General features: G+C 38.3%; 3 protein-coding genes across 5 annotated transcripts in view; 1 reads left to right on the forward strand and 2 right to left on the reverse strand.

Annotated features, from left to right (window-relative positions):
- Nucleotides 1–4,596, reverse strand: part of SERPINB11 (serpin family B member 11) — a 21,425-nt gene extending 16,829 nt beyond the window's left edge. Inside the window, exons 1-2 of one of the 2 annotated variants that reach the window (XM_077974590.1) lie at nt 4,340–4,596; nt 1,699–1,784 (exon numbers count right to left, since the gene is read on the reverse strand). In XM_077974590.1, the coding sequence (XP_077830716.1) occupies nt 1,699–1,701 (3 nt within the window). In that variant the 5' untranslated portion in view covers nt 1,702–1,784; nt 4,340–4,596. 2 annotated transcript variants of the gene reach the window in all.
- A 30,229-nt stretch (nt 4,597–34,825) lies between these two features.
- LOC701315 (serpin B3) lies at nt 34,826–41,256 on the reverse strand. The gene is made up of 8 exons (XM_001091267.5): nt 41,135–41,256; nt 40,336–40,525; nt 40,083–40,139; nt 38,694–38,822; nt 38,110–38,227; nt 36,873–37,015; nt 36,436–36,591; nt 34,826–35,679 (listed from the first exon to the last, which is right to left on the reverse strand). The coding sequence occupies exons 2-8, from the start codon at nt 40,498–40,500 to the stop codon at nt 35,275–35,277; spliced, it is 1,173 nt and encodes a 390-aa protein (XP_001091267.4). The 5' UTR covers nt 40,501–40,525; nt 41,135–41,256; the 3' UTR covers nt 34,826–35,274.
- Nucleotides 41,257–47,276: 6,020 nt separating this feature from the next.
- Nucleotides 47,277–53,657, forward strand: LOC106994543 (serpin B4). Of its 2 annotated transcripts, XM_077974785.1 has the most exons (8): nt 47,277–47,324; nt 47,934–48,123; nt 48,320–48,376; nt 49,649–49,777; nt 50,248–50,365; nt 51,461–51,603; nt 51,948–52,040; nt 52,801–53,657. In XM_077974785.1, exons 2-8 carry the CDS (start codon nt 47,959–47,961, stop codon nt 53,203–53,205), a joined length of 1,110 nt encoding a protein of 369 aa, XP_077830911.1. In that variant the 5' UTR covers nt 47,277–47,324; nt 47,934–47,958; the 3' UTR covers nt 53,206–53,657. The 2 variants fall into 2 exon arrangements, with proteins under 2 accessions (XP_077830911.1, XP_014977638.3); XM_015122152.3 differs by lacking the exon at nt 47,277–47,324 and having other exon boundaries at nt 47,937–48,123; nt 51,885–52,040; nt 52,801–53,272.
- The last annotated feature ends 18,432 nt before the right edge of the window (nt 53,658–72,089 follow it).

The following is a 72,089-nucleotide window of genomic DNA, read 5'->3' on the forward strand; positions in this document are numbered from 1 at the left end:
TAGTCAGAAGTTCATATCATCTTTCTGATCATCAATTTATAAATCTCTCTCCTTCTCTTCTTCTCTCTCCCTGGACAGCATATTAAAAAAAAAAAAACAGGTTGGCTGCCCACCATTCAGCCCTTCCCTTTCACTCCCTTGTTTTGTGCTAAGAGAACTTCCTTTGATGCAGATTTCATGCAGCCATGTGCTTCAGAGGAGGCTTCACCCTTCCTCAGGCCCCAAGAGCAAGCCTGGATTAGTCTAAGCCACTTGAGGGAATTCTAGGTCCCAAGTTTCTAGTGTAGGAGTCAGAAGGTGCCATAATTTGTACAAGAAAGACAGGAGAGGTTGCTGGAGGGCTTCTGGAAAAGGCTTCCAATAAGAAGAGATCCAAAAGAGGAAACCATCCCTCTTCTTCCTCTCACAGTTGGGTTATCTGCATGTGTCTACTACTGCAGCTGCTATTTTGTGACCACAAGGAAGGTAGTTTAAGAGGATAAGCCAGGATTTCAGAGAGGAAGGATGGACAGAACTTGCATTCTCGATGACACACCATTGAGTGAATGGATTACCCAATCCTGGATCTGCCCTAGCTTGAGATTTCTCTTCATGTGAAACAATAATTTTTTCTTATTGTTTAAGCCATTTTAGTTGAGTCTTCTGTTACTTGCAGCTAAATGAATTCTAACTCACTTCAAGGGTTGTTCTATACACCCTAGTTCACTAGGGCCAATTAGCCTACTTACTCCACATTCACCGTTGTGTAGCATAGTTACATTATTCCCTTGTTTAGTCCACCTGGGATACAGAAATATTTGGTTCTTTTACCTTCCATCTTCTAGACTACAGCTTTGCCCTCTTTTAGAATCCAAGTCTAAGCATATATGCTATAGGACACTATGACAAAGGCCAATACATTTCCCGGCCAATACGTATTTATCCCAGTTGCTAATGATACTACACCAAGCCTTGACCACACTTTTCTTTGCTCTTGACAGTTTTTTTAAAATATGACAGAAAGGTTTTACTAATATTATTTTGCTAAAATACAACTATGTACCTCTGGCAGAATGTTTTCCTTCAAGGTGATTTTAATACAGCTCTCTGGATTACATGTGGTCATGACAGTGTCTTTGACAGCCCTTCATTTAGTTACTTTAATAATGAAAGCACTTCCAATCGTGAAGTATATCCAAGTCAATTGCTCTTCACACTATGTTCTGCATTTTAGTGAACTAAGTAAGCTAGTGGAGTTGTATTCTGGAAAGTAATGTAAATGTATTTATCTTAAATTTGTATCATGTTGTTGTTATAAAATCGCCTATTCACATATCATAGCTATTGTAGCCCTGCAGTTACTAGAGCACCTAAGAAAAGAGTTTGGAATATGCTGATAGGCCACTTACTGTGTGGGAGACACTTTTATTAGGCTGTTTATTTGTTTGTTTCTTCTTTTATAACCACAAGTACACAAGGTTGAGGTCATCACATACTCTGGTTCTTGGCAAAAGCCATCACTGGATTACAAGGCCATTCTCTTCTTTACTTATGGCCTTTGACCCAGGTCATTTCCTTTCTTCTCCACCACCACAGACACCACTTATAATCTGTTTAAAGCATATTCTTTTATTTATATGTGTTTCTGTAAAACATTGATTTCCTCATCTTATGCATTTTTAAATTTTCATAAATGAAGTTATGTTAGATAATACTTAACATAAGTTTCGAGAGGCCGAGGCAGGTGGATCCCTTGAGCCCAGGAGTCTGAAGCCAGCCCGGGCAATGTGGCGAAAACTCCGTCTCTACAAAAAATTAAAAAAATAGCCAGTCACGGTGGCACATGCCTGCAGTCCCAGCTACTCAGGAGGCTAAGGTGGGAGGATTGCTTCAGCCCAGGAGGTCAAGGCTGCTATGAGCAGTGATTGCGCCACTGTACTCCAGCCTGGGAGACAGAGTAAGACCCTGTCTCAAACCAAAACAAAGCAAAACAAAAAAATACAAGTTTTCACATACTTTTCACTTAGTACTATATTTTTAAGATTCATCCATGTTATTCTGGGAACATAGTCCGTACCTTCTGACTGCTCCATTCTTTTGCTTCCACCATATTCATTTGCCAACGACAGATACCCAAATGTTTTCCTTCTTCATGCCACCACTAACAGTGCCATGATGAACATCAGCACACCTACTCCCTCACACAGCTGTGTAAGAATTTCTTTGTAAAGGAAATGGCTAACTTACAGGGTTCATGTATGTGCCAGGTACTACATGTGTATTATTCAGAATCTTGAGTCTTTCAGGGTGAGTGATAATGTTCGCCTCACTTCATAGTTAGATCTTACAGCTCTTCAAGCATTGAGCTCATAGTACCAAGAAGGAATACTTCAGGTTCAGGTTTTACTCAAAAATCATTGGCAATACATAATTATAATGAATTCAAATGAACTTTGTATTAATTATAGTTTGAATTAGAATAATTCAAATTCTAATCAATAATATTAAAACTCTGTCTTGCCAATAGACATGCTAAATATCAAACGAACTTTGTTTATTGGCAAGACAGAGTTTTAACTATATTATTAATGTAGTGCCAAAGTGAATGGGCTTTCCTCATTCATTTCCCAAAATTCTACCTTTCTAGCTGTTTGCAGAGATCTTTCACAATGGAATTTCTATGTTAATCATCTATTTAACTGGTTTTATTGACAATTCCCTCTACATCTGGGTGATTGTCTTTGCACCTGCAGAGGTGTATATGGATGGATTGACGGATTTTGGTTCATTTAATATGTTGGTCTTCCTCACTACATTGAATATTCTTTAAGGGCAGAGAAAATTCATCTGTGAAATTGTCAGTGCCTTCCACATTCACCCAGGAATCAATGCTTGTTAGGGAAACCAATATTCTGGATATTTTACAACTTCAAGTCTAATTAATGTTGCCTAGTCCGTTTCAGGGAAGCAGAACTCATGGAAGGCAGAAGTCCTAAGTCTCCCAGAATTTTATCAAAGATCTATATGGACCCCCAGAACAGCCCACTCACATGATAAGGGAAAATTGGCTGTGTCTTGGGAAGAAAAAAATCTTCTTCAAGCAAATGAGGTGTGCCATCTGGAAGTTGTTATGACAGAAATGAAGAAAAGAAGGGTATCTGTCACTATAGCCCTTCAAGGTTGAGAAGAGGGATTTCTAGAAGAGAACTCTATTTGGGATATGTGTGGAAGGGAATACATCTTATCTTATCTGAAGGGATACTAACACTAAAGGACCGCAACAGACAGAGGGTCTGGTTCTGTCCTCTTGGGGGAAATAATCTCCAAGGGTGGTTAAGGCACCAGCATCTTACAATCTGTACCATACCCTAGGTACGTTCTTCCCCTCTCGCAAGACTCTTCTCTCATGACCACTTATCTAGCACCTACCTCTCCTTCCCTAAATCAGAGCTATTCTTTTAGTCTCACTCTCCGCCCTACAACTTTGTGAATTTCACATATGCTCATTCCTAAAAATAGTAGAAATTTCAGAATGTTCACATAAACATAAACCATGATATTTTACCTGCATGTACAGAATACACATATTACTTAGGAGACTAATTTTAAAGCTATAAGAGGAAACTGAGAGGCAGGAAAAGAAAGAAATTGTCTCCAACACATAGTGATTAATAAGGCTAGCATAGTAAGTTAAGATCTTCTGGCCGGGCACGGTGGCTCACGCCTGTAATCCCAGCACTTTAGGAGGCCGAGGCGGGCGGATTAAGAGGTCAGGTGATCGAGACCATCCTGGCTAACACGGTGAAACCCCGTCTCTACTAAAAATACAAAAAAATTAGCCGGGCATGGTGGCGGGCGCCTGTAGTCCCAGCTACTCGGGAGGCTGAGGCAGGAGAATGGTGTGAACCCGGGAGGCAGAGCTTGCAGTGAGCTGAGATCACACCTCTGCACTCCAGCCTGGGGGACAGAGCAAGACTCCATTTCAAAAAAAAAAAAAATCTTGTAAAGAGCTAAGAAGTGTTTCAATACACAAAGGCCACAGCATGCATGACTAGCTTGTGTTTTGAATGAAGATTAGTAAGCAGAAAATATCAACAGAGTTCCATTCTACTAAACAAAGATCTGAAATCAAGTCAGCCTACCTCAAGATTTTTAAATGCACACTATCAATGATATCAAAATATGCTAATGTATTTATCAAGGGATCAGCAAAAGTCATACTCAATTAAATAATAAGTTAGTTGCCCCTTCACTTGGTTCATTATGCAACCTGTCCAAATGCTATGGTTTACTCTTATTTATTGTCCCCTTTGACAACAAGCACAGTTGAGATAATAAAGTACAGAAACATTTCTCTTACCTTTGTTACTTTCCAGTGGTGAAGTTCACAGTGTGGCAAGTTAGACTGGAGCTGCGTCCCTCAAAAGGAAATATAAAGCCTTCATATTTTGCCCCTCCCTTTTCATTTGTGTCCTTAGTGATTCAGCTCTTCACCTGCTGGTTGGAAAGTACAGCCCTGAAAAGGAAGTCCATCAAGAGCTTCTTTAAATCCCCAGAGCCCAGCATGGTGGCTCATTCCTGTAATCCCAGCACTTTGGAAGGCCGAGGTGGGAGGGTTTCTTGAGGCTAGGAGTTTGAGGCCAGCCTGGGCAACATAGTGAGACCCTGATCTCTATTTTAAAAATTAAAAAATAAAAATAAAATTTTTAATGAGATCCCCCAGAGACTCCTAAGATGGCCAGCGCTTTTTAGAGAAGCGCCCAGTTCTTTTTCTATTTATTTATTTAGTTAGTTAGTTAGTTAGTTAGTTATTTTGAGATGGAGTCTCACAGGCTGGAGTGCAGTGGCACCATCTCGGCTCACTGCAACCTCCACCTCCTGAGTAGCTGGGATTATAGGCGAGCACCACCACACCCAGAAATGTTTTATGGTGGAGACAGGGTTTCACCATGTTGGTCAGGCTGGTCTCGAACTCCTGCCCTCGTGATCTGCCTGCCTCAACCTCCTAAAGTGCTGGGATTACAGGCGTGAACCACCATGCCTGACCCTGCACCCAATTCTTAACCTCCTTCTGTTTTACTAAGGGAAAACATTGACAAGCCTGGCCTCTATTCAAGAAGAACAAGCTGTCTGTCAAAGAGATTGCCATCAATCCAACAAGTTGGCAGTGCCATATGCAAAATTCCAGGGATCTCCAGTGTCCGTGCACATGGTGCAAAGCTACTCAATAGGAAAGGTCCCAGCTGTGGCAGACGCTTCCTGGCCTGAGGAAGACTCATCCCAAGATCTTCCGGGCTCTCTTGCATGGAGCATATGTTTTTATGTGGAGCTTCAGCAATCTACTAGCAGGTAAATCCTGTCCCATAAAAAAACACAAGAGTTATTTTGTTAGTAATAACTCAAGCAAGAGTTATTCTGTGGTTTCAGTTTAGAAGCTTGGTGGGAGCAACAAGCCAGCCCTACCCAAAGTGAATGCAGAGGCCGAGTTATGATTCAGGAGTGGGGAAGAAAAATTACAGATTAGCGGTAGGAATGAGAGTTAGAGACAGATCATGTTTGGGGTGTGTAGTAGGCAGAATCAGTATTCTGAGAAAAGCCCAGCTTCCCAAAGACCAGTCTTGACCATGCAATCCACAGCCCAGCCTCCCCAGGTTGATACCCCTGCCAATCAATGATGACAGACTGCACCGCACTTATGATAGAAGAAATTCCTTTATGGCCAGTGATTTTCTCTTCATTTTCAGCGCAGAATATTTCTTCTCTTATTTCAGACTAAACCATTCTACAAGACAAGAGAACCAGAAAACATGGTTCTAAAATTATAGTCCTAATACCCATTTTGCCCACAAGGTTCTCATAAAAACAACAATACACAACCAGTCACACAGAACTAAAAGGGGATCCCAGATCTGTCCAGTCTTCTGCTCAGAGCACATGTTTTCTGACATGAATCAATTCCAGCTGGGGGCTTTCAGGGCTTAAAAACCTCGTATCTACCATTAGGGCTGATCTTCTAACTTTCAACTTTGTTTTCATCTCTCTTTAGATTCTGTAAAAAGGGAGTTGAATTTCTTAGCTTTTTTTTTTTTTTTTTTTCTGTCTAAGCATTGGGGTAATCAAAGAAGGTATTTTTATGCCTTTGATCTAGATTGTAGTCCTGCTATTTTCCCTGTTGGAGAGGAAGTACTTATTTCTGATTTTTCCTTCCAGCTGGAAGGACATCCGTTAGCATAACACTCTTTGCCTCTCTTTACCCTCGAATTTACTCCTGCTCCCCAATGTCTTAGCCTGGATTCCCTGAAAGCAGAGCCCTGGATAAAGGTTCACACGCATGTAGTTTATTCAGGAAGTGGTATCAGGGAAAAAAAGCAGAAGAGACAGAGGGGTGGAACAGAGATGGAAAGAAAGCTAACACGATTCTTACAAAATTGGCCACTGGTACCTGAATCCATGGACTTTTGGAGGAATCTTACCAAATGTGCCTCAGAGCTGTCCACCCAGAGGAAGAAGAGGGGAAGCGTATATCTACAGGCTTGTATCCCCATTGGTCAAGGAAGGTCCCATGGGTGTTAACTCGGATCGCACTTGAGTGTCAAGTATGCACATTCACACCAAAGCATCATCGCAAAGCCCTGGAGCTGGAAGCAAGGTGTGAGAGGAAGTGCTGCCAGAATGCAATGCACCAAGTTATTTAAAGCCTATGCAGAACTGGTGCTGGCCTCAGCAGCAGCTGGATTAAGAGGTAGGGTGGCAGAACATGAAGTGACTAACAAAAGGCATCTAACACATCTAACCTGTGTTGGTGGGTTTGGAGAAGAAATGCCCTCAAGTTTTGTTTTGTTTTGTCTTGTTTTGTCTTGTCTTGTTTTGTTTTGTTTTGTTTTGTTTTTATAGGCAGCCAAACGTCCAAAGGAAGTATGGATTCTCATCTATTCCTTCTGCCCTAAGTTTTCCCAGGGCCAAGCCTGATTTTGAAACTCCAGTAATCCCTGTGACTAGGTTGTACATCAAAGAATTAGAAAACCTATTATTGGCTCATGCCTAATCCCCAGACTCCAATTTATCATTATGTAATATATATTTTTATTCTCTATCTGCCTGATTTATTTGACTTTATCTTCATTTTTTCAGGACTCAGGTGAGGTGAGGGGAGTTATTTATTAGGGACTTCATAACCTAGGACAGTGATCATGGGCTGGAGAGCAGAGGATGGACTAATTACTGCCCCCAGCCACCCACCTTGTCTTGGGTAGGACACTTACATCACCTGTAACTGATGGCCCTTGTCACAAGTTAGAGGAGGAGGAGGATTTCAAGGAAGAACCTGGAGGCAATCTGGGGGAATAAGTAATCTTAGCAGAAGTTGCTTTAGTGGGGTACTGAGGGAAAAATCTAGGCTGCAGTGCATCATAGAACACACTACAGAAGGACACACCCTTTCCCAGAGTTTGTCATAGATGATGTTAGAGGAAGCCAAGTTGAAGAATCCTGTTAAGCATGACTTTACTCTTACAGGGAAAAGCAATGGACAATGTGTATTCACAATGTGACCACTTCCCCTGCCCTCTCAGAGGAAGGAGATGACAGGAGTTGAAGATCCAAGACCACCTCTGTGGTTTCATTAGTGATATTGTTTGGCGCTGTGTCCCCACCCAAATCTCCTCTCAAATTGTAATCCCCATAATCCCCATATGTTGAGGAAGGGACCAGGTGGGAGGTGATTGGATCATGAGGATGGTTTCTCCCGTGCTGTTATCACGATAGTGAGTGAGTTCTCATGAGATCTGATGGTTTTATAAGGGGCTCTTCCTGCTTCACTCTCTCTCTCTTTCTAATCTGCCTCCATGTAAGATGTTCCTGCTTCCCTTTCTGCCATGATTGTGTTTCCTGAGGTCTCCCCAGCCATGTGGATATGTGAGTCAATTAAACTTCTTTCCTTTATAAATTACCAAGTCTCAGGTAGTATTCTTTATGGCAGTGTGAAAATGAACTAATACAATCAGGGGTGATGGGTAAAGGGAAGGTGTGCGTACAAAAGGGAAAAGAAAAAAATTTACTGTAGAATCAAGATATTCTAGCAGATTTTTTAAGAATAGAATTGGACAAAGAGAAATCTGTTTAGACAGCATTAGCTGTTCTTGGGAGCTTGGGGTGGGAGTGGGGATAAAGACGACTCTGGGAGCCTCTGCCCTATGAGTGGGAGATTGAAAAGGGTAGAGAATGATGACTTTCAGGAGTTTTTACTCGCATTATGGATGTCATCCTTCTTTTTAGGATTGCAAAATTTAGCAAATAAAAATACAGGATGACCAGTTAAATTTGAATTTCAGACAAATGATGGATATTTTTATAAATATATCCCAAATATTGTATGAGACAGATTTATACTGTATAAGGGGCATATTTATATGAAGAAAGTATTCATTGTTTATCTGAAATTCAAATTTAACTAGGTGTTCTGTATTTTATCTGACAACCTTACCTCTTTGGCATTTTCTTGACAGATTGTGGTAAATACTTACATTTGCTTACATTTCTTTGATCTCATTGTTCAGCTCCCACTTATAAGTGAAAACATGAGGTTTTTGGTTTTCTGTTCCTGCATTAATTTGCTGAGGATAATGGCTTCCAGCTTCAACCACGTCCCTGAAAAGGAAATGATCTTATTCCTTTTTATGGTTGCATAGTATCCCATGGTGTATATGCACCACATTTTCTTTATCCAGTCTATCACTGATGGGCATTGGGGTTGATTCGAAGTCTTTGCTATTGTGAATAGTGCTGCAGTGAACATACATGTGCATGTATCTTCATAATAGAATGATTTATATTCCTTTGGATATATACCCAATAATGGGATTTCTGGGTCAAATGGTATTTATCATTCTAAAACTTTGAGGAATCACCACCCTGTCTTCCACAATGGTTGAACTAATTTACATTACCACCAACAGTGTAAAAGCGTTCCTATTTCTCCACAACCTTGCCAGCATCTGTTGTTTTCTGACTTTTTAATAATTGCCATTCTGATTGACGTGAAATGGTTTCTAATTGTGATTTTGATTTGCATTTCTCTAATAATCACTGATGTTGAGCTATTTTTGTGTTTGTTGACCGCATGTATGTCTTTTTTTTTTTTTTTTTTTTTTTTTTTTTTGAGAAGTGTCTGTTCATATGTTTTGCTCACTTTTTAATGGGGTTGTTTGTTTATTTCTTGTAAATTTGCTTAAGTTCCTCATAGATTCTGGATATCAGACCTTTGTCAGATGGACAGGTTGCAAAAATCTTCTCCCTACTCGTAGGTTGTCTCTTCACTCTGCTGATAGTTTTGTTCGCTGTGCAGAAGCTCTTTCATTTGATTAGATCCCATTTGTCACGTTTTGCTTTTGTTGCTATTGCTTTTGGTGATTTCATTATAAAGTCTTCACCCATGCCTATGTCCTGAATAGCATTACCTAGATTTTCTTTCAGGGTTTTATAGTTTTGGGTTTTACATTTAAGTCTTTAATCTATCTTGAGTTAATTTTTGTATAAGGTGTAAGAAAGGGATCCAGTTTCAATTTTCTGCATATAGCTAACCAATTCTCCCAGTACCATTTATTAAACAGGGAATCTTTTCTACATTGCTTGTTTTTGTTGGGTTTATTGAAGATCAGATGGTTGCAGATGTGCAGTTTTATTTCTGAGTTCTCTATTTTGTTCCATTGGTCTATGTGTCTGTTTTTGTACCAGTACTATGCTGTTTGGTTACTGTGGCCTTGTAGTGCAGTTTGAAGTCAGGTACCATGAGCTCCAGCTTTGTCGATTTTGCCTAGGATTGTCTTCGCTATGCAAGCTCTTCTTTGGTTTCATATAAACTTTAAAATAGTTTTTTCTAGTACTGTGAAGAATGTCAATGGTAGTCTGATGGGAATAGCATTGAATCTATAAATTGCTTTGGGCAGTATGACAATTTTCACAATATTGATTCTTCCTATCCACGAGTATGGAATGTTTTTAATCTGCTTGTGTCCCTTGCTGATTTCCTTGAGCAATGGTTTATATTTCTTATTAAAGAGGTCCTTCACTTCCCTTGTTATCTGTATTCGTAGGTATTTTATTCTCTTTGTAGCAATTGTGAATGGGAGTTCATTCATGATTTCGGTTTCTGCTTGTCTGTTGTTGGTGTATTGGAATGCTTGTGATTTACGCACAGTGATTTTGAATCCTGAGACTTTGCTGAAGTTGCTTATCCAGCTTAAGAAGCTTTTGGGCTAAGATGATGGGGTGTTCTAGATATAGGATCATGTTATCTGCAAACAAAGACAATTTGACTTCCTCTCTTCCTATTTGAATAACCTTTATTTCTTTCTCTTTCCTGATTGCCTTGGCCAGAACTTCTGACAATAGGTTGAATAAAAGTAGTGAGAGGGCATCCTTGTCTTGTGCCAGTTTTCAAGGAGCATGCCTCCAGCTTTTGCCCATACATTAGCCATGATATTGGCTGTGGGTTTGTCATAAAAGGCTCTTATTATTTTGAGGTATGTTCCTTCAATAGCTAGTTTATTGAGAGTTTTTAACATGAAGGGATGTTGAATTTTATCAAAGGCCTTTTCTGCATCTATTGATAGTCATGTGATTTTTGTCTTTAGGTCTGCTTATGTGATGAATTACATTTGCATATGTTGAACCAGCCTTGCATCCTGGGGATGAAGCAAACTTGATCATGGTGGATAAGCTTTTTGATGTGCTGCTGGATTTGGTTTGCCAGTATTTTATTGAGGATTTTTGCATTGATGTTCATCAGGGATATTGGCCTGAAGTTTTCTTTTTTGTTGTTGTATCACTGCCAGGTTTTAGTATCAGGATTATGCTGGCCTTATAAAATAAGGTAGAGAGGAGTCCCTCCTTTTCAATTGTCTGATATAGTTTCAGAAGAAATGGTACCAGCTCCTCTTTGTACCTCTGGTAGAATGCAGTGATAAATCCATCTGGACCTGAGCTTTTTTTGGTTGATAGGCTTCTTGATTTCTGCCTCAATTTCAGAACTTGTTACTAGTCTATTCAGGGATTCAACCTCTTCCTGGTTCAGTCTTGGGAGAGTGTATTTGTCCAGGAATTTTTCCATTTCTTCTAGATTTTTCAGTTTATTTGCATAGATGTGTTTATAGTATTCTCTGATGGTTTGTATTTCTGTGGGGTTAGTGGTGCTATCCCCCTTATGGTTTCTGACTGTGTTTATTTGAGTCTTCTCTCTTTTCTTCTTTATTAGTCTTGCTAATGGTCTGTCTATTTGATTGATTTTTTCAAAAAACCGGCTCCCAGATTCATTGATTTTTTGAAGGGTTACTCATGTCTCTACCTCCTTCAGTTCCATTCTGGCCTTGGTTATTTCCTGTCTTCTGCTAGCTCTGGGGTTTATTTGCTCTTGGTTCTCTAGTTCTTTTACTTGAGATGTTAAGGTGTCGATTTGAGATCTTTCTAGCTTTTTGATATGGGCATTTAGTGCTATAAATTTCCCTCTTAGCACTGCGTTAGCTGCATCCCAGAGATTCTGATACATTGTCCCTTTGTTTTCATTGGTTTCAAATAACTTATTGATTTCTGCGTTAATTTCACTATTTACCACTATTTACCCCGGAGTCATTCAGGAGCAGCTTGCTCAATTTCCATGTAGTTGTGTGGTTTTGAGTGGACTTTTAAATCTTGAGATCTAATTTGATTGTACTGTGGTCTGAGAGACTGTTAAGATTTCAGTTCTTTTGCATTTGCTGAGGAGTGTTTTACTTCCAATTATGTGATCAATTTTAGAGTAAATGTCATGGGGCACCAAAACAGTGTATATTCTATTGTATTCTATAGATACCTACAGAAGTAGGTATCTATCAGGTCCACTTGGTCTAGAACTAAGTTCAAGTCCTGAATATATTTGCTAACTTTCTCTCTCAATGATTTGTCTAATACTGGCAATGGGATTTTAAGTCTTCAACTATTATTGTGTGGGAGTATAAGTCTCTCTGTAGGTCTGTAAGAACTTGTTTTATGAATCTGGGTGTTCCTGTATTAGGTACATTTATATTAAGGTTAGTTAGCTTTTCTTGTTGAATTGAACCCTTTAACATTATGTAAGGCCCTTCTTTGTCTTTTTTGACCTTTGTTGGTTTAAAGTCTATTTTGTCAGAAACTAGGATTGCAACCCCTGCTTTTTCCTGCTTCCCATTTGCTTGGTAAATTTGCCTCCAACCCTTTATTTGAGTCTATGTGCATCTTTGCACATGAGATGTGTCTCTTGAATACAGCACACCAATGAATGTTGTCTTTGTATCCAGCTTGCCATTCTGTGTCTTTTAATTGGGGCATTTAGCCCATCTACATTTAAAGTTCATATTGTTATGCTTCAATTTGATCCTGTCATCATGATGCTGGCCAGTTAATTTTACAGACTTGTTAATGTAGTTGCTTCATAGTGTCATTGGTCTGTGTACTTCAGTGTGTTTTTGTAGTGGCTGGTAACAGTTTTTCCTATCCATTTCCTTGCATCCAAGGAAGCAAGTTTAGTGCTTCCTTCAGGCGCTCTTGCAAGGCAGGCCTGGTGGTGACAAAAATCCCTCAGCATTTGCTTGTCTGAAAAATAATTTATTTCTCCTTCACTTATGAAGCTCAATTTGGCCAGATATGAAATTCTGGGTTGGAATTTATTTTATTTAAGAATGTTGAACATTAGTCCCCAATCTCTTCTGGCTTGCAGAGTTTCTACTGAGAGGTCCACTGTTAGTCTGATGGGCTTCCCTTTGTGGGTGACCTGGCCTTTCTCTCTTGCTCCCCTTAACATTTTTTCCTTATTTCAACCTCAGAGAATCTGATGATTTTGTGTCTTGGGATAGATCCTTTCATGGAGTATCTTATTGGGGTTCTCTGGATTTTCTAAATTTGAATATTGTCCTGTCTTTCTAGGTTGGGGAAATTCTCCTGGATAATATCCTGAAGTGTGTTTTCCAATTTGGTTCCATTCTCCCCAACTTTCAGGTACTCCAATCAGTCACCAGTTCAGTCTTTCTACATAGTCTCATAATTCTTGGAGATTTTGTTCATTCTTTTTCATTCTTTTTTTCTCTAATCTTGTCTGCCTGCCTTATTTCAGCAAGATAGTCTTCAAGCACTGATATTCTCTCTTCTACTTGATTGATTTGGCTGTTAATACTTCATGTTTGCCTCATGAAGCTCTCATGCTGTGTTTTTCAGTTCCATGAGGTCATTTATGTTCCTCTCTAGACTGGTTATTCTGGTTAACCAGCTCCTGTAGTCTTTTACTATGGTTCTTAGCTTCTTGGCATTGGGTTAGAACATAATCTTTTAGCTCAGTGAAATTCATTATTACCCAATTTCTAAACCTTCCTTCTGTCAGTTCCTCCATCCAGCTTCAGGCCTGTTCTGTATCCCTGCTGGAGATGTGTTGCAATCATTTGGAGGAGGAGAGGCATTCTGGTTTTGGGGATTTTCATCGTTTTTGTGTTGGTTTTTCCTCATCTTCATGGATTTATCTACCTTTGATCTTTGAGGCTGATGGCCTTTGGACAGGGCTTTTGTGGGATCTTTTTTGTTGATATTGTTGTTGTTGCTTTCTGTTTGTTTTTTCTTCTAACAGTCAGGCCCCTCTTCTGCAGCTCTGCTGCAGTTTGCTGGGGGTCCACTCCAGACCCTGTTGGCCTGGGTATCACCAGCAGAGCTTTCAGAATGGCAAAGATTCCTGCCTGCTCCTTCCTCTGCAAGCTTCGTCTCAGAGAGGCACTGACCTGAAGCCAGACAGAGCTATCTTGTATGAGGTGTCTGCCAACCCCTGTTGGGAGGTCTCACCCAGACAGGAGGCATGGGGTCAGGGACCCTCTTGAGGAAGAATTCCATCCCTTAGCAGAGCTGGTGTTCTGTGCTGGAGGAGTGTCCCTCGTCAGATTCAGCCAATCTCTTCAGAGTCAGCAGGCAGGAAAGATTAAGTCTGCTGAACCTGGGACCATGGCCACCCCTCCCCACAGGTGCTCTGTCCCAGGGAGATGAGAGTTCTGTCTGTAAGCTCCTTATTGGAGCTGGTGGACTTCCTGCAGGGAAGCCCTGCCTGGTGAGGAGGGATCTAGAGAAGCAGTCTGGCCACAGCCACTATACTGTGGGAAAGTCCACCAAGTCCAAACCTCCCGGTCTCCTTAGCAATGTCAGGGGAAAACCGCCTACTAAAGCCACAGTAATAGTGGTCACCCCTTTCCCCTCCCCTATCCCCAGGAACTCTATCATCCCAGGCAGATTCCAGACTGCTGTTCTGATCATGGGAATTTCAAGCCAGGGTGCTTAGCTTGCTGGGCTCCATGGGAGTGGGATCCATTGAGCGAGACTGCTTGGCTCCCTGGCTTCAGCCCCCTTTCCATGGGAGTGGACAGTTCTCTTGTCTCACTGAAGTTCTAGGCACCGCTAGAGTATGTAAAAACTCCTGCAGCTCAGTGCCTGCCCAAACAGTCACCCTGTTTTGTGCTCGAAACCCAGGGCCCTAGTGGTGTAGGTTCACAAGGGAATCTCTTGATTCATAGATTGCAAAAATCCATGGGAAAAGCTTCATACTCCTGGTGGGTAGCACAGCCCCTCACCACTTCCCTTGGCTGGGGGAGCGAGGCCCCCAACTTCGTGCACTTCCCAGGTGAAGCGATGCTCCACCCTGCTTGGGCTTGCTCTCAGTGGGTTGCACCCACTGCCTAGCTAGTCCCAGTGAGATGAACTGTACACCTCAGTTGGAAATGCAGAAGTCACCCACATTCTACACTGGTCTCGCTGGGAGCTGAAGGCCAGAGCAGTTTCTATTCAGCCAACTTGGCCCCAGCTTGCCAATCTCTTTAACAAACCCAACCATAGTGTTACTCTGCAATCCAGCAATTGCATTCCTGGGTATTTACCTTACTAGGCTGAAATTCATGTCCACCCAAATAAGTTTAAATTTATGCCACACAAATACCTGCACACAAGTATTTATGGAAGCTTTATTTATTGTCAAAAATTGGAACTAACAATAATGTCCCTTAATAGTTGAACGGGTACACAAACTGTGGTACATCCACACAATGGAGTATTATTTGGCACTACAAAAATGATCCGTCAAGGCATGAAAAGATATGGAGAAACCTTAAACGCATATTGTTAAGTGAAAGAAGCCAACCTATGGCTACGTACTGTGTGATTCAAACTATATAACATTTTGGAAAAAACAAAACTATAGAGAGAGTACAAAGATCAGTAGTTGCCAAGGGTTTAAGGTGTCAACCTAAAAAAGAAACACACACACGATAGAGAAAATTATTCTTTAAATATGTTGGGTTTACTTGGGAAAAGAAATAAAGATTATAGCCTGGAATGCATGGAACGGCAAGCCACCAGTGCCTTCAAAGAGGGAAGGTTAAGGGAAGCTTTTTAGCAAAAAGAGATTTACATAAGCCACTTAGAAATAGGGTTCATTTGTTCCAGAGGTTCAAAGCTGGAGTTGTTGTCAGTTCATTGTTGGAGATGCTGGGAAAGTGTTCCTCTAGGAATATCTTGCCTGAATTAGTGCATCATAAAGAATTTCTAGTGATAAATCTTATCAAAGCAGGAGATGCATGAAGGATGAGAAAGAGTTTTTAGAAAGTCCTTGGAAACAGTTCTTCTCTCAGATGTGTCAGCATCAGTCTCCTCTCTTTTGGGTCTTCCCAGATCTGATTTGTCTGGGTCTGACGAAAGTGATTTCTTTCTGGTATCTGCAACTTTCACAAAGGAACGGAAATGGATTGGGAAGGGATAAACAGGTGGAGCACAGGGAACATTTAGGGCAGTGAAACTTTTCTGTGTGACACTATAATTAATGGTGGATAGAAGTCATTTTGCACGTATCAAAGCCTATAGGACTGTATGACACAAACAGTGAATTTAATGTAAACTATGGACTTTAGTTAATAATCAGATATCATATGGATGTAACAAATGTACCACTATAATGCAAGATGTTAATAATAGAGAAAACTGTGGCTGGGCAGTGTGGAGGTACGGTATAGGAATGCTCTGTACTTTCTATTCCACTGTTCTATAAACTTAAACAGCTTAGTTTAAAAATAATAATAATGCTGTGCTTTTTTCTGGGTTTAAGTTTTTTTTTTTTTTGATATTTTTTATTTTTTTGAAACAGCGTCTTTCTTCGTCGCTCAGGCTGGAGTGCAGTGGCAGGAACTCAGCTCACTGCGGCTTCCACCTCCCAGGTTCAAGTGATTCTTCTGCCTCAGCCTCTCAAGTAGCCAGGACGACAGGCATGCACCACCACACCTGGCTAATTTTTGTATTTTCAGTAGAGACAGGGTTTCACCATGTTGGTTAGGTTGGTCTCGAACTCCTGATGTCAGGTGACCTGCCTGCCTCAGCCTCCCAAAGTGCTGGGATTACAGGTGTGAGCCACCACACCTGACCATCTGAGCCTAAGTCTTAAGAAGATCTGATCATTTCATCTCAGGCTCTTAGGAGTCTATAGTCACCATTTGAGTCTCGCTGGGGAAAGCATGTGAAAAAACCACAAGGAGGGAGCAAGTGGAAAGGAAGAGGTCCTGAAACAACAGAGAAAAGTCGAAGAAACAAGTCGATAGGGAGAAGCAGAGCCCGCTCATTTTCCCAGTTGAGTCATTGCAGCCAGCCCTAAACTATTCCAGACATTCTAGCAGAGGCAACAGGCATGTGAGTGAGTGAAGGAGCCTTCTTGGACCTTCTAGCCCTAGTAGACACAACACAGAGCAGAAACGAGCCATCTCCACTGTTCCATTCGAATCCCTGACCCACAGAATTGCCTACAAGTAAAATGGTTGTTATTTTAAGCCACTCAGTGTTAAGGTTGTTTATTATGCAGCAGCAGGTATGTGAAACACCAAGTAAATTTTTTAAAACGTTCAAGAAAAGCTGATATTTCCTTTTGTTTCTCTTCCCTATAATGTTTGGCTCTATGCAAGTGGAAAAAAGGAGTGTGCTTCTGTGTTCTGTCCGTTCTACCAGAATTTTAACTGAAGTCATTAGGAAAGGTGTACCTAGTTGAGATAACTACTCTTATAAAATCTTTTAATATGGAACAGAGGGTGGCAGCAGGCAGTCAAATGCCTAGGGAGATAGGGACGGGTCCCCGGTGAAACCCCACCTCCAAGCCACAGAAGGTTTAAAGCCTGAAAGCCAAGCTACAAGTTAAATCCTCAGACCAGATTGAGAACTTGTCTTCCTATTTGGCATGCTTTCCTCTGATTGGTCCCCACCCTTAACCTATTTTACATATACCTACCCTTTCCTAATTGGTTTTCTACATTGTCATGCCCACCTTTGAGTGGTGTCTTCACTTTAAACATTTTTGCATACTCACAAACCAATTAGCATGCATTCCCCATTCTGAGTCCATGAAAGGCCCCGGACCCAGTCACAGAGGGACTTTCACACCTTGAGGTAGGGGGACCACCCCCACATTCCCTCTCCACTGAAAGCTGTTTCATCGCTCAATAAAATTCTTTTCCATCCTCCTCACTCTTCAATGTCCTGCATATCCTCATTCTTCTTGAGTATGGTACAAGAGCTCAGGGATCACTGAATGTGGGTACAAGTTATAACACAGGCAAGCTGGGACATGCCAGCATGGCCGAGTGGAGCCCATGTGGAGCATTGCCAGCCAGAGATCTTCAGCTTGCAAAGCAACCAAGAAGAAAAATCCTACATCAGAACTTTATGAGGGAAATCAAGGATTAGCTGGTCTCATTCTGTGGAATGAGCATGCTTAGTTGACAACATACCTGTGCACAACAAACAAGGGATGATACATAGTGGTTTCCAGCCTTCATTCCTAATTCTTTCTCACTAAAAATTCATCAAAAGCCTTAGTTGGGTATCCAACCACTATTAATTGATCATCTATAACATGCAAGGTACTGTTCTAGTGTAACTGAGTATCCCAATTTTTCTAAGAGATATAGAATGAGGTTTTTTTTCTCTTCTTTTCTCTTTCCTCCCTTTCCCCCATTCCGGCACTTCTTACTTAGCTCTTTAGAAATGCAATTAAAACCACTTATCTTCCCTTCAACAGGCAACATTATCTAACTGTGTGCTTACTTAAAAGCTCCAGGGCAGAAATCTCTCCCACCAGGAGATTGCCTTGAGAGACAACAGTCAATTTATAACCAAAAGTATGCCTGCCACAAAATTCTCTCCCACCTGGAGAGAATCTGGAGACAACACCACTCTACAACCTAATTCTGACCATGATGGTGCCAGCTCAACCACCCAGTAGGTCAAATACCAAAGCAAGTCACATGGACTCCCCACCAGCTCACTCACTCCCCTGCATGCCATTCATGCCACATTCTCTTTTAAAAGCCCCTGCTTTCTGCTCCAAAAGTGAAGCAGTGCCCTTAAGGCAGGAAGCCTATGCTTCTTCCCCTAAGCTAGCTTTGGAATAAAAAGTCATGTTCTTTATACCAGACTTTGTTCTTGTGCGCTGGACTCTGCAAGCAGTGAGTGACTGCTTTGCACTAGCATGGTGCATACAGTAAGGAATACAGCAAAGTCCCCACCATTGGGATCTTCCCTGCACGGATCATGTGGGAAGTGGCGGGCTGGGCTGGGCTGGGCTGGATCAGATCGATTTTGTGACATGCAGGCTTTATAAACCCTCTTTTGCCTCAGTTTCAGAGGGATCCTAATGCTGCTGTTATAAAAATAACCAAATAATAAAAATTAAAATTGAGAAGTCCGTATTACTCATTTATTATAGAAAATTCTGAGTTTCCATCTGCAGTTCAGAGTTTTAATATAGTGTCTTCCTAAACTGTCTTCCACAGCTGTCCAGTCTCTACGGCTAGTTACCCTTTGTCCTAGGAAACCGTTCTCTTGTCACCTACAGACCCTGAAGCTTCTGTCTGGGAAACAGTTTCTCACTCCACTGCCTTTTTGCCTATATATTGGCTAGAGCAGCAGGAGATTGAGTCTGTAGTGAAATGGAAAGCCCATGTGCCCAAATTAGGCATCTCTGATAAATGGAACCCCATTAGACTCCTCCTCTAATGGCCACAGATCCTGGGTTTTAAAACAGTCTTGGGGTTTGACTTACCAAGGCTGATCAGCTTCCTGGGTTTCTCAATCTTGCAAAAAATCACCACCCCTCCACCCTAGCCTGGCACCACCTCTGTGTTCCCATGCTCCTTAAAGACTGCATTCCACAGTGTTTGCGTTAATGGGGTGGAGAGGCAAGGTTCAGCCTCTCAAAGAAAGGCTTACTCAGAGAATACACAGATCAACTGTTGGGAGTTCCTATCCATTTGCCTTGTTGTTTTTACAACCTGCGTACTGAATAATGCTGAGAACAGTAAATATAGTGAACATGATATGTTGCTATTATCTGAGGTTTGTGTGTACAATAGTCTTATCTGGAGAATGTAATTGAGAGAAAAAGAAAAGAGAGAGAGAGAGAGAAGAAAAAAAGAGAGAAGGAAAAGAAAGAGAAAGAAAGAAAGAAAGAAAGAAAGAAAGAAAGAAAAAGAAAGAAAGAAAGAAAGAGAAGGAAAAAGGAAAAGAAAGAAAAAGAAAGAAAGAGAGAGAAAGAAGGGAGAGAGGAGGGAGGGAAGGAAGAAAGGGAGAAAGGAAGAAAGGAAGAAAGAAAGAAAGAAAAGAAAGAAAGAAAGAAAGAAAGAGAAAGAAAGAAAGAAAGAAAGAAAGAAAGAAAGAAAGAAAGAAAGAAAGAAAGAAAGAAAGAAAGAAAGAAAAGGAGAGGAGGAAGGAAGGAAGAGAGGGAGAAAGGGAGAGAGGGAGGGAGGGAGGAAGGCAGGAAGGCAGGCAGGAAGGAAGGAAGGGAGGGAAAGAGGGAGAGAGGGAAGGAGGACTTTTCCAATGCTGAGATCCAAGAGGAAGAATCTGGAACAGGGAGGGAAAAAAAATGTTAGTTTTTGTTATTTCTTATTCTGGTGGGGTAGTGAGGTGGTATCAGATCACAGAGTAAATACTGGGTGACACAACTATTAGTGTTCTCTTGTTTAGAGAGATAAATATAAAATATTTAACAAATCCACTTATAAAAATAATTCAAAACAGAGTACTTGATTTAATAAATATAGAAATACTAAAAATGTATATAATATACCAAAGAAGGAAGAGTGAAAGGAGCTAGAAATCAATGTGGAGGGATCAAAATGGAGGCATAAAGAGATGGGCAGGGAGGGAGGAGAAGGACGAAGGCAGAGGAAAGGAAGATGCAAGAGCTAACGGGAAAGAAAAAGTGTGTCAAACAACAGGCTCCAGCAGAAGCAGGGTTGTGGGAGATCAAGCATGTCCTCCACGATTGATTTCATCAAGGCCAGACCACTAGTCCTGTTTTCTGGGCAATTTCGGGAAAATCCTCCTGGCCTCATATTTTTCAGCTGCAAATCAAGGCAGTTGTATCTAATGATTTGCTGGAGTCACTTCTCTGACCTGGTCTTGCCCCATCTGTGAGGCCTAAAGGTGGCCCTGTGAGTGGCCAAAGTTTAGCAGACCCATGAGAGCACTTATACTGCTGTTTGTTCTGCTATATAATTAATTAGCTTTTTTTTTCTCCCTCAAAATATATTTTGTAATTTACGCTTGCTGCTTTTATTTCTGAGGTCCTTTTTGGGTCCAAGAGTTTATGATTCTGGAACCAACAGCTATCTGATCACTGCTTCTCGCAGCTTTTAATGTCAGCCCATAGACTCCAGGAAATGAGACACTGTGCTATTAAGCAAGCAAGAGTCTATAAAGCATTGAATCATGAGATTCTGCAACTGTCCCAGGTACAAATGTCAGAAGACTGGTCTTTTGCCCGTCTGTTTCACAGGGAAGAAACAAACAGAAATTTCTTCTTCCAATTACATAGCACAATGAATAGAGACAAGATGACAGCATTTGTAGTTCATATTTGCTCAATTTATTAAAGAACAAAAGCTCACAGAATCACTGGAACTTGCCCATGGAGGCAAAATAATGCAAAGACTGCCAAGGTTTTGAGATTTATTGTGTTTCAATAATGGTCTCAGATTTCCTGGGCACCTTCACACAGAATCAATGTTGATATTTGCACATTGACTAAACATACTTGACGTCTTGGCCTCTCAAGTTACTTATTTAATGTGTATTTATTGGGAGATATTACCAAATAAGTGGCTGAGTACCATGAGCATGGAATCTGGCCTCATTTTACTTTTTATCTTTTACATACCCTAGGACTGTACTGGTATAGGGTAGTGTACAAAACAGACTTGATTAATTAGTGATACTTTAATACATGTGTACAATGCGTAATGATCCATTCTGGCTAACAGTCGTCACCTCTGACCTTTGTCATTTCTTTGTGTTGAGAACATTCAAAATCCTCTCCTCTAGCTTTTTAAAAATATGCACTAAATGATTGGTGACCATATTCACTCTACAGTGCTCTAGAACACTAGACTTCTTCTACCCATGTAGCTGATATTTTGTACCTGTTAACCAACCTCTTCCTATCCTCCCTATCTCCTATGCTTCTCAGCCTCTAATAACCACAATTCTACTCTCTACTTCACTGACCTCCATTTTTTTAGCTCTCACACACAAGTGAAAACATGTGGCATTTGTCTTTCTGTACCTGACTTTTTTCGCTTAACATAACATCCTCCAGGTTCATCCATGTTGCTGTGAATAACAGGATTTTATTCTTTTTTAAGGCTGAATAGTATTCCATTGAGTACAGTTACCACATTTTCTTTATCCATTCATCTGTTGATGGACGATTAGGGTGATTATACATCTTAGCTATTGTGAATAGTGCTGCAATAACACTGGTGTATAGTATCTCTTTGATGCACTAATTTCCTTCTTTTGGACAAGTGTTCATCAAAACAAAAATTTTAACTAACAAAAATGAAAAGAGTGTTACATAAGCCTTCCCTTCTGGCTTTTCTTGCACTCAAACCTGAATGCTTTCTTCATTTGGGAAACTTCTAAGGAGGTGACTCAGAAGCCTTTTCTCATCCGTCAAAGAATCAAGTATATTTCAGTATGTTCTGATATCGCAAGCTGATCTTTTCTTAGGTCAAACTTTTGAATATTTTGGTTTAAGACTGCTCTTCAGAGAATATACCACCTCCACTTTCAATAGCTATATAAAGACAGGCTGACTCAGGATGGGAAGGACAAGTCTCAGGAAGGTTATTTTCTGTTGGATACAGATAAACGGTGGATTAAGTTTGGACTCATCTCTGGACTAGACTGTCCATGCACTCCCAAGCACAGTTAAGACATATGGGGCCATGTGCAATGAGGCACCTTTGCCCTCTCATCCATCTGCTGCCGGTTCTTACACAGATGAGGACTCAATAGGGTAAATTACCTACTTGCTCCCCTCCTGCTCGCCTTTCACCTTCAGTCTCCTCTTCACTGGGCATCCATCACTGTGCTTCCTGCTACCCAGTCTTGGAGTTTCTTGTGGTTTTGATTCTACCTTTTCTATATTTAATCACTTAAAAATATTATATTCTTTTATCTGAAGCTGTTGGAAAGTTGAATCTTTCTGTTTGCTCTGTTTACTGACTCTACGTCTTGGGAGGTCGCCTCCTCCAGTGTTTTGCAGTATTACTTTTGGAAGCTTATCTTCAGAGGAAGAATTCTGTGCAATCCAGGCTGAGGAAATGCTCTTCGGAGGAGTTTTGTGTTTTTGTCAGGAAATTGGGGGGTATACCCTACTGTTTTTTATGTCAGTTTCTTAGCTTGGCAGTTCTCAAATTAACTCAGTAATATAAATTCAAAACCATGGTATTACAGGCCCATGGATATAATTTATTATTATTATTATTAATTTAAAGGCCAGGCCAAGATAATAGTGTGCCCTTTAAATCTTTCTTCCATGTGGTTAAATTATTTTCCTAATCTAACATTTCACCAAGCATGTTGCTCATTAAAGGGTCCAGTATCATGCAGTTTCTCTGTTCCAACAATTCGCCTCATAGACCACTTTTTGAATTTTGGTGTGGTATAAAAAAGAAAAATCTGCAAGGCACAGTGGCTTACACCTGTAATCCCAGCACTTTGGGAGACTGAAGCAGGTGGATCACTTGAGCTCATAAGTTAAGACCAGCCTGGGCAACATAGTGAAACCCTGTCTCTACAAATAATAATAATACAAAAATTAGCTGGGCGTGGTGGCACACACCTGTAGTCCCAGCTACTTGGGAGGCTGAGGCAGGTGGATCACTTGAGCCCAGGAGGCAGAGATTGCAGTGAACCCAGATCACACCACTGCACTCCAGCCTCGGCACCAGAGTGAGACTCTGTCATAAAAAAAAAAAAAGAAAAAAGAAAAAGAAGGAAGGAAGGAAGGAAGAAAAAAAGAGAAGAAAGACAGGAAGGAAGGAAGGAAGGAAGGAAGGAAGGAAGGAAGGAAGGAAGGAAGGAAGGAAGGAAGAAAGAAAGAAAGAAAGAAAGAAAGAAAGAAAGAAAGAAAGAAAGAAAGAAAGAAAGAAAGAAAGAAAGAATCACAGTTAATTGAAGAAGCTATGAACATTCTCCTTTAGGCCCAGCGCAGTGGCTCACACCTATAATCCCAGCATTTTGGGAGGCTGAGGCAGGCAGATCACAAGGACAAGAGATTGAGACCGTGCTGGCCAACATGGTGAAACCCCATCTCTACTAAAAATACAAAAATTAGCTGGGCGTGTTGGCACGTTTTGACTCTGTTTTGTGCATGTAGTACCAGCTACTCGGGAGGCTGAGGCAGGAGAATTGCTTGAACCTGGGAGGCGGAGGTTGCAGTGAGCCAAGATCGCGCCACTGCACTCCAGCATGGCAACAGAGCAAAACTCTGTCTCAAAAAAAAAAAAAAAAATCCTTTATTTTGAAACCACATATCTATGTGAAGCCATATATTCTTCAACCAAAACAACATATTGCAACAGATTGAATGCACATGCAGATACATAAATCTAACCAGACATAATTACACTAAATCAAACATTGAAAAGATTCGTAAAAATGTAAAACAATGCCTTTTTTATCACTATTTTTTGTATACTGGAAAACATAACTTTTTAAAATAAAAATGTGTCATTTATATTAATATGCAACGGTTGTATTATTTTTTAATATTAAGATGTTATTTTATAATTTTATGTTTAAACTTTTTCCATTTAAATTTCTGATGTAGTAAATATCATTAGAAAAATGCACATAAACAAAAGTTCTTTGAGATTTCCTTAATAATTTGGAAGAATTTAAAGTGGTCCTGAAACCAAAATGTCTGGGTGCGCACTGTACCATATATTTCTGCTGCATTTAGTACGCTGAACATTCTCTTCTAGCTTTCATTTCTCTTCTCTCATCTTCCTCAGTGCACCATTCCAACTTATTTTCCTCTTTCCACTGTCTGGTTTTCCCCTAGTTTTCATCCTTTGCTTCCTTATTATTATATTATGTCTTCTCTCTCTCTCTCTGGATGACCTCAACCACTCACATTATTTTAACGACGTCCCAAATAGATGACATCCAAATATGTATCTGTAACCTGATTATTTTACCATACTCTGTGCCAGCAAAACCAGCTATCTACATCTTGATGTTTCTTAAAAAGCTAAACTCAAATATTCCCAAACTGAGCATGTGAGTGAATGGTACCATCATTAAATCCTGCCACGTAGGTCAGAGATCCGTGAGTCATCCTAGATTCCTTTTGCCCCTACCTCCCTCATCCACTACCAAGCCCTGTAGTTTTTGCTTCTTAAATATTCCTCCCTCCGTGGAGTGCGTTAGCTCAAAATCTCATGACCTAGATACATTATTGCAAACCTTCCTAATGGGCTTCCTATTACTTCCTGTTACTGGTCCTTCACTTCTCAAAAAAAAAAAAGCCCATAGATACTGTCCTGAAATACAAATCTAGTCATACCACCCACATGCTTAAAACCCTTCAATAGTTCCCCAGGGCCTTCAGAAAAAAACTCAGGTCTTTCATCGTGACACAAGAGGCCTTCATCATTAGGCAATTCTTCCTTCCCAGTCTCATCACCCTTGTGAGTGTCTCTTCCTGCATTTCTTACTTTAACAAAACGGAGTTATTTGTTTTTCCCCTAACACAATTTGCGTCTCTCCTCCCTTTGCTGTAATGCATGCCATCTCAGACTTAGCCACTTGTTGAGCTCCTATTCATCCTTTAAACCCTGAGAAGGTCTTCTCTTCCTCTGAAGAGTCTTTTGGATTGCACCAATGTCAGTTCCTGGTGTTTCTGTTTGTATATAGTTGTGCAAAATATTGTTATTGGGGAAAACTGGTAGAAAATTTCCTTATACATTTTTTGGCAATTTCCTGCAAACTTGTAAGTATTTCCAAGTTTTTTTAAAGATGCTTTATAGATACTTACCATTTTATCACACCAAATATTAGAAGATGTGTATTCAAGTGTTGAAATTTAATAAAATCTACAATACTTATTGCTTCATCAAGACATTCAGAAGTGAAAAACGACATTTTCCTATATGTGTGGCAGTGAGGAATCCATGACTACCAGCCCAGCTTGGAGCCTACCTCATGCTAAATTACAGTAGTCCTATCCATCACTTTTGCACCATCAGCACAAATCACAACACAGTGGAAAAGGCAAAAGTGTTTTAGTATTATTATAAAATTGGTTGTGATCTTGTGGTCTCAGAAACTCTTAGGGATCCACACATCACACATGGAGAATCTCTGATCCGAAAGACCAGGGTGAATTTAAGCAAAAACTGTATCATTAAATAAGTCCACATTCTTTTTCATAATCAGATGAAATTGCTTCCTTCCCCCATCCTATTGAGGAACGATGTCATTCTCTGTCCCATGATCTTCTCCCCCTTAACAACTTTAGGGATGAGGAGACGCATCTTCGGCCTTGCTGTTGCCTTAAAGTGAAAAAGTCTTTCTTGTCCCCAGAAGTCTTGTGCTGTTGAAGTGCTATTGCAGCCACTGCCACACGGTGTCACAGGTGGTGTGGCCAGCAATGTGCTGCACAACACCAACAAGGTACCGGTGATCTCTGAAACCTTTGCCCAAGAACATGCTATAACTTTTTTCTTTTTTTAAAAAAGCATATATTCCTTGCACATTTCTAAGCTGATAGCTAAAATGTTGCCCATAATCTAAATAATTGCAGATGATTTAATTCAGGCAAATTGTGAATGCTGTTGTTTTAAAATAAAACAGTTCCATCATTCTTTACATGCATGCAGTGAAATCTAACCATGTGAGATCCACCATCACTAATAAATACACATGAAAAACCTATGAAATACACATGAAAAACCTCTTGAACGTTCAGATATTTTACATCATTCCTTTTACCTTGGTGTTATATTTCCACTTCATTTCCTCCAAAGAATTTTCTCCTAATTTAATATACTTTTACATTTGAAAGTATTTTATTGATAACCCTGCCATATTTCTCTGAAATGAAAGTACGTACATGCATTTAAAATACAAAATGTTCTTATGGCCCATGGTCATTGTTCTAAATGTTTAAAAAGTTTCATCTGGATTCAGTTATTGTATACTAACTTGTTGTTAGTATACAATTGAAAATATACATATTTAAATTTTGGTAAGTAATTATTAAACGTAAAAGCTAATTTTGACTGTAGTTGCATCTCTTAATGAATGAGAACAAAAATTTTCCTGTGGTCTTTCATTCAGGACAACAATTTGGTAGGCAAAATAATTTTTAAAATGTATTGACTCTGCATCTTAGACTCTTAGATCTTAACAATAGGAGATTAAAACATGAATCATTTTATATAAGATAAAATAGAATGAAGATGGCCTGTGATAGGAGTAAACATTTCATGGTAAAAACTATCTTACCTGAGCGTTAGGACAAATACCTAATGTATACAGGTCTTAAAACCCAGATGATGGGTTGCTAGGTGCAGCAAACCACCATGGCACATGTATACCTGTGTAACAAACCTGCATGCTCTGTACATGTAGCCCAGAACTTAAAGTAAAATAAAAATAATAAAAAATAAATAAATAAAAACTATCTTATTTGATAAAATAGTTCTTATATATTTATTAAATAATACACAGCACACTTGAAAGAAATTACAAAATGTAATGAGTTTTATTCAGTGTAGCTTAAAAATATATACTCAGTAAAACATCTCAGCTAAATTTAAAATAATCAGTCACATAACATATACTGCTTTGCCTGATTGGGTATTTTTCTTACACTAGGGTTAAGTATTAAGAAGAGTAGAAAGGAATTCATTGGTAAAAAAAAAAAAAAAATCCCACCATGTAGAGTATTCAGTAACTTGCAGATGTTCTTTCACTTTGGTTTGTGGAGGAATGCAATTTGACAAAAGACAAGGATTGGAGGAGGCTGAGGTATGAATGGAAAACTGTCATTACTCCCACCACTGCCCTGTCGGAGAGGATTCCCCTCTCACATTTTCCTACATACTTTTCCGCAGTTTTAGTTTACTATGGCAAGCTTCTAGTATTTTGGTGATTTTTTTAAAATAGTAATGTTTAAAGAAGCAAAGCTAAGCATCCCTGGAGTAATATTATAAATCAAAACAAATATTGACCAAATATTTATTTTAATGCAGTGGTTTTCAGGAGCAATTTTTTAACATAAACTATAATTAATGTACATGATGTTAGAGACGACACCACTGGGGCAAGGTCAAGGACAGGAGTTTTCTCATGCAGCAACAGAGAAGTACTCGTAAGTATAGGAGTAGGTTTCACCCGGCTTCAGCAACTGAGGGACTGAAGAAGTGGGTAATGGTGACTTCTCCTGGAAGTCCTGGAGAAAGGTATGTTAAAGGCAGGACCATTTCCAGGAAAGCAGAGGCTGGTTCTAGAGGCAATGAGATGGGAAGGGTGTGATGAGGGGATTGGCTCAGAAATTTGGCTCAGAGGATGGTGCTTAACAAGTCACCTCTCACCTAAAATGGACCTTGGTAAACCTCTTTTATCAATAAGTCCCTACTTCAGGCAAGGTGCTAGAGACGTCTCACTCAGCCCACCATTTAGGCATAGACAATAACTAAGAATCCATTTTATAAAGAAAACATCACTGAAGAGCCCTTAAAAATAGACAATCAAACATAGTATGTAACCATCTCTGGATCCCATTTGGTCCTCAAGAAGCATTCATCGAAATGTCAAGCAGCCAAAAATGATTCCTGGTTGCATCTGGACTTGATGCATAGAGGATAATGTAGCTCTGTGGTTATGTGAAGGCGTTCCAAAGAACAGCACTTGTTCTACAGAAATATTCACAGAGCCACGTAACAGAAGAGGGAGGAGGCAGGGTAATTGTTTTGATATGATAAAAAGTTACAGAATACGTTTTTCACTAAGGACTGATAAAAATAATGTAAAATATCAATCAATTTAAAAATGTTAAATATCGATCCAAAGCAAATGGAAGAAAGAGGTTGAATTAAGGGAATGGAGGTGGGAGATGTCAGAGAAGGGTTTCGGCACAGAGCTGGGAGAGACAGAAGGGAAGAGGGCAAAGCTGAGAGAAACAGATGACAGAACTTCCAGGTTGAAGCCATTAGATCGTCCAAGGAGAATGAGAGGCAAATATCTGGGATAGATGCCTGGGAAATGTCTGCAAGTAAGGAGTGGCAGTGGAGAAGGAATTGAAGACCGAAAGTCAGAGATGTGCAGGAGAGCAAAATACAGAATTCCAAGGAAGAGGGGTCAACAGAGACAAATAGGTTCAAAAATTCAGTGAGGGACAATAACTTTTGATGCACAGAAGTTATTATTAGGAGGCTATTAGTAAGTCACCAAAGAGATTGTCTTTCATAAGTTTTTAAAATTTTGGTAAAATATGCAGAACATAAAATTCACCTTTTAACCATTTTTAAGTGTACATTCAGTGTGGTCTTAAGTACATCCACATGTTGTGTAACCATCACCACCATCCATCTCCTGAACTTCTTTATTGTCTCAAACTGAAATTCTGTATCATCTGGATGTGGTGGCCCACTCCTGTAATTCCAGCACTTTGGAAGTCCGAGCCAGGAGGATCACCTGAGGCCACAAGTTCGAGACCAGCCTGGGCATCGTAGTGAGACCCTATCTCTTTGTATTAATAATATAATAATAGAATCTCTGTATCCATTACACAGCATCTTCCTATTCTCCCGTTCCCCCAGACCATGATAACCACTATTTTACTTTATGCCTCCGTGAATTTTTCTATTCTAGGTCCCTCACATAAGTGGAATCATGTGTCCTTTTGTTTCCGGCAATATGTGTCCTTCTGTTTCTGTCTTATTTCACTCAGCATAACGTTTTGAGGGTTGGTCCCTGTTGTAGCATGTATCAGGATGTTATTTCTTTTTAAGACTGAATAATATTCTATTGTCAGTATATACCATAGTATATACCATGGACATTTGGGTTGTTTACACCTTTTGTTTATTTTGAATAGTGTCACAATGAACATTGGTGTACAAATATATATTCGAGTGCCTGTTTTCAATTCTTTTGTGTATACACCTGGAAGTAGGATTGCTGGATTATACATTAATTCTATATTTAGTTATTTGAGGAACTGCTGTATTGATGTCCACAGCTACTTCACCAATTTACATTCCCACCAGCAATGCAATTTCTAGAGTTCCAGTTTCTCTACATCATTACCATCACTTGCTGTTTTCTGATTCTCAATGTGGTTTTGAAGTTCAGCATTTTTCATGTAATCACTGGCCACCAGTATCTTTGGGAAAATGCCTATTAAAGTCCTTTTTCTCTCTATTAAATTGGGTTGTTTGTTGTTATAGAGTTGAGTGCTTTATATATTTTGGATGTGAATTATATATCAAATTATTATTTGTAAATATTTTCTCTCGTTCTGTACGTTACTTTTTAACTATGTCTTGATAATGTCCTTTGATGCACAAAAGTTATTAATCTTAATGAAGTCAAATTAATCTATTTTCTCTTTTGGTAATGGTGCTTTTGGTGTCATATTCAAGAAGTCATTGTTAAGTACAATATTATGAAGCCTCTTGCCTATCTTTATTTCTAAAGTTATCATTTTGATTCTAACAATTAGGTCTTTAATCCTTTTGAGTTAACTTCTATATATGCTTCAAGGTAAGGGTCCAAATTCATTCACTGGCATGTAGATTTCTAGATTTTCCAGCACCATTTGTTGAAAAGACTGTAATTTCCCCCACTGAATGGTCTTGAAACACTAGTCAAAATCTTTTGACCATTTACAGAAGGGTTTATTTATGGGGTCTCTATTCTATTCCATTGGTCTATATATCTGTCTTTTGCCAATACCACATCATTTGGATTACTGTAACTTTGTAATAGGTTTTGAAAACAGGAAATGTGAAACCTCCAAATTTTGTTCTTTTTCAAGATGGTTTTGGCTATTTAAGGTGTGTTGAAATTCCATATTAATTTTAGGATGAGTTTTTCTATCTTTACAAAAAAGTCTGTAGGTAGCTTTGGGTGATATTGTCATCTTAACAATATTAAGTCTTTTAATTCACAAACATAGTTTAATTCTGCTAAACATTTAAAGAAGAAGTAATACCAATTCTTCTCAAACTCTTCCAAATAAACAAAGAGTGAGGAATCCTTCCAAACTTATTTTAGGAAGCAAGAATTACCATGATACCAAAATCACACAAGGACACTATAAGAAAAGAAAATTACATGCCAATATCGCTGATGAACGTAGATGCAAAAATCTTCAAAAAAGTACTAGCAAACCAAATTCAACAGCATATCAAAAGGATCATTCAACATCATGAAGTGGAATTTATCCCAGGGATGCAAGGATGGTTCAATATATGCAAATCAATAAATTTGATATACCACATTAACAGAATGAAGGACAAAAATCATGTAACCATCTCAATAGATGCAGAAACAGCATTTGAAAACATTTAAAATTTTTTCATGATAAAAATTTGCAAGATATTAGGCACAAAAAATATATACCTCAACAAAATAAAGCCCATTGCACAGCTAAAATTATATTCAATGATGAGATTTTGAAACTTTTTCCTCTAAAATCAGGAACAAGACAAGGATGCTTACTCTCATCACTTCTGTTCAACATAGCACTGGAAGTTCTAGCCAGAGCAATTAGGCAAAAGAAAAAGATAAAAGATATTCAAATCAGAAAGGAACAGTTAAACAATCTGGTTGAGATGACATGATCTTATGTATAGAAAACCCTAAAGCAGCTACCAAAAAATATGTTAGAACTAATAAATGAGTTCTACAAAGTTGCAGGATACAAAACCAACATGCAAAAATTACTAGTGTTTTTATGTACCAACAATTAACTATATAAAAAAGAAATCAAGAAAACACTCCCATTTGCAATGGCTACTAAAAAGTGAAATACTTGGAAATAAATTTAACCAATGAAGTGAAAGATCTATACACTGAAAACCAAAACATTGATGAAAGAAACTGAAGAAAACACAGATAAATAAAAGATATCTTGTGTTCATGGTTTGGAGGAATTAATATTGTTAACATGTCCACACCACCAAAAGGGATCCACAGATTCATTTCCATCCAATTCTTATAAATATAAGAAAAAATCCTAAAATTTGCATGGAATGAAAAAAGACCCCCAGTGGCCAAACTAACCTTGAAAAATAACGATGCGGGAGGCATCACCCTACCTGACTTCAAAATATTCTACAAAGCTGTAGGAATCAAGCAGCATGGTACTGGCTAAAAACAGACATATAGACCAACGAAACAGAATAGAAGACTCAGAAATAAATCCATGCATATACAGTGAATTGATTTTCAACAAAGATGCCAAGGACACACAATCAGGAAAGGACAGTCTTTTCAATAAAGGGTGTTGAAAACAAATTGGATATCCATATGGATAAAAAGGAAATTAGATCCTCATCTCACACCATATACAAAAGTCAACTGAAAACAGATTGAAGGCTTATATGTAAGAACTGAAAATGTAAAACTACTAAAAGAAAACATAGAGGAAAAGCTTCATGACATTGGTCTGGACAATGATTTTTTAGATATGATTCCAAAAGCACAGGCCACAGAAGTAAAGATAGACAAATGTGATTACATAAAACAGAAGCTTCTGCACAGCCAAGGAGTGAAGAATTCACAATCAACAGAGAGATGAGATGACCTACCAAATGGGAAAAAATGATCTGGAACAGCAAAATATATACATATACATATACATATTTAAAATGGGCAAAGGAGCTGAATAGACATTTTCAAAAGAAGATATACAAATGGCCAACAGTTACATAGAAAATTGCTTAACTTCATTAATCCTCAGGGAAATGCAAATCAGAATCACAATGAGATACCATCTTACACCCAATAGGATGGCTATTATCAAAGAGTCAAAGGATAACAAGTGTTTGTAAGGATGTGGAGAAAAGGGAACCCTGGTACATTGTTGGTGGGAATAAAATTTGTACAGCAGTTTAGAAAACATTATGGAGATTCCTCCGAATTTTAAGAACAGATCTAACATATGATTCAGCAATCCCACTTCTTGGAATATATCCAAAGGGTATGAAACCTGCATGTCAAAGAATTATTTGTATCTCATATTCATTGCAACATTATTCACAATAACCAAGACATGAAATCAGCCTGTGTCCACCAACAAATGAATAAATAAAGAAAATATGATATATATACACAATGAAATACTATTCCACCATAAAAAAAAGACAGTTCTGTCATTCGCAACAACATGGATGAACCTGGAGGATATTATGTTAAGTGAAGTAAGCAAGGCACAGAAAGACAAATACTACATAACCTCAATTATATGTGGAATCTAAAAACGTTGAACTCATAGAAACAGAGAGTAGAATGGTCATTACCTGAGGGTGGTGGGGTGGAGGGGTTGGGAAGATGTTGGTAAAGGGTATGAAATTTCAGTTAAACAAGAGGAATAAGTTCAAGGCATCTATTTTACATCATCATGACTATATTTAATACTGTTATATTGTATACTTGAAAATTGCTGAGGGAGTAGATTTTAAGTGTTCTAGCTACAAAAATGATAATTATATGAGGTAATGGATATGCTAATTGGCTTAATTTAGCCATTCCACAATGTGGGCATATGTCAAAACTTCATGTTGTATACCATTAATATATACAATTTTTATTTACCATTTTTTTAAAAAAATTAACTGTTTAAAAAAGGTTTTGAAAACAATTTAAGAACTTCATATGCCTACCACCTAAATTTGACACAAGTTAATATGTTGTCATTCCTATGTTAAAACACAATACATTACAGATATATGTTATAGGTGCTTTTAAAATGTTTCATAAGTGATATTTACACATTCTTTTCCATTTGATTTCCAGTTCCTTGCTTTATGTCTAGAGATTTATTCTCTTTGACACATGATTATCCACTTCATTTATATTCACTGCTATAGAATAGTCCACTGTATAAACCTAGCTTAATTTTTCCTTATTCTTCTTTTGATATACATTTAAGTTGTTTCTAATTCTTCGCCATTGTCAAGATTGTTGCAATTCATGCCTTTATACGTGTCTTGTGCAACATAGTACATGGGTTCATCTAGGCTATATATAGAAAGAAAGAGAGGTTTTTTTTCTTTGAGACAGAGTCTCAGTCAGCCAGGCTGGAGGGCAGTGGCACAATCTCAGCCCACTGCAACCTCTACCTCCCAGGTTCAAGGGATCCCCCCACCTCAGCCTCCTGAGTAGCTAGGATTACAGGCATGCACCGCCATGCCTGGCTAATTTATTTTTATTTTTATTTTTTGTAATTTTAGTAGAGACAGGGTTTCGCCATGTTGGCCAGGCTGGTCTCAAACTCCTGACCTCAAGTGATCTGCCCCTCTCAACCTCACAAATTGTTGGGATTACAGGTGACAGCCACTGCACGTGGCCTAGGGTATATATTTAAACATAGAATTACCAAAATAACCAGATATTGCCAAGTTTTTCCAAAATAGTTGTAACAATAAAACATTTTCAGCAACATATTTATCAATTTTAGTTGTTCACATCACACCAGCCCTAAAAATTTAAGAATAGTTAGTATTATTTACAATAACAAAGACACAGAACCAACACAAATGCCCATCAATGACAGACTGGATAAAGAAAATGTGGTACATGTATACCGTAGAATACTATGCAGCCATGAAAAGGAATGAGATCATGTCCTTTGCAGGGACATGGATGAAGCTGGAAGCCATCATCCTCAGCAAACTAACACATTAACAGAAATCCAAACACTGCTTGTTCTTGCATATAATTGGGAGTTGAACAATCAGAACATGGATACAGAGAGGGGAACAACGCACACTGGGGCCAGTTGGGGGATGGGGGGCAAGGGAAGGGAGAGCATTAGGACAAATAGCTAATGCATGCAGGGCATAAAACCTAGATGATGGGTTGATCGGTGCAGCAAACCACCATGGCATATGCAGTAAATCACCACACCCATGTAACAAACCTACACTTTCTGCATTTGTATCCCCAGAACTTAAAGTAAAATAGCGTATTTTCAAGATGCAGATATAATTTTATCCCCCTTTGACAAATAAACAATCAAACAATCAAAGCCTCTAATGAGCTTCTTATCCCTTTTAGCATAAAATAGAAAGTTTCTAATGTGGTTTACAAGGCTCCTCAAGTTCTGAGATCTGCCTTCTACTCCAGGCTGGTCATGAACTACTCTTGTTTTGAATTTTCCTTTGTATATGATTAATATATTTCTAAATTATCTTTCCTACGTGTAAGTGGACACTTCCCCTTTCCTGAGAGAAAAAAAGTAAAGCAAAAATGATTTAAGTAAGTCATTATTTTATTGATGATGTATTTTATAGAATCACAAAATTTAGAAACGTAAGAAGGATTTCAGGTATCAACTAAATTCAAAGAAATGTGGGTTTCTAGGTTGCTACGTCTGAAGAGAAAGTATGATTTGGTTTGGTCCATTTAAAACAGGTCACAAACAGAATTACATTTCAAATTTAGAAGATACAGTATTAAATTATTCATCGTATCTTGGACATTTTTCCTCACGGAGAATTCTTCTGGAAGAAAATGTAGGTTTATATGTGTTCTTATAAAGAGAAAGAAAGAAAGGCATACTATTTCAATCATTAAATTCTTGATGATGACTATGAGATTGAAAAGAAATATGAGTGAAGAGAATCTGTTGTTGCCAGCAGTGAGTTTACCAGAACACCTCTAGGTGAACATTTTCCAAATGGAGTGACAGACTAATTGCATCTAAGGGGATGAGAATCTGCCAAAGAAGAGGATGCTGTTGGTCTTATTTTGCCTGATGAAGAATAGGAAAGGGTGATTACAATGGAACTCTTCATTAGTTAAAAGAGGTGATGAAAACTCTGTTACTACAGCAGTGGCAGCTGTGGCCTCCGCTCCCTCCTCAGTGACCTCCACAAAGGCCTTGTGTAGGACTTCAGATACCATGAGACCGCGGCTCCCGGTCATGCCTGAGAGGTCTGCATCCCCATTGAAGAGATCCACCATTCCCATGTTTCTCAACGTGTCCTTGAGGTCATAGCTCTCTTCCACTTTGAACCGAGGCAAGTGTAAATCCACATGTGCCTCTTTCATATTCTGCAAACTTGTCCATTCCAACAATTTCTCAGCAGTGAGTTTCTCTTCAAGCTATACAAATGGAAAAAAGAAACTGATATGACTAACTATCGATCTCTAATACACCTTAACAATGAGTTGACTATGTGGAGTATCTTTATTTTGGCAATAATGTGAAATACAGAAGGTTCATTATTAGATATTATTCGAATAGGAAAAATATGAGTCTTGAATATATCAATACACTGAATTATATGTGTATATGTAAATATATGTATCTAAAAACAGAATCATGTTTTTATGTATATGTAATGTGTGCATATGTATGTATACAAATGTATAATACATATGTAAAATATGAATACAATATTTTGTATACAATGAACTGTATATATCACTATTTCTTGTGCCAACAGCTTACTACATGTGTCAATTTTTAATAGGCTCGTCTTATTTTTCTGTATACATTATTTAGTATACATTGCAATTATTGTATATACCCTAAATCTCTCTTCCCTTTTTTACTTGGTGTATTTGTAAACTTTCCTCACATTGCTATGTATTTCTCCCAGTCAAGTTTAAATTGCTGCATAATAATATCATCAAATTGATATATTATGCATGTAACTCTAATAAATTAATAATTAAGCCTTCAGTTTGTGGCAGGCCCTATGCTTAAATATTTGTAATATGAAGGTGAGTAATCATTCCTCACTTTGAATTTTTCATTATTTTGAGGAAATTTGGTCACAAGTTTTCACCTTGCTTAAACTTGGTATCTTTGGAAAAAAGTCAGGCAGTAGAAGAGTTGTAGATGCAAGTTTTTACCTTCTGCAGACCATTGATTTCATTCGGCAGCAGCACAATCATGCTTAGATCTTTGCCTTTGTATGGTATTTCCAGTACCTTGGCCTGTACATCCTCCAGCAAGGCAAAATTAAAGGACTTGTTTTGCCTCATCATCTGTACAGACTTGTATGTATTCTGCAATAAATCAATGTGTCCAACAAATACCAAGTGAGACACAAGATAAAAAAGATAATATTATTGAGATATCAACACATCCTTCTTCTAAGACAACCCAAGAATTTAATGAGTTAGACACAAAAGTTTCTTCAGGTATTTCTTACTAAATAAAGTATAAGACTAAAACAACAAAATAACAGACATGATAAATTTTATTTTTTACTTGTCATAGTACATTCCATCAGCAATGTTTAAATTTATTAACATATTATATTATATAAGTAAAATATAGACAATACCTTGTTTGGCCAAAATTTTTCCTCTTTAGTATTTTCTTTATTAAATTTAGTTTGCCATTGACCCTTGAAATAAATTGCGTTCACAAGAACCAGTGTGGTATCGTTGCCAATACTTCTATCAGGAAGTAGGTTTTTAATTTTTTCTGCAAGAGAAAGAATAAAAAAGTCTTTATACAAGGTACAAATGGTTTGTCTGGAAGATGCTTTGCAAGTGTTCGTGACTGATCATTAATTATTCACCCAAATCCTTACTTGAGACTCACTGACTTCGATCTTTGAATTATTAGACTCACTGACCAATGGTTCACCATATGCAGCTTTCTTTCAGGCTCCAGTCGGATAAAGTTACCTTGACGGAGACATCACTTCTTGTGATAGAGAAGGAGTTTAGGTTCTCTGTGTATGAGTGACTCTAGTTCATCTGATTTGGAATACTGATACACTGATTTTATCTACTCTTTCAACACATCTTTCCTTTCTCCCTCCCTCCTCTTCCGATTATTTTTCTTTTAACTATGGGGTCCTGAATCAGAGGATGTAGGCCCTAACTGCTTTTTAGGACAAGTGATATGAGCTCTGTAATATGAAACACATGTCCTGTGCTGTCAGACACTACTTCCTGGGGTATCTTCCTATTCACTCTCATGTTGAGTTGCTGTAAGTTTGGCCTGTAATGAGAGGTGGGAGGTAGGAAAGATGTCTATGGAATGGAGGCTTTGTTAAGCTCTTTGCCCTTGATGGAGAAGACAGCTGTGATAATCCCTGCAGAACGTGTGGTTAGAGATGTGGTCCAGGCAGCTCCAGTTCAGATGGCAAAAGGATGATTTACCGGAGAGCTGCTTGTTTCCCAATTAGTAAAGGACAAGGGAGATGCTTTCTAATGTTTTCTTTTAAATATTCATCATAAAAAAATTGGTTCTGATTCAAAGTAAAGGACATGATCTCAAAATGGGCCTGAGTGGAGACAGGGGATCCACAAAGCTATTGTCATCCAGGAACATGAGCAAATAATTCTCCGGCTGTGTTTTCATCTAATTGGCTTCCTGTAATTTCCTCCTTGGCTCCCCGAGGCTCTCTTTATATTATTATTTGGAAAATCTCTTTATCTGGAGTGCCTTCTTCTGTCTTCCCTGCAAAGCCATCTCAATCCCCACAGCTGGTCCCCATGCAGTGTCAGGCACAGGGCTCACTCGCATAGGTTTCTCAAAGGTGTGTCTACAATGGGCGGCTCTCCTACCATTCGTTTGACTTTCCACCCAGGAGTTAATCTTCTTTCGACTTTCTTCTGGAGCCTTTGCAAAATCAACAGATTCCACACTGTTCTGGTAAAATTTCTTGATGGCATCTAAATATTCCTTTGAGACATGGAGGAGGAAAGTAGGAATTAAGAGTAATTTATGTAACTCTATATTACTAAATTTAGTTATTTATAATTATAGTAAGCCGAATCCAGAACCTGAACAGATGCAGTATCTCCTGTCCATGCATATTTTTATACAGATGCCACGTAGGCAATGCAAAAGGGTAAACAGGTCACTGAAGGTCAGTGCCGGTTTACTGATGGTATCTTATTACTCACTCTACTACCCAACCTCCTCTTTTATTACAAGATTATCCCTAAATGCACACTTCACTGATGTATTGTCAGGGTCTGGAACACTCCAGTGGGGGAGAGTTGTGGAAACGGAGCTAAAGCACTCTGAGTAAATGCTCCCCACTTGGGTCGGCCAGGCTCATCTGCCTTGCTTTCTTCCATTAGGCCACTCAGGGACACAGACACCAGGCTGCAGACGAAAGGTGGGTAGGTCAGGTGAAATTTACCTGTAAAAATTGAAACGTCTTTTCTCCGAAGAGCTTATTGGCGATCTTCAGCTCATATGCATCAGTGGATTTGTTTAATTCAGTCAGAAGCTTTTGAAACTGGTGATGAACATTTCCTGACCTATCAACCTTCAAATGTCAAAAAAGCAGATCACTGAATTACTGCATCGGTGTAAATTCTAAACCCGTGCTAAGTCTGTTAGATCAGTTCCTAAAGGCTGGTAGTCTCAATGATGACCTTTATGCTTATTCCCTGATACTTGGTGTATTTCACCTCAAATACTCTTCAAAATCTACCTTACGTTTGACTTCTTCCAGAAAATTCTTCCTGCACTAATGTACTCCAATCTTCTCTCTTCTGAACTAAAGATGCAGCACTGTCTACCATTGGGTTTTCCCCTTGTTGGCTTAAAGGGTTAGGTTTGCTTCCCAGTTAAACTGTCAGTTCCTTAAGGACAAGGACCACATTACACTTCTAACAGACATCAAGAATATGAGTATATTTAAGTTTGGATATTTTAAATAGATTATGCCAGGGAGCCCTGTTATACCTATTGGTAGTATCATCTTGTAAGACACACTGACTGATCTATGGCTCTTTCCTCACGATGGTCATTCTCTGCATGTGAGAACAGTGTGTGCCAGGTACATGGGTAAGAGCTTTACATGGGTAACTCTGAGTCTTAGGTCAATTCAGATGTAAACAAGAAAGCTCAGAGAATAGAAAAGAAACTCTATTTATAGAGACATAAATTAGAAGTGCCAAGTTTTGAACCTAAGCCTGTTAAATCTAGAACCTCCTACTTTCCAGCAAAGCATTTCTCTCTATGAAGGCTCTAAACCAATATATTCCATAGCAATCATTTTCCAAAATAGACTTGTGCTTATTCCTCTTAATCTCATTAATGACTCAATTAAAATTAAATTATTTTTGCAATATTACTGTGATTAGTATGATTATAGCTATTTTATAATAATAATATTTATTATGACTTTATGGGCAAGACACTGTTGGAAATGTTTGCATGTATTTGCATGTATTGAGTCAGATTTTTTATTACCCTTAGTTTTCTGGGATGAGGTCACTAGGATTCTGAGCAATTGTGTCCTGCCATGTTCATCATTTGTGAAGAGCAAAGTTGCAATTTGAACCCACCCTATCCTGATCCAGACCTATGCTCTGAAGTACAGGGCTGACTGTCTTTCAGTAATGCAGAAACGAGGAATAATAATTATGTGCCATGAAATGCCAACCCACTCTGTACGTCTCAATCTTATCATCCAGGCTTTCCCCTAAGAATGGCCTTTACTTAGTTTCTGTGAAGTTCCAGGTGTAAACTATGACCTGCTCAGGGATCTAAAGCTGAACCAAAGTGCTCTGTGACTCACGTGGTATGTTGCAGCTTTTTCTGTGGTGTTCTCTGGGACTTGATCGAAGTGAAGAACCTGGAAGAGACATGAAGCGGGACAAGAAAACTTTACTCTAAAGATCTGTTTAAGTCAGTGGGTTCACAGTTACGGAAATTCCTGCTCAGCCCCCTGCGCTACCTGTCAGGCCACCACATCTATTACCATCTGCATGCGAGCCGCCGGAACCACAGAGAGAAGCTGTAACAGGACAGCGTAAGAAGCTGATACCTACCTTGTTAATTTGTTGTGCAGTGTTGTCTCTGGCCCCTAAGAGGACCATCCCCAATGCTGTTGTGATGCTGATAGGGGAATAGAAGGTGTTGTTCTTTTGTGATTTTCTGAACTGTTGGAACAGATCGAACATGAACTTGGTGTTGGCTTCACTGAGTGAATTCATGGTGAACTCGATGTGATCTGGACTCCTGGAAAAGCATCAGATTCCTGTCAGAATGACTTTAATAAATGCAGTGGTATTTTGTAGTATGATTTTCTTAAAGAAATGACATATCTGGGTTGTGAGATTTTGACATTTAAAGTTTTTCTTTTCTTATTTTTAGCATTTCAATCTTTCTACAATGTGCTTATATGGAACATATTAATGTCCTAATTAAGAGGCTGACAAAATTACTGTTTTTAAAGACTATTGCAAATAAGTAATAGACCCTCTTTATCTTTCCTTCATTGCTGGTTACACTGGGGCCAGGTAGGAAGGCTTTATAATGAATGCTAACAGGAGACCTCTGTGGATCACATCCAACCAGCTCTTAAGATGCGTTCCTGACGTCTCCTTCAAGGCTCTATGGCTGCAAGGCACTCTCCCTCTGTGTTCCTAAAAGTGCACTGGTTTACTTGGAATGAAACAATTTAGATAAAGGACAAATCAGATGAAATAGGTATTTTAATTTTGCCCTGGCAGAATAAGTAAAATATAATCAGACAGAATGCAGGAGATGCATAATATAGAACACAGTGTCATTATTATTCTCAAAAATAATTCATGTTATTAAGCTGGAGTGGCTTGAAGCACTTACCTGTGTTCCTAGAGGAAGCAGACGTGGGCGGAGAGCCTGTGTGTGTCTGTGGAATGAAGGGTGAGATCCTGAATTTATGCCTCTCCTCTTGCTGCCTCTCCCTCTGTGGTTAGCATTTGAAGTTACTCAACTTTAGATTTCACAAGCAGGCTAACACTCACCTTTATAAGTATGAAAATTTATGACAAAGGACATGATTACTGTTCTAACATTGTACTTCCTTTTTAATCTATAGGGAAAAAATAAAAATGCAAATCAGCAATCACTGGCTCATTTGAAATACCTGTAGGTGCCTTTCTAATATAAATGAGAATAAGGTTAGAATTTCAATTTCCCCTCATTTGTTTCAACTCCATCCCTTTGTATTCTACTCCAGCTGTAAAACAAACAAACAAACAAAAAAAACAAAACAAAACAAAAAAAGAACAAAAAAACCCCACTATTCTTTTCTTGGATGTTGCATTGTCTTTTAGGCATACTTTGAATACCAAACAACTAAAAAGCTTACATTTTCTGTTTTTCAGTTCTGAAAGTTTTTGTTATCCCATGAATTTCTTAGTAATCATCTGTATAACAAGGAATATAGTGCTAATTCTAAGTCCAAAGAGATACTGAAGAAGTGTACCTCAGTATCTCATAGCATACTATGAAGAACAGGATTCTATTGCCTTCTCCTGAATGCTCTGCCTTGGCAGTGATCCTACAGTCAACTCCCGTGCCCCTTACAACCATCCCAGATGTTTTCGGTTGCATAGAGTCAGTGAGAAAGTTATTTACCTTGCTGAGTGATATGGTTTGGCTGTGTTCCCCCCCACCAAATCTCAACTTGAATTGTATCTACCAGAATTTCCACATGCTGTTGGAGGGACCCACGTGGAGGTCATTGAATCACGGGCACCTGTCTTTCCTGTGCCATTGTTTCCAGAGCCTTGTACTTCATTCTTCCCTTTCTTGAGACCCTGGAAATCAGGAATCCGCCTCCTGTTTCTATGGATTTGCCTATTCTAAACATTTCATATAAATGGAATCATACAGTACGTCCTTTTGTGACTGGCTTCTTTGATCTAGTATTGTTTTCAAGGTTTGTCCATGTTGTTGCATGGATCAGTACATCATTCCTTTTTGTGGTCGAATAATATTCCATTGTATGAATACACCACATTTTCTTCATGCATAAGTTGATGGATATTTGTGTTGTTTCCATCCTTTTACTATTATGAATAATGGTGCTCTGATCTTTCATGAACATTTTGTCTGCATGGCATATGTCTTCCTTTCTTTTGAGTATAAACCTATGAATGAAACCGCTGGGTCATATGGTAACTCTAGGTTAACATTTTGAGGAAATGCCAGACTCTTCTCCATAGAATTCTACACAAGTGTGCATTCCAACCTACCGTGAATAGAGTTCTGATTTCTCCACATCCTCCCCAACACTTGGTATTGTCATGGGCCCTTTTTAACACCAGCAGTGAGTTTGTTTTCTCAGCACATCACAAAATCAAGGGAGAATCATCTACAACAAGGTTCCAGAAATACATAGGATGGAAGTAGGGGCTGGACGGGAGAAAGGAAGCTGTGTTTCCAATCTGAACATTTCTCACCTGCCTGTTTCCCCAACCTCCAAGACATACTCTTCTTAGGTCTCCTGTATCAATACATATGTTTCGAGTCTCTGAATGAGATTGGGAGGCATAAGTTCCCTGATTTAAGTTGGGGAATAGACTAATGGGGTGTTGATGAACTAAAAAGTCCAAAGATAGAAGAAAAAGAAACAAGAGGAAATATATGAGATGAAGAATTCCAAAAATGAATAATGGTCTTCTCAGCTGAGTCTGCATCCAGGGCCATGAGATGAAAATGGACCTTCCTCTACACGGAGTAGGATGGGTTTACCTGGGTACCAAAGAGAAGGAATCTAACATCTCCTAGGACAGAAGCAAGAAGCTCAACCCTGGGAATGGAGGGGGAAAAAACAGGATAACAAGCTGAGACAAACTGGGCTTACAGGGGACATATCTATGGAAGATAATTTCATACTATGGCTAAATCTTCTGAGATGCTGAGGTTTGTCATGAAGGTGGAACTTGAGGAAAGGTACTAACTGAAAATGACCAGGAGTTTGCTTAAATTTAGAGAACACTTGGATGAATTCAAATGAGAAATCATGTCAGGCATCAGACATTTTTCTTCTGTTCCTAAAAAGTACTCCTGGTATGTGATGGGCAGGCTAGACAGGACATATCCTGATGTGAGAGATGGGATATATCCTGATGTCGTATATTGCCATATAGAGAACTCAGGAATTCCAAGAAGTTGTTTCATGTGAACACTTGCCAAGTTATGTCTCTCACTATTTCATAAACATATGCCAACTTCATTGGCTCCAGGAATCCAGAAATTAAAAACAAATCCTCAATGGGAAATTACACTTTCAGGAAATATCCTGTCATTACTAATGCCTTTATAGATTGGTTGAGAAATATCTCCTAGACTTTTCTGGACCTCACTTCCTTCTGAAGGTTGTAAAGTTTTCTCAGCATTCTTAAGTTACAAATGAAAGAACATTTATTTATTGTTTCTTACCTATGTAAGAACTGTAGTTACATATGAGACTATTTCCCTCTCTTCTTTTCAAACCTTACTGGAGTTGTTTTCCCCTCATGAAAACTAAACAAGGAAAGCTAGTTAATCTTGTTCTCAGGTTGTTCAAAATATACATATCTATATCTGTAGAGAGATCCTTGGGAATACAGTAGTTGGCATATATTCTGTTATTTGATGCTTGAAAAATCTCCTCCACTGACCAGTTTCCCTATAGATAGGCACAAGCACATAGTTAAGAAACAATAAATAAAATGTTCTCTATAATTTGTAACTTAACACAGCTGAGAAAACTTTACAGCCTTCATAAGGAAGTGAGGTCCAGGAAAATCTAGGAGATGTTTCTTAACCAATCTATAAAGGCATTAGTAATGACAGGAGATTTCCTGAAAGTGTAATTTCCCATTGAGAATTTGTTTTTAATTTCTGGATTCTGGAGCCAATGAAGTTGACATATGTTTATGAAATGCCAAGAGACATAAGTTGGCAAGTGTTCATATGCAAAAACTTCTTGGAATTCCTGAGTTCTCTGTCACAATATATGACATCAGGATATGTCCCGTGTCACACATCAGGATATGTCCTATCTAGCTTCCCTATCACACACCAGGAGCAGTTTTTAGGAACAGAAAAAAATGCCTGAAATGATTTCTCATTTGAATTCATCCAAGCTTTCTCTAAATTTAAGCAAACTCCTGGTCATTTTCAGTTAGTACCTTTCCTCAAGTTCCACCTTCATGACAAACCTCAGCATCTCAGAAGATTTAACCATAGTCTGAAATTCTCTTCCATAGGTAGGTCCCCTGTAGCCCCAGTTTATCTCAGCTTGTTATCCTGCTTTTTTTCCCTCCATTCCCAGGCTGAGCTTCTTGCTTCTGTCTTATGAGATGTTAGATTCCTTCTCTTTGGTACCCAGGTAAACCCATCTTAATCCATATAGAGGAAGGTCCATGTTTGTCTTATAGCCCTGGATGCAGATTCAGCTGAGAAGACCATTATTCATTTTTGGAATTCTTCATCTCATATATTTCCTCTTGTTTCTTTTTCTTCTATCTTTGGACCTTTTAGTCATCAACACCCCATTAGTCTATTCCCCAACCTAAATCAGGGACCTTATACCTCCCAATCTCATTCAGAGATTCAAAACATATGTATTGATACAGGAGACCTAAGAAGAGTATGTCTTGGAGGTTGGGGAACAGGCAGGTGAGAAACGTTCAGATTAGAAACACAGCTTCCTTTCTCCCGTCCAGCCCCTACTTCCATCCTATGTATTTCTGGAACCTTGTTGTAGATGAATCTCCCTTGATTTTGTGATGTGCTGAGAAAACAAACTCACTGCTGGTGTTAAAAAGAGCCCATGACAATACCAAGTGTTGGGGAGGATGTGGAGAAATCAGAACTCTATTCACAGTAGGTTGGAATGCATACTTGTGCAGAATTCTATGGAGAAGAGTCTGGCATTTCCTCAAAATGTTAACCTAGAGTTACCATATGACCCAGCGGTTTCATTCATAGGTTTATACTCAAAAGAAATGAAGACATATGCCATGCAAAAAAAAAAAAAAATGTTCATGAAAGGTCAGAGCATCATCATTCATAATAGTAAAAAGATGGAAACAGCACAAATGTCCATCTAGTTATGAACAAAGAAAATGTGGTCTATTCATACCATGGAATATTATTCGGCCACAAAAAGGAATGACGTGCTGATCCATGCAAGGACATGGACAAACCTTGACAATAATACTAGATGAAAGAAGCCAGTCACAGAAGGACAAATACTGTATGATTCTATTTATATGAAATGTTTAGAATTGGCAAATCCATAGAAACAAGAGGTAGATTTGTGGTTTCCAGGGTCTCGAGAGAGGGAAGAATGAAGTACAAGGTTTCTTTTGGAAGTAGTGAAATTATTGTGGAATGAGATGATGATGGTGATAGCACAACTTTGTGAATGTACTAAAAATCATTGAATTGTACAGTTGAAAATGGTGAACCTGATGGTATATAAATTACATGTTAATAAAAAGGGGAGTTCACAAAAGAAAACCAGCCCTCTATTCTGGTGGTCAGGGAGATATTGGATTAAATGGCCTTGGACAACAACCCTCTCTCTGGCCACAGACATTCTTCAGATTACAAGATAGTCCAGGGAAAACACTGGAATGAGTCTGAAGCCAGGTGCTAAATAGTAGGACCACTGAGCAATGTTGTGATCCTGACAGTTCAAACAACTTATTTTTCTGCTTCATTTTTAAATGAAAAATTTAAAAACTGCCATTCAAAATGGCCCGTTTGTTTCAATTGTTCTTCTCAGTGTTAGCCTGTTAACTCAGTGTATTAGTCTGTTTTCATGCTGCTGATAAAGACATACCCAAGACTGGCAAGAGAAAGAGGCTTAATTGGACTTACACTTCCATGTGATTGGAGAGGCCTCCGAATCATGGTGGGAGGCAAAAGTTATTCTTACATGGTGGCAGCAAGAGAAAATGAGGAAGAAGCAAAAGAAAAAAATCCCTGATAAACCCATCAGATCTCCTGAGACTTATTAACTATCACGAGAATAGCACAGAAAAAGACCGGTCCCCATGATTCAGTTACCTCCACATGGGTCCCTCCAACAACACGTGGGAATTCTGGTAGATACAATTCAAGTTGAGATTTGGGTGGGGACACAGCCAAACCGTATCACTCAGCAAGGTAGATAACTTTCTCACTGACTCTATCCAACAGAAAACATCTGGGATGGTTGAAAGGGGCACGGGAGATGACTGGCAGGATCACTGCCAAGGTAGAGCATTCAAGAGAAAGCAATAGAATCCTGTTCTCCATAGTATGCTATGAGATACTGAAGTACACTTCTTCGGTATCTCTTTGGACTTAAAATTATAATTATATTCCTTGTTATACAGAAAAATAACTAATGAAATGCATAGGATGACAAAAACTTTCAGAACTGAAAAACAGGAAATGTAAGCTTTTTAGTTGTTTGGTGTTCAAAGCATGCCTTAAAGACGATGCAACATCCAAGAAAAGAATGGCCCTTTTTCTGTGTTTGTTTTGTTTGTTTGTTTTCTTTTCTTTTTTTTTTTTTAAACATCTGGAGTTGTATACAAACGAAAGGAGCTGAAATTAATGAGAGGAAATTGGAATTCTAACCTTATTCTCATTGGCAATAGAAAGTCACCTACATTATTTCAAATGAGCCAGTGATTGCTGATTTACATTTTCATTTTTTCCCTATAGATTAAAAAGGAAGTACAATGGTAGAACAGTAATCGTATCCTTTGTCATAAATGTTCTCACTCATCAAGGTGAGTGTTAGCCTGCTTGTGAAATCTCCTCTCCACAAAGGGAAAGGCAGCAAGAAAGTCACCTACAGGTATTTCAAATAAGCCAGTGATGCTGATTTGCATTTGCATTTTTTCCCTGTAGATTAAAAAGGAGTGTTAGCCTTCTTGTGAAATGTCTTCTCCACAGAGGGAGAGGCAGCAAGAGGAGAGGCATAAATTCAGGATCTCACCCTTCATTCCACAGACACACACAGGCTCTCCGCCCACCTCTGCTTCCTCTAGGAATACAGGTAAGTGCTTCAAGCCACTCCAGCTTAATAACATGAATTATTTTTGAGAATAATAATGATACTGTGTTCTATATCATGCATCTCCTGCATTCTCTCTGATTATGTTTTACTTATTCTTCCAGGGCATAATTAAAATATCTGTTTCATCTGATTTGTCCTTTATGTAAATTACTTAGTTCCAAGTAAACCAAGGCACCCTGAGGAACACAGAGGGAGAGTGCCTTGCAGCCACAAAGCCTTGAAGGAAACGTCAGGGATTCCCCTTAAGAGCTGGTTGGATGTGATCCACAGAGGTCTCCTGTTAGCATTCATTATAAAGCCTTCCTACCTAGCCCCAGTGTAACCAGCAATGAAGGAAAGATAAAGAGGGTCTATTACTGATTTATAATAGTCTTTAAAAACAGTAATTTTGTGAGCCTCTTAATTAGGACATTAATATATTTAATATATGCACATTGTAGAAAGATTGAAACGTTAAAAACGAGAAAAGAAAAACTTTAAATGTCAAAATCTCACAACCCAGATATGTCATTTCTTTAAGAAAATCATACTACAAAATACCACTGCATTTATTAAATTCATTCTGACGGGAATCTGATGCTTTTCCAGGAGTCCAGATCACATCGAGTTCACCATGAATTCACTCAGTGAAGCCAACACCAAGTTCATGTTCGATCTGTTCCAACAGTTCAGAAAATCACAAAAGAACAACACCTTCTATTCCCCTATCAGCATCACAACAGCATTGGGGATGGTCCTCTTAGGGGCCAGAGACAACACTGCACAACAAATTAACAAGGTAGATATCAGCTTCTTACGCTGTCCTGTTGAAATTTCTCTCTGTAGTTTCAGCAGCTTGCATGCAGATGGTAATAGATGTGGTGGCCTGACAGGTAGCGCAGGGGGCTGAGCAGGAATTCCCGTAACTGTGAACCCACTGACTTAAACAGATCTTTAGAGTAAAATTTTCTTGTCCCGCTTCATGTGTCTTCCAGGTTCTTCACTTTGATCAAGTCCCAGAGAACACCACAGAAAAAGCTGCAACACATCACGTGAGTCACAGAGCACTATGGTTCAGCTTTAGATCCCTGAGCAGGTCATAGTTTAAACCTGGAACTTCACAGAAACTAAGTAAAGGCCATTCTTAAGGGAAAGCCTGGATGAAAAGATTGAGACGTACAGAGTGGGTTGGCATTTCATGGCACATAATTATTATTCCTCGTTTTTGCATTACTGAAAGACAGTCAGCCCTGTACTTCAGAGCATAGGTCTGGATCAGGATAGGCTAGGTTCAAACTCCAGCTTTGCTCTTCACAAATGGTGAACAGGAGCATGACACAACTGCTCAGAGTCCCAGTGACCTCATCCCAGAAAAGTAGGGGTAATAAAAAATCTGACTCAATACATGCAAATACATGCAAATATTTATAACAGTGCCCTGTCCATAAAAAGTCATAATAAATGTTATTGTTATTATAAAATAGCTATAATTATACTAATCGCAAAAATGTTACAAAAATACTTTAATTTTAATTGAGTCATTAATGAGATTAAGAGGAATAGGCACAAGTCCAAGTATATTTTGGAAAATGATTTCTATGGAATATATTGGTTTAGAGACTTAATAGTGCAAAATGCTTCCTGGAAAGTAGAAGTTTCTAGATTTAACAGGCTTAGGTTCAAAACTTGGCATTTCTAATTTATGTCTCTATAAAGAGGTTTATTTTCCATTCTCTGAGCTTTCTTGTTTTCACCCGAATTGAACTAAAGACTTAGAGTTACCCATGTAAAGTCCTTAGCCATCTACCTGACACACACTGTTGTTACTTGCAGAGAATGACAATCATGAGGAAAGAACCATAGATCAGTCATTGTGTCTTACAAGATGATACCACCAACAAGTATAACAGGGCTTCCTGGCATAATCTATTTAAGATATCCAAACTTCAACATACTCATATCCTTGATGGCTGTTAGAAGTGAAATATGGTCCTTGCCCTTAAGGAGTTGAGAGTTTAACTGGGAAGCTAAACCTAACCCTTTAACCCAACAAGGAGAAAATCCAGTGGTAGACAGTGCTGCATCTTTAGTTCAGAAGAAAAAAGATTGGAGTACATTAGTACAGGAAGAATTTTCTGGAAGAAGTCAAACATAAGGTAGATTTTGAAGAGTATTTGAGGTGAAATACACCAAGTATCAGGGAATAAGCACAAAGGTCATCATTGAGGATACCAGCCTTTAGGAACTGATCTAACAGACTTAGCACGGGTTTAGAATTTACATTGATGCAGTAATTCAGTGATCTCCTTCTTTGATGTTTGAAGGTTGATAGGTCAGGAAATGTTCATCACCAGTTTCAAAAGCTTCTGACTGAATTAAACAAATCCACTGACGCATATGAGCTGAAGATCGCCAACAAGCTCTTCGGAGAAAAGACATATCAATTTTTACAGGTAAATTTCACCTTTCATCTGCAGCCTGGTATCTGTGTCTCTGAGTGGCCTAATGGAAGAAAGCAAGGCACATGGGTCTCCCTGACCCATGGGGGGAGCATTTACTCAGAGTGCATTAGCTCCATTTCCACAACTCTCCCCCACTGGAGTGTTCCAGACCCTGACAATACATCAGTGAAGTGTGCATTTAGGGATAATCTTGTAATAAAAGAGGAGGTTGGGTAGTAGAGTGAGTAATAAGATACCATCAGTAAACTGGCACTGACCTTCAGTGACCTATTTTTGGGCCAGCCCACATTACCCTTTTGCATTGCCTACGTGGCATCTGTATAAAAATATGCATGGACAGGAGATACTGCATCTGTTCCGGTTCTGGATTCGGCTTACTATAATTATAAATAACTAAATTTAGTAATATAGAGTTACATAAATTACTCTTAATTCCTACTTTCCTCCTTCATGTCTCAAAGGAATATTTAGATGCCATCAAGAAATTTTACCAGACCAGTGTGGAATCTGTTGATTTTGCAAAGGCTCCAGAAGAAAGTCGAAAGAAGATTAACTCCTGGGTGGAAAGTCAAACGAATGGTAGGAGAGCCGCCCATTGTAGACACACCTTTGAGAAACCTATGCGAGTGAGCCCTGTGCCTGACACTGCATGGGGACCGGCGGTGGGGATTGAGATGGTTTTGCAGGGAAGACAGAAGAAGGCACACCACATAAAGAGTTTTTCCAAATGAATATAAAGAGAGCCTCGGGGAGCCAAGGAGGAAATTACAGGAAGCCAATTAGATGAAAACACAGCCGGAGAATTATTTGCTCATGTTCCTGGATGACAATAGTTTTGTGGATCCCCTGTCTCCACTGAGGCCCATTTTGAGATCATGTCCTTTACTTTGAATCAGAACCAATTTTTTTTATGATGAATATTTAAAAGAAAACATTAGAAAGCATCTCCCTTCTCCTTTACTAATTGGGAAACAAGCAGCTCTCCGGTCAATCACCCTTTTGCCATCTGAACTGGAGCTGCCTGGACCACATCTCTAACCACACGTTCTGCAGGGATTATCACAGCTGTCTTCTCCATCAAGGGCAAAGAGCTTAACAAAGCCTCCATTCCATAGACATCTTTCCTACCTCCCACCTCTCATTACAGGCCAAACTTACAGCAACTCAACATGAGAGTGAATAGGAAGATACCCCAGGAAGTAGTGTCTGACAGCACAGGACATGTGTTTCATATTACAGAGCTCATATCACTTGTCCTAAAAAGCAGTTAGGGCCTACATCCTCTGATTCAGGACCCCATAGTTAAAAGAAAAATAATCGGAAGAGGAGGGAGGGAGAAAGGAAAGATGTGTTGAAAGAGTAGATAAAATCAGTGTATCAGTATTCCAAATCAGATGAACTAGAGTCACTCATACACAGAGAACCTAAACTCCTTCTCTATCATAAGAAGTGATGTCTCCGTCAAGGGTAACTTTATCCGACTGGAGCCTGAAAGAAAGCTGCATATGGTGAACCACTGGTCAGTGAGTCTAATAATTCAAAGATCAAAGTCAGCGAGTCTCAAGTAAGGATTTGGGTGAATAATTAATGATCAGTCACGAACATTTGCAAAGCATCTTCCAGACAAACCATTTGTACCTTGTATAAAAGACTCTTTTATTCTTTCCCTTGCAGAAAAAATCAAAAACCTACTTCCTGATGGAAGTATTGGCAACGATACCACACTGGTTCTTGTGAACGCAATCTATTTCAAGGGTCAATGGCAAAGTAAATTTAATAAAGAAAATACTAAAGAGGAAAAATTTTGGCCAAACAAGGTATTGTCTTTATTTTACTTATATAATATAATATGTTAATAAATTTAAACATTGCTGATGGAATGTACTATGACAAGTAAAAAATAAAATTTATCATGTCTGTCATTTTGTTGTTTTAGTCTTATACTTTATTTAGTAAGAAATACCTGAAGAAACTTTTGTGTCTAACTCATTAAATTCTTGGGTTGTCTTAGAAGAAGGATGTGTTGATATCTCAATAATATTATCTTTTTTATCTTGTGTCTCACTTGGTATTTGTTGGACACATTGATTTATTGCAGAATACATACAAGTCTGTACAGATGATGAGGCAAAACGAGTCCTTTAATTTTGCCTTGCTGGAGGATGTACAGGCCAAGGTCTTGGAAATACCATACAAAGGCAAAGATCTAAGCATGATTGTGCTGCTGCCGAATGAAATCAATGGTCTGCAGAAGGTAAAAACTTGCATCTACAACTCTTCTACTGCCTGACTTTTTTCCAAAGATACCAAGTTTAAGCAAGGTAAAAACTTGTGACCAAATTTCCTCAAAATAATGAAAAATTCAAAGTGAGGAATGATTACTCACCTTCATATTACAAATATTTAAGCACAGGGCCTGACAGAAACTGAAGGCTTAATTAATTATTAATTTATTAGAGTTACATGCATAATATATCAATTTGATGATATCATTATGCAGCAATTTAAACTTGACTGGGAGAAATACATAGCAATGTGAGGAAAGTTTACAAGTACACCAAATAAAAAAGGGAATAGAGATTTAGGGTATATACAATAATTGCAATGTATACTAAATAATGTATACAGAAAAATAACATGAGCCTATTAAAAATTCACACATGTAGTAAGCTGTTGGCACAAGAAATAGTGATATATACAGTTCATTGTATACAAAATATTGTAATCATATTTTACATATGTATTATACATTTGTATACATACATATGCACACATTACTTATACATAAAAACATGATTCTGTTTTTAGATACATATATTTACATATACACATATAATTCAGTGTATTGATATATTCAGGACTCATACTTTTGCGATTAGAATAATATCTAATAATGAACCTTCTGTATTTCACATTATTGCCAAAATAAAGATACTCCACATAGTCAACTCATTGTTAAGATGTATTAGAGATCAATAGTTAGTCATATCTGTTTCTTTTTTCCATTTGTATAGCTTGAAGAGAAACTCACTGCTGAGAAATTGTTGGAATGGACAAGTTTGCAGAATATGAGAGAGGCACATGTGGATTTACACTTGCCTCGGTTCAAAGTGGAAGAGAGCTATGACCTCAAGGACACGTTGAAAAACATGGGAATGGTGGATATATTCAATGGGGATGCAGACCTCTCAGGCATGACTGGGAGCCGTGATCTCATGGTATCTAAAGTCCTACACAAGGCCTTTGTGGAGGTCACTGAGGAGGGAGCGGAGGCTGCAGCTGCCACCGCTGTAGTAACAGGGTTTTTATCACCTCTTTTAACTAATGAAGAGTTCCATTGTAATCACCCTTTCCTATTCTTCATCAGGCAAAATAAGACCAACAGCATCCTCTTCTTTGGCAGATTCTCATCCCCTTAGATGCAATTAGTCTGTCACTCCATTTGGAAAATGTTCACCTAGAGGTGTTCTGGTAAACTCATTGCTGGCAACAACAGTTTCTCTTCACTCATATTGCTTTTCAATCTCATAATCATCATCAAGAATTTAATGATTGAAATAGTATGTCTTTCTTTCTTTCTCTTTATAAGAACACATATAAACCTACTTTTTCTTCCAGAAAAATTCTGCGTGAGGAAAAATGTCCAAGATACGATGAATAATTTAATACTGTATCTCCTAAATTTGAAATGTAATTCTGTTTGTGACCTGTTTTAAATGGACTAAACCAAATCATACTTTCTCTTCAGACTTAGCAACCTAGAAACCCACATTTCTTTGAATTTAGGTGATACCTGAAATCCTTCTTACGTTTCTAAATTTTGTGATTCTATAAAATACATCATCAATAAAATAATGACTTACTTAAATCATTTTTGCTTTACCTTTTTTCTCTCAGAAAGGAGAAGTGTCCACTTACACGTAGGAAAGATAATTTAGAAATATACTAATCATATACAAAGGAAAATTCAAAACCAGAGTAGTTCATGACCAGCCTGGAGTAGAAGGCAGATCTCAGAACTTGAGGAGCCTTGTAAACCACATTAGAAACTTTCTATTTTATGCTAAAAGGGATAAGAAGCTCATTAGAGGCTTTGATTGTTTGATTGTTTATTTGTCAAAGAGGGGGATAAAATTATAATTGCATCTTGAAAATACACTAATATCAATGGATGACAGGAAAGAACAGTGTGGTTACCATATATAAATTAGGAACCATTAGAGTATTGGGAGTGGAAATGGAGAGAAAGAAATGGCCTGGGGAAATTATTTAGAAAGTAATAGTTGCAGAAAGACATCTAAGATTCTGACCTAGCCAACTGGTTGCATGGAAGAAAATGTTGTTGCTGTTGTTGTTGTTGCTGTTGTTGTTTAAGACAGACTCTCGCTCTGTCGCCAGGCTGGAGTGCAATGGCATGATCATGGCTAACTTGCAACCTCCGCCTCCCGGGTTCAAGCGATTCTCCTGCCTCAGCCTCCTGAGTAGCTGGGACTCCAGGCGTGTGCCACCGCTTCCAGCTGATTTCTGTATTTTCAGTAGAGACAGGGTTTCATCATGTTGGCCAGGATGATCTCAATCTGTTGACCTCGTGATCTGCCCATCTTGGCCTACCAAAGTGCTAGGATTACAGGCATGAGCCACCATGCCTGTCCAATGTTGTTGTTTTTGACAGAAAAAAAAAAAAAAACATCATGGGTTTAAATTTGTACTTGTTGAATTTGAGGTACTTTTAAGATTCAAATGGATTTGTCTGGCAGGCACTTGAAGATACTAGTCTAAATCTCAGAAACAGAATATGATCTGAAACTCTAAATTTGTGATATTCAATATAAATACTTTAGAGTTATTGGGATAAGTACAGTAATTGTAGCTAAAAGCAAAGATAAGATCCTAGGGAGAAAGGATAAAGTTAGAAGAAAGAAGAATCTAGAATTGACCTTGAAGGATATCAGTATGTATAAAGATCAGGAATTGATCATTTTTATTTTCCAGAAAGTAGCTTTTCTTAGGGTTCCATATTTACTCCCATAGATTCTTCCCAGTCAGTACTGAATCCTACCTGGTTTCATAAAAATAAGTTTTAGAGAATTTGAACAAGGTTGAAGTTTTCTTCAGCAAGAGTCAGCAGTCCAGGATTAAGGCAGAGGAAACAAATGTTTCACCACTTAACTACGAGATTTGGTCAAGTTGTCGAGGGAATTGACAGACTAGCCAGAGAGTGTATAGCATGAACAATCTGTTCAGTGAATGGAGCTGGGGAAGGAAAGCAAAGAAGGATGTGGTAGTCTTGAAGAACAGATGTACATTACAATACTTACTGAGGTCAAATAAGGATGGTATTGAGTTTATGAGAAATATGAAGAGGTCAGAAGTTTGGGCCAGGATCTATGATTTTGAAGTGTACTTTAAAATGATAAATTGTAAGGAATTGTGAAGCTCAAATTCTTTCCAATAGGTGAGAATTAATTTCTAACGATTCAGTGAAGCTGAAAATGGTACAGTGGATAGTTTTGAAGAACTGATTGTTAGAATCACTGGACCATATTTTTCAACAATTATTAATTTTTCTGAGTTTAAAAGAAGGGACTTTATAATAATGAAAATGTTAAGACAAAGGCTCATAAGCATTAGAGTCTTATAGAGGAGAGGGCATAGTTGATATTTTGTTAGGAGAATTGAAATGTTTACATACATTCTAGGCCCACCAGAAAACCAGTTACACCTGCATTGTAGCCATCTGCAAGAGTCACTGAAGGGAAAGCCAAATGTTTTGTTTTGATTTTCTAAATAATGAATTAAAGTCTATTGAATAAAACAGCATACGAGTACCTGCTGATATAAAATACATAACTAAATTAAAATTTTGATAAGAAAAGCAAATTTTAAATGCTTTCAAAACTCCTGCCCATGGAATGCCACTTTGTACCAATTATGACGGCCAAAATTAAAACTGAAAATACTAGGCCATTGCAAGTTTTGAAAATAACGTAAAGAAACTGGAACTCTCGCACACTGCTGATGGAAATACAAAAGGTGCAACCACGTTGGAAAACACTCTTAAATTATTGATCTATACACTTAAATTTTATTTTAATAAATTATGCCTCTATAAAATTGACTCAAAAAAGGTAAAAGAGAATTCTCCAAAACACACATCTTTAGGTGAAAAAAAAATCTTCTTCATTAAATGTTGTTTTTAATGTATTTTTAATTAATAACAACTGTATACATTTATGTTGTAAAACATGTTGTTTTGAAATATGTATACATAGTAGAATGAATCAGTAGAGCTAATTTATATATACATTACCTCACATAATTTTTTGTGGTAAGAACACTGCAAGTCTACTCTATTGGCAATTTTCAAAAATAAAATGCATTAACTATAGTCACCATGTTGTACAGTAGACCTCCTGAACTTATTTCTCCTGTTTAACTGAAATTTGTATTCTTCAACCAACATCTCCTCAATTCCCTCTCACACCCCAGCTCATGGTAGCCACAATTTTACTCTTTATTTATATGAGTTCGACTTTTCTAGATTCCGCATATAAGAGAGATCGTGCAATATTTGTCTTTCTCTGCGTGGCTTATTTCACTCAACATAATGTTCTCCAGGTTTCCCATTTTGTCGTAATTGACAGGATTTCCTTCCTTTTAGAGGCCAAATAGTAAGTGTTCTACTGTGCGTGTACATAACACATTTTCCTCATCCAGTCATTCATTATTACATACATGAGTTGATTCCATATTTTGATTATTGTGAATAATGCTTCAATGAACATGAGAATAAACATATCTTTCCAACATAGCTGCTTTTATTTCCTTTGGAAACACACTCAAAACTGGAATTACTAAATCATATGATAGTTCTGTAGCTAATTTTCTGAAGAATCTTTATGATGTTTTCCATAATGTCTGCACTAATTTATAATCCAACCAACAGAGTAAAACAAGTCTTTTTCTGCAACATTCTTGTCAACACTTGTTATCATTTGTGTTTTTGACAAACAGCCATTTTAACAGGAGTGAGATGATATCTCATTGTGGCTTTAGTTTGAATTTCTTAAATGATTATTGATATTGCTTGTTTTCTATGGACAAATATCTATTCAGATCATTGGCCTATTTTTAATTGGGTTATTTGTTTTATTGTTATTGAGTTGTTCCAGTTCCTTATGTGTTTTGGGTATTAATCTCCTTTGAGATGTATGCTTTACAGACATTTTCTCCCACTTGTCTCTTCACTCTGCTGACTCTTATTTGTGCAGAAGCTTTTTAATTTGACAAGGTCTCATTTGTCTAATTTTGCTTTTGTTGCCTTTGATTTCATAACCAAAAAATTATTGCCCAAACCAATATCATGAAGCTTTTCCCCTATATTTTCTACTAGTTGTTTTACAGTTTTAAGACTTACCTGTAATCTATTTGGAATTGATTTTTTATATGGTGTAAGATACGGTTCTAATTTCATTCTTCTGCATGTGTATATGCTTTCTTAAAACCTTTTATTAAAGAGACCGTCCTTTCTCCATTAAATGTTCTTGACCCTTCGTTAAAAACTATTTGGCCATAAATATCTGGATCTGTTTCTGGACTGTATTCCCTTATATTTGTTTATGTGCCTGCTTTTATGCCAGTACCATGCCATTTTGATTAATATTGATTCTTAAGATATTTTGAAGTTAAGTAGTGTGATGCCTCCTGCTTTCTTCTCTTTGTTCAAAATTGCTTGACTATTCTAGTTTTTTTGTGGTTCTATACACATTTTAGGATTTTTAAATAAATTTTGATAGGGATTGCATTGAAACCATAGATAAATTTGGGAAGTATGAATATTTTAATGATACTAATTCTTCCAGTCCATGAACATGGTACATCCTTCCATTGCTTTCTGTCTACTTCAATTTTTATCAATGTTTTATAATTTTCAGTGTACAGGCCTTTCACATCCTTGGTTGAATTCACTCCTAAGTATATTATGAGCTATTGTAAAAGAAATTGTTTCCTCGGTTTCTTTTTCAGGTAGTTGCTTGTAAGTGCATAGAAACACTACTAATATTTTGTATGTTGATTTTGTATTCTGCAACTACACTGAAGTCATTAGTTCTAACAGATTTTTTGTGGAATCTTTAGGGTTTTCTATATAAAAGATCATGTCACTTGCAAATGGAGACTGTTTAAATTGTTTCTTTCTGATTTTGAAGGCTTTTACATTTTTCTATTGCATAATTGCTCTGGCTAGGAATTGTAGTATGAAATTGAATAAAAGAGTGGGCATTTTTGTCTTATTCTTAGCGGAAACGTTTTAACTTTTCATAATTGAATATGATTTTAGCTGTGAGTTGGTCATAGATGGCTTTTATTATGTTAAGATACAGTCTTTCTGTACCTAATTTATTGAGAAATTTCATCATGAAAGCATGTTGAATTTATTCAAAAGCTTTTTCTGCATCTCTTGAGATAATCATATCATTGTCCTTTCTTCTGATAATACAATTTATCATATTTATGGATTTTCATATATTAAACCATCCTTGCATCCCTGTGATAAATCCTATTTCATTATGTCGATTGATCAACTAAATGTGCTATTGAATTCAGTCTGCTAGTAATTTTTGAGGATTTTTGCATCTATGCTCATCAAGGATGTTCATCTATAATTTTTTCTTGTAGTGGTCTTGTGTGGCTTTAGTATTTCCGTATCCTGGCCTCCTAAAATGAATCTGAAAGTATTACCTCCTCTTCAGTTTTTTTGGAAGTATGAGAAGAATTGGTATTAGTTCTTCTTTATATATTTGGTAGAATTCAGCTGTAGCACCACTGGGTTCGGGGCTCTTCTTTGACAAAAGAATTGTTATTACTAATTCAATCTCCAAAATCACCATTGGTCTTTTCAGATTTTCTGTTCCTTCATTGTAGATTTACCCTGGTAGATTTATCCTGGTAGATTATATGCATCTAGAATTTTATCAGTTTTTTTCTAGGTTATCCAATTTTTTGGTCTATAATTCATCTTAGCAGTATCCATATGATGCATTGTATTTCTGTGATATCAGTTGTAAAATCTCTTTCATTTCTGATTTTGTTTATTTGCACCTTTCCACCTTTTTTCTTAGCCTTTAAAGGTTTATCATTTGTGTATAATTTTTTAAAAGCAGTTCTTACTTTTGTTTATCTTTTCTATTATTTTCTAATCTCCATTTCATTTGTTTCTGCTCTGATTATTATTATTTCCTTCCTTCTACTAACTTTGGGATTAGCTTTGTTCTTGTCTTTTTAATTCTTTGTAACATTACATTAGGGTGTTTATTCGAGAGCTTTCTTCTTTTTTGATGTAGGTGTTTATTGCATAAACTTTGCTCTTGGCCAGGTGCAGTGGCTTATGCCTGTAATCCCAGCACTTTGAGAAGCCAAAATGGGAGGATTGCTTGTACCCAGGAGTTCAAGATCAGTCCGGGCAACATAGGGAAACCACATCTCTACAAAGAAAAAATGAAAAAAGTAGCCAGGCTTGGTGGTGTACACTTCTGGTTCCAACTATGTAGGAGGTTGAAGTGAGATAATCCCTTGATCCCTGGAAGTTGAGGCTGCAGTGAGCCATAACTGTGCCATTACACTTCAGCCTGGGTGACAGAGTGAGACCCTGTCTCAAAAAGAAAAATTACTCTTAGAAGTGCTTTTTATATGCATTCCATAGGTTAGTTTTGTATTTTTTTTATATTTTTGTTTGCCTCAAGATAATCCTTAATAAATGTTTTTCATTAATCTCTTGAGTGTTTAGGAGTACGCTGTTTAATTTTAAAATATTTGGGCATTTTCCAAAATTCCTCCTGTTACTGAATTATAGTTTCAAGTATTGTTGTTGGTAAAGATACTTACTATGATTTCAATGTTCTCAAATTTCTATGCCTGAGAAAGACATGTATTCTGTAACTGGTGGATGGGATGTTCTGAATGGTCCATTTGATCTAAGATGTAGTTTAAGTCATTCTTTCCTTATTGATTTTCTCTATGGAGGAAAGTGGGGTACTGAAGTCTTCTACTATTATTGTATTACTGTCTATCTCTCCCTTCAGATTTGATAATATTTATATATTTAGGTGCTCTGATACTCGGTGCATATATATTTATACTTGTTATATCTTCTTGACAAATTGATCCTTTTATCATTATATAATAATCTTCCTCATCTCTTTTTACAGTTTTTGACTCAAAGCCTATTTTATGTGATGTAAGTATAGCTACTCATGCTCTCTTTTGGTCTCCATTTGCATGCAATAACTTTGCCCATCCCTTCGCTTTCAGTCTATGTTCTTACAGGTGAAGTGAGTCTCTTGTAAGCAGCATATAGTTAGACCTTGTTTATTTTTATCCATTTGATCACTCTGTGTCTACGATTAGAAAATGTAATCCTCTTATATTCAAGGTAACTATTAATCAGTAAAGACTTATTACCACTATTTTGTTAATTTGTTTTCAGTTGCTTGTAGATCTTTTGTTCCTTTCTTCCCCTTTTGCTGTCTTCCTTTGTGAATGATTTTCTGTAGTCATAAGATTTGATTCTTTAGTTTTTATCCTTGTGTATCTACTCTAGGTTTTTGCTTTTTATTTACAATGAGGATTATAGAAAATATTTTAAATTTACATTAGGCTATTTTAAGCTGATAATAATTTAACTTTGATGGCATTGAAAACCTCTGCACTTTTAATCTATGTCTCCACCACATTTTAAATATTTGATGTCATAATTTACATCTTTTTATGTTGTATATTCCTTAACAAATTACTGCTGTTATTATGTTTTACTAGTGAGTTTAATACTTTCATATATTTTGTGTTACCCAAAGCATCTTTTTCTTTCACCTTGAAGAACTAATTGTCTTTAGCAATTCCTATAAGATATATCTGCTCATAATGAACTCCCTCAGTTTTTGTTTGTCTGGGAAATTTTTTTCTCTCTCCACTTTTGAAGGAGGGCATTGTCATAGTTGGTATTCTTAGTTGGCAAGCTTTTTCTTTCAGTACTTTAAATATATCAGCTCACTCTCTCCAGCCTATAAGGTCTTGGCTATGAAATCCACTGATAGACTTATTAGAACTCCCTTTTTGTTAATCCCTTATTTTGTCCAGCTGCTTTCACTATTCTCTCTTTGTCTTCATTTTTGACAGTTTGATTATATTATGTCCTTTTGTAGATTTGTTTGGACTAAATCTGACTGGAGAATTTTGACCTTCTTATATCTGGATACTTATATTTTTCTCAAATTTGGAAAGTTTTTTTAAATATTATATCTTTAAATATGCTTTTTATTCCATTTTCTTTCTTCTTTGGAAACTCCTATACATTGAATTTTTTATACTTTTCCATAAACCTTGTAAGCGTTGTTTCTTCTTTTTATTTTTTTCTTCTTCTCTGACTGTATATTTTCAAATAATCTGTCTTCAAGTTCACAGAAGACAGATTGTTTCTTCTGTTTGATCAATTCTGCTGCGGATGCTTTCTACTGAATTTTTTTATTTTATCCATTGTATTTTTCAGCTCTAGAATCCACTTGCTTTTTTTAAATAATTTCAGTCTCTCTGTTAAATTTCTAATTTTCATCATTGATTGTTTTTCTGTTTTCATCAATTGTTTTTCTGTGCCTTCATTAGGTTCCTTGATTTTTTTTCAAATTTTTATTTTGAATTATTTGTCAGCCAGTTCTTATATCTTCATTTATTTGGAGTCAGCTACTGGGAAATTATTTTGTTCTTTAGGTGGTGTTATGTCTCCTTGGTTTTGCATGTTTCTTGTTGCCTTACATGGATGTCTGCATGTTTGAAGAAGTAGGGAATTATTCCAGTCTTTGCAGACTGGTTTTTCTGGGAAAGCCCTTCACCAGTTATTTCATTCAGAGATTCTGGCAGGCCATTGGGCAGGTTTGCTGCTAGAGTCCTCAGGAAGGCTATCCTGGTGCTGAGTCAGTGAGTGGTCAGGTCTGTTGCCTGAGTCTTGAGAGTTGGTCCTTAAGCTTAGATTCACTGGGGTTGACCTGTTGACTGAATCCCCAAAGATCTACTGGAGCCCAAGTCCATGAGGAAAAGCCTGAAACCTGCATCCATAGGTCCAGCCTGAAGCCTGGGTCCACCAGGGCCAACCTGACACTGGGACAGTCAGTGAGTTTGAGCCTTCAAAGACCGGTCAAACACTGAGATGGGACTGACACCTTGGTCCACTGGTTTGGGCTTGGAGCCTCAATCTGCGTGGGTACATCTGAACCTTGAGTTCACATAGATTGGCCTGGATCCTGAGTCCACTGGGAAAGGTCTGTGTCCTGGGTCCATGGGAGCTGGCCTGAAGCCTGGCTCTACAGGAGTGGTCTTGGAGCCTCAGTCTACAAAGTATTGCTGACACTAGAATTCACTGAGGTGGGTCTGGACCATTGATATCCTAGAGTAAGCTTAGACCCTGGGTCTTCTGGAGCCTGGCACAGAGGGAACAGCCTGGATACTGGTGCAGTGGCCACCATGGAGCCTGGACTTACTAAGGCTAGCCTGAAGCCTAGAATAATGGGTACTTGCTTGTACCTAGAACCACTGAGGCTGGCCTGGACCCTTGGTTGACAGAAACTAGCATGGACTTTTGTCTTCTGGTGCTTTCCTGGAGGCTGAGTGTGCTAGAGGATAATTCTCCATGGGATAACATGGGTCCTGGGGGCTTCAGGACTAACCTGGGACCCAGATACACAAAGACAATACTGGAGCCTAGGTTTATGGGAGCCAGTCCAACAGTGGAGTCCAGAAGGACAGTTCTAGACACTTGACCTGTTACACAGGCCTTCAGTCTGGAGCTGCCAGACCTGGCCTGTCCCTTGGGCAGGTCTGATTACTCAGTCCTCAGGTACAGGCCTGGAATCTGGAGCAATGAGGGCCTGCCTAGTGCTGGGCTTTGCTATGGCAAGATAGTTGCGCTTGGATGTCAGGCAAACTTCAATGCTTACTTCCCTCTCCTTCCTCCATGCATTATCTCTCTCTGCACTGTGCTGCTGAGGATTGGGGAAAGGGTGATGTGGGTGATGTAAAACTGTCTTTCCTATACTCCTTAATGTGTCTTTTCTCATTTCTGTGCTACATCCAAGTGTTGTAATCTCTTACCTGGTTTCCTTAATCCTTGTGAAGGTATTTTCATTAATGGGTGGTTATTCAAACTGATGTTTCTGTAGGGGGATAAATACTGGAGAGTCCTATTCCACCATCTTGCTGATGTGCATCCTAAACATGTTTTTAAGAGCAACATTATTCTTACTAATTGTTGACCAGTCTTCAATTTATTTACATACTGGTATGGTTTGGCTTCATGTCCCCACCCAAACCTCATCTTGAATTGTGATCCCAAGTGTTGAAGGTGGTGCCTGGTAGGAGGTGATTGTGTCATGGGGATGGTTTCTAATGGCTTAGCGCCATCCCTCTAGTGCTAAATTGTGATAGAATTCTCATAAGATCTGATTGATTAAAAGTGTGTAGTACTTCCTGCTTTCCCCTCTCTCTTCCTCCTGCATTAGTGATGTAGGACATGCTAGCTTACCCATAGCCTTCCACCATGATTGTAGGTTTCCTGAGGCCTCCCTATTCATAGATCCTGTGCAGCCTGTGGAACCATGAGCCAATTAAATATAACTTTTAAATAAATTACCAGTCTCAGGTAGTTCTCTATAGAAATGTGAGAACAAACCAACACAGAAAATTGGTACAAGAGAAGTGGGGCATTCCTATAAAAATACCTGAAAATGTAGAAGCAACTTTGGAACTAGGTAACAGGCAGAGGTTGGAACAGGTTGGAGGCTTCAGAAGAAGACATGAAGATAAGGAGAAGTTTGGAACTTCCTACAGACTTGTTGAATGATTTTGACCAAATGCTGATAGTGATATGGACAGTGAAGTCCAGGCTAAGAAGGTTTCAGATGGAGATGAGGAACTTATTGGGAACTTAATAAAGGTCACTCTTGCTATGCTTTAGCAAAGAGACTGGTGGCATTGTGTCCTGTTCTAGGGATCTGTACAACTTTAAACTTGAGAGAGATGATTTAGGTTATTTGGTGAACAAATTTCTAAGCAACAAAGTATTCAAGACGTGGCCTGGCCTAGCTGCTTCTAACAGCATACACTGATATGCATGCACAAAGTGATTATCTGAAACTTGAATTTACATTTGAAAGGGAAGCAGAGCATAAAAGTTTGGAAAATTTGCAGCCCGTCCATGTTGTAGAAAAGAAAAACCCATTTCTGGCAAGGAATTAAAGCTGCCTGCAGAAATTTGCATAAGTAAAGAGGAGTCAAATATTAATAGCCAAGACAATGGAGAAAATGCCTCCAAGTCATTTTAGAGACCATTACAGCAGCCCCTCCCATCACAGGCCTCGATGCCTAGGAGGAAAAAATAGTTTTGTGGGCAAGGCCCAGGGCCCTGCTGCTCTGTGCAGCCTCAAGACAAGGTTCCCTGCATCCCAGATGCTCTAGCTCCAGCCATGGCTAAAAGAACCCCAGATACATCTCAGTCCACTGCTCCAAAGAGTGCAATGTATAAGCCTTGGCAACTTCCATATGGTTTTAAGCCTACAGGTACACAGAGGGCAAGAGTTGAGGCTTGGGAGTCTCTACCTAGACTTCAGAGGAAGTGTGGAAACACCTGGATGTCCAGGAAGAAGTCTGCTGCAGGAGTGGAGCCCTCGTGGGAAACTTCTACAAGGGCAGGGCAGAGGGCAAATGTGGGGTTGGAGCCCTCACAAAAAGTCCCCACTGGGGCACTGCCTCGTGAATCTATGAGAGAAGAGCCACTGTGCTCCAGACCCTAGAATTGTAGATCTACCAACAGCTTGCACCATATGCCTGAAAAAGCCATAGGCACTCAATATCAGCCTGTTAAAGCAGTCACAGGAAGTGTACCCTGCAGAGGCAGAGGGCAGAGCTGCCCAAGGCCTTAGACACCCACCCCTAGTGTCAGTGTAGCCTGGACATGATACATGAAGTCAAAGGAGATTATTTTGCAGCTTCAACATTTAATGACTTCCCTGCTGGGTTTCAGACTTACATGGGACCTGTATCCCTTTGTTTTGGCAATTTCTCCCTTTTGGAATGGGATAATTTACACAATTCATGTATCCCCATTGTATCTTCAAAGAAACCAACTTTTTTTTATTTTACAGTTTTATAGGCAGGAGGAACTTGCTTTGCCTCACATGAAACTTTGGACTTGGACATTTGAGTTAATGCTGGAATGAGTTAAGACTTTGGGAGACTGTTGGGAAAGCATGATTGTGTTTTGAAATGTGAGAAGGACATGAGATTTGGGAGAGGCCAGAGCAGAATGATATGGTTTGGCTCTATGTTCCCACCCAAATCTCATGTTGAATTGTGATCCTGAGTGTTGGAGATGGAGCCTGGTGGGAGATAATGGTATTGTGGGGGCAGTTTATAATGGTTCAGCACCATCCCCCAGTGTTGTCTCATGATGGAATTCTCACAAGTTGTTTGAAAGTGTATAGCAGCTTTCCCTTTGCTCTCTCTCTTCCTCCTGCTCCAGCCACGTAGGACGTGCTCTCTTCCCTCTCATGTTCTGCAGGATTGTAAGTTTCTGAGGCCTCCCAAGCCATGCTTCCTGTATAGCCTGCAGAACCATGAGCCAATTAAACTTCTTTTTTTAATAAATTACCCAGCCTCAGATAGTTCTTTATAGCAATGTGAGAACAGATTAATATACAGTTAACCATATGTATGCTAGTATTCCTGTCATAAAGAGCAAGAAACACCATGAAACTAAAAATTGAAAAATAAAATTCTGTATTTGTGCCTTACCAATTTGCCTTAACTGATCATCAGGAGGTTAAAAGTGATTGTATTTAAAATTTTGTTTGAAATTTTGAAGAGTTTAAAGAGAAACTTTATTTCTAGATAATTTTCCATTAAATGTGATTGGATAAAATTTGGTATTTATGTCAGTTTTTTATACAATTTCCAATAGTCAAAGATGGAAGTTAAGCCTTACAAACTACTTTTGCTGTATAAATAGAAGGATACATAACTTCCTTTCTTATAAATGACACAGTACTCTTCTGAGAAAAACCCTTACTGTATAATCTTGTCTACTCTATCAAAATGGGGGTTTTGTATAATTTATGTTGAATACCTGGAACCCACACAAATGGTCAGCATCTATGTGGTAAATGAATGACTAAATCATTTCTCTTAAGTCTCTCAGAAACCCATCATTTGTTATACGGGAACATATTTATATTTCTATTATAAAATATATTATAAACCCCAAAAAGGTAGAATCACTGTGTATAGTGTACAGTCTCATCTGCCATTCAACAATTATTCTGCACCTACTATGTGCCACACTGGATTAGGCAATGGATTCTCAGATGTAGGCCAACAAAAAAATTAACCAAGCATGCTGAAGGCTACAAGGGGAAACCAAATTCAGAGCACAAGTGGGCCAGAACCAGAAAAAATGTCCAAATGGTCAAGGCAGAGCCTACGGTCTAAAACTATAATGACAGTATAAACACAATAGGTGGATGTAAGTACCTGAGATCAGGCAGAAAGGAGTGGGTGAGCAATCAAAAAATCTATAAATCCACAAAACCCAGAGATTTCATAAAAGAGAAAAACTCAAAAGTTCAGGAAGACATTTTGTAATAGACACAAGAGAGCAGAATTCACTGAAACAAACTTCTGTCTGCCCAAGCAGCTATTTGTATGATTCCATCAAGGATAGGGTCATCCAAGGGTGTAAGAAACCCAGGGCCAAACTTTGGCTTCTAGGAGATTAAAGTTTTAAGTTTGTATTTTTTCTGTTGCTGTTAATTATCTGCCCTAATGGGAGGAAGCCAGAAAGGCACATAATTTAAAATATTGCTTAAGATAATTCATATTCTTATTTCATGTTAGACAACAAACGCAATTGCTTCCTCCTTCAGAACTTGGTACCTATATTTTTTCTCTAATAATAATTTTAAGAAAAACCAAAGCTTGCATTTTTTAGTGTCTTTTAAGTTGGACAGTGGTCAGACTAAAGTGAGGACGACCTTCAGGTACACTGAGCATGACAAATGCAGCATTGTATTCAAATCCACGTTTATCACTGTTCCAGCAGTTGCATATCAATGACCTCCAAGGCAATGCTGAGACAGCTAGTGAAGATGATCCTGATGTCTCCTGTCTCCATCATAGGAAAGATCTGCATCCTGATACAGCCTATCACTGCATCTCTGATCCCATATCATCCAGAGCATGTTCTGGATCACACAAACAGTGGCTCTGGGGAAAGGGAGGTTGTCCTATCCATCCAAAGCCCCCACCCTCCAAATACATACCTGCACAAATAAAGCAGAGTTATACAAGTGCTCAGGTGTCTTAGGACCTTCTGCTGACCCCCAGTGAGTGAGCTGGAAAGGAAGCAGGAAGTTTGTATATATGTAAATTTTGGAGCAGCTTTTTCTGCCAACACTTCTTGCAGTGACAGGTTTTGGGTGTGGTGATGACATAAAATCTACTTGGAGATGGAAAGTGCATCATAAATACAAGATCATAAGTTAACATTTTCTAGACTCAAGGAATTAATCTGTGTAAGCTTAGTGAGCCAGAAATATTAAACACACTTAATAAGCTTAATACAAACATTGGTGGACAGCTTCCAAGAACACTCATTTTCAAATGCTGATGTGGAGCTATAAATGAAACGGAGAAGAGAAATACCTCTTTGACCTGGTATCCACCAACATTTTAGAACTGATAAATTAACACTGATAGTCTAAGAAGGTGGCTGAGGACAGGATGGCCATGATTTGGCTTCCAAGTGAAGTTAAAAGATCCTGCCACCTCTGCTGCTGCTGCTGCTAATGGTGGTAGTGGTGGTGGTGGTGGTGGTGGTCATATAATGATGATGATGATAATGATGATGATGATGAGAGCAAAAAAAATTGTAGTTAACATCAATTGAATACACACCAGTCCCATATTCTTTAATGAACACATGCTCTATTTATTATAACTTAATAAAGTAGAAATTCTTATATAACTCATTTAAATGTTTTTAAACTGAATCTCAGAAAGATAAACTCAACAGCCCAAGGTTATTCCAATTGTCTGACCCTAAACTTGGCACATAGGATTTAGAGATGAACATGAACAAGATTTGTTTTTATTGCTAAAGTAGCTGGCCATAATTTCATCTTTATGTCTGAATTAATTGTTGATTATTCATTTTTCATTAAAATTAGACAGCGAATAATTTTATAGGGGGTGTTAAAAAGGGTATTAGAAATCATTTATAAAATTTTCTTCATTTTTGCAATTAAAGTCCAAAGATCATAATTGCCTTCTGAGTTGTCAGGGCAGAACTGGAATAGAAACTTTAGCTTCCTGACTCCCAACCTGGTGCTCTTCACTTGGCTTTCTACCCTCCACTAAGTTGATCAATTTAAAGTTACATGTTCATGCTGTTCACTTAGGAATGGATCTGTTATCCTCCAGAAGCACTGACTGCACGGGCCTTGGAATTCACTCCTCTTTTGCCATGATCAACAAGCCAAATGTTGATTACACTGTGGTTCATGAATAACAGACTATGTGGGAGTTAAATATTTCTGTTTCATTTAGGACACATATTCTAAAATTCTAACTTATAATTCTAACATTCTAATACATAATCATGTATCTATATATACACACACATTCTTATATATAATTAATATATTAAATGGTGAAAAGTCTTGACAATGTTCAAACTATATGGGAAATTTCAACATAAAGATGGAAAGTGCAAAAGAGAAATAGCAGACATAAAAAACATAATAACAGAGATGAAAATGCCTTTGAAACATTTACTGGTAGGTTTGCCATGGAAAGAATGATCTGTGACCTGAATATAGATTCATAAAAATTACCCAAACTTCAGAACAAAGATTTTAAGAAAAAAGTAAGTGAAAATACTCACCGAGTGCCCAGGAGAATAAGTGAAAATAAAGCCACATCAAAGCCCATATTGTAAAATTTGAGAATACTGATGTAAAGTTTCTGCAAGCTTCAAGCAAGGGGAAAAAAGAGAAATCACACATAAGAAACTTGAGTGAATGCAAAATTCTCCACTGCAAGAAAGAAAGAGGACAATAGAACAACATTTTTTTTTAATTGTGAAGGAAAAATGATTTTCCACTTAGAATTCCAAACTCAGAGAAATATCAGTCAAATGTGAGGGTAGAATATAGACATATTCAAACATGGAAAGTTTCAAAAATGTATCTTATATCCTTTCTTCCTCAGGAGGCTACTGAAGGACATGTTCCATCAAATGAAAGAGTAAATCAAGACACAGGAGACAATAAAAAAGAGGATAGATACCCAATATAGGAGTAAGGCAAAGGAAATCTCCAAAAGGCAGTGAAAGAGTTCCTAAGACGACAACTATTGACCAGAGAGTATACCAATCAGCATACATCAGAAAATATGATTTAAGGAAAAAGCAGCACATGATGACTATCATTTCCAAGATCACTGCTGCAATAGTACTGTGTTTTGATCTTGAGGACAGGATGGCCAGCTGATTTTGACTCAGCGTCTTATCTACACTTGATTTGTCTTGACTGTGTGCTGACAAAATTCCTACTCTTCATACCCTGATGACTGGATCGGTCAAGAATACTCATTTCCCCACAGAAGCTTCTGTGAATTGGAGGTAGGCTAAGGTGAGCTTAAAAGTTGAAATCTCAGAGCAGCTCCATCTGTAACCTACTCCACCAAATAGTCCCTTGGACACACTATACGCTTGCCTGATGCCGCAACTGTAGAGAAACCCATGCTTCCCAAGATCCTTCATTACTTCAGCCACTGACTACTTCAAAGGGGTCTCTTGGAAATGCTCAGAAAGGCTCGGGCTCTGCAATTCTGCTTACGTCATTTACCCTGTGAAGATTACCCAGGAAACTTCATCTAATAGTGGAGACAGTGGCCTTACATTATATGGCTAGGTTTGTGCTTACTACTCAGTGTTTTCAACCAATTGGCACATTATTTAGGAGTACATTCATAGTTGATAAAACTATTTTTAAAAATAGGAATCAATTAAATCAGAAGTCAATATAGGCTGGGTGCAGTGGCTCATGCCTTTAATCCTAGCACTTCGGGAGGCCAAGGCAGGATTGCTTGAGATCAAGTGTTCAAGACTACATGGGCAACATAGCAAGACTTTCTCTCTACTAAAAATAAAAATAAAATGAATATAGCATATACCTGCAGGAAGCAATGTATGGAGAGAGAGATTCTGTGGCCAATTTATTGACCTGTTGGAAAGATATATGAGAAATTATTTATTATCATTATTCTTATTAAACTGTATATATACACACACACATATATATACTTCTGTACATATTCATTGTATATATTTTTAAATCAAGGAAAATTTAGGATACCACATTATGATTAAATGGGCTTATTCCAGATAGCCATATTAGAAAATATATTAATATACTTTACCATATTAAAAGATCTCAGGGGGAAGTCTCTACAGAATTGCACTGTCCATACAGTAATCGTTATTCACATGTGGCTATTTAAATTTAAATAATTAACATTAAACAAATTAAAAGTACAATTCCTTTGTCTCACTAGCCACATGTCAGTACTCACCTACGCCTAGCAGCTATTGTACTGAACTATGTAATTACTGAACATTTTCATCACCACAGAGCATTCTATGAGACAGCACTGCTATAGATCCTGGAAAATTATGTGACAAAATTTAATATATATGTGGTATAAAAGCTAGTAATAAAATAAAATAAAACAGAAAGAGATTGATTCTTTAACATATTAAAGTATAGCTGTCTCAATTTCAAAGCCAAAATCAGGTTTAATAGTTTCTAGAAGCATTTAGAAACACAAGAAGCATTGAATTCAAAGGATAAAAAAGAACACTAGCATTACTATTGTTTTTATCAGTACCAAAGAATGAATACATAAAAAAAAAAGAAAAGAAAAAAGAAAAGAGGAGATTTGTTTATATTGTGTGATACCATTTTTGTTAAACAGGCAAAAAAAAATCTGTACACATGTATTTGTGTGTACACATATAACATATCTCTGAAGGAATATGTAAGAAACAACACCACGTGGTCCAGAGCAGGGTAACTAAGTGGCTTTGTGACACTGGTGGCAGAGAGAGTGTGCACTACGTAAACCCTTTTCACCTTTTGTATTTTGAATCATGTGAATGTATCACCTACTTAAAAATATTGGGTTCCAAGATGGCCAAATAGTAACAGCTCCAGTCTACAGCTCCCAGCGTGAGCGACCCAGAAGACGGGTGATTTCTGCATTTCCAACTGAAGTACCAGGTTCATCTCACTGGGGCATGTCAGACAGTGGGTGCAGCCCACTGAGCTAGAGCAGAAGCAGGGCGAGGCATTGCCTCACCCGGAAAGAGCAAGGCATCAGGGAATTCCCTTTCCTAGCCAAGGGAAGCTGTGACAGGCAGCACCTGAAAAATTGGGTCACTCCCACCCTAATAATGTGCTTTTCTAAGTCTTAGCAAACCGGCACACCAAAAGATTATATCCCACGCCTGGTTCGGAGGGTCCCATGACTACAGAGCCTTGCTCATTGCTAGCACAGCAGTCTGAGATCTAACTGCAAGGTGGCAGCGAGGCTGGGGAAGGGGCGACTACCATTTCCGAGGCTTGAGTAGGTAAACAAAGCAGCTGGGAAGCTGGAACTGGGTGGAGCCCACTGCAGCTCAAAGAGGCCTGCCTGCCTCTGTAGACTCCACCTCTGGGGGCAGGACACAGCTGAACGAAAGGCAGCAGAAACCTCTGCAGATTTAAATGTCCCTATCTGACAGCTTTGAAGAAAGTAGTGGTTCTCCCAGCATGGAGTGTGAGATCTGAGAATGGACAGACTACCTCCTCAAGTGGGTCCCTGACCCCCGAGTAGTCTAACTGGGAGGCACCCCCTAGTAAGGGGAGACTGACAACTCACACAGCTGGGTACCCCTCTGAGACGAAGCTTCCAGAGGAACAATCAGGCAGCAAGATTTGCTGTTCAGCAATATTCACTGTTCTGCAGCCTCCACTGCTGATACCCAGGCAAACAGGGTCTGGAGTGGGCCTCCAGCAAATTCCAACAGACGTGCAGCTGAGGGTCCTGATTGTTAGAAGGAAAACTAACAAACAGAAAGGACATCCACACCAAAACCCCATCTGTACATCACTATTGTCAAAGACCAAAGGTAGATAAAACCACAAAGATGGGGAAAAAACAGAGC

This window comes from Macaca mulatta, chromosome 18 (genome assembly GCF_049350105.2).
Source record: "Macaca mulatta isolate MMU2019108-1 chromosome 18, T2T-MMU8v2.0, whole genome shotgun sequence".
NCBI lineage: Eukaryota > Metazoa > Chordata > Mammalia > Primates > Cercopithecidae > Macaca > Macaca mulatta.

Coding starts and splice junctions, on each gene's coding strand:
- LOC106994543 (XM_015122152.3), top strand. CDS start 47,959: ATGAATTCACTCAGTGAAGCCAACACCAAGTTCATGTTCGATCTGTTC. Junction 49,778..50,247: donor AGACATATCAATTTTTACAG/GTAAATTTCACC, acceptor CATGTCTCAAAG/GAATATTTAGATGCCATCAA. Junction 51,604..51,884: donor AAAAATTTTGGCCAAACAAG/GTATTGTCTTTA, acceptor GATTTATTGCAG/AATACATACAAGTCTGTACA.
- LOC701315 (XM_001091267.5), bottom strand. CDS start 40,500: ATGAATTCACTCAGTGAAGCCAACACCAAGTTCATGTTCGATCTGTTC. Junction 37,016..38,109: donor GGTGGAAAGTCAAACGAATG/GTAGGAGAGCCG, acceptor TTTCTCTTGCAG/AAAAAATTAAAAACCTACTT. Junction 35,680..36,435: donor AAATCAATGGTCTGCAGAAG/GTAAAAACTTGC, acceptor CCATTTGTATAG/CTTGAAGAGAAACTCACTGC.